Raw genomic sequence first — 71,534 nt, forward strand, 5'->3', positions numbered from 1 at the left:
GGCTATAAGTACAGGAGGCACTTACAGGCTCAATACCAATATTGATCAGCATGGAAGCTTTAACTTGCTCCATTTTTCTAACCTGTGCCATTTTCCCCCAGTTTACATAGCCCTCTGTCCCTCAGATGCCAGTGGCTCACTAGATTAGCATCAGACTTAGTGTAGAGCCCCATTGACGTTAGCCCCAATACAACAAAGAACCTCTAAACTCAAACTATCCTCCAGCCTCAATGTATGTATGTACCACCACACCTGGGGCTTCCATTTTTAAAGATGAAGAAGCTGAAACCTAGAGAACTGAAGAGAATTCACTGATATCATAACTGGTTAAGTGACAAGGTTAAGATTTGAGTCTATGTTCTCTGGCACCATCAAATCCAGTTAATTCTCATTCCAGTGTATTCTTTGATGAAGATTGAACTTACTGAATGACAGGTCTCTGAGAGATATCTCTCCTTAAGGAGTTGATGTTATTGTAATGGAAGGTCACTAGTTAAGTGCCCAAGATTTTCTCCATTGCCTTTTGCTATCTATACTCACTTCTGAGTCAAAGCTCAAGGATGAAGAGGAGCACTTTTGGTCAAGATGGAGCAGAAGCCCTAAGTGGCAGTATCACTTCTGGTCCCAAGGGATCAGTTACCCCGAGGAGCAGTATTGATTGCAATCCCAAAAGATCATGGGCCCTTTCTGGGCAAGGACAACAGTGCAGACCAGGAAAGCAGTGACCACACCTTTCCATAGATCATACCACCTTGGAAGCTCCAGAAACTTCCCCATGTAGTTATGCAAACAGCAGAAGATCAAAAAATCCTGAAGCTTGAGACAGTAGCCCTTGAGACTGTGTACTTCAAAATTAAGAAATAGAGTGGAAAATTAACACACAACAAAAAAAGAATCAGAGCATAAAAAGCAACCATGGGGACAGGGAAGATAAAGACAAACTCAGAAGAAGACAAAGACATCAAAACAATTACAAACAAAACCTCAAAGAAAAATGTGAATTGGACACAAGCCCAACAAAAATTCCTGAAAGAATTCAAAATCAGAAAAGACTGGTAGAGGGAAAATTAGGTAAAGAAATGAAAGTAAAGGAAGAAACTTGTGGGGAAAAAAACCACCACCAACAATTAATAGTTTGGTAAAAGAAACACAAAAATACTGAAGGAAATAACATCTTAAAAATAGAATTAGTCAAATGGAAAAAGAGGTACAAAATCTCATTGAAGGGAATGGGATGTGGCCAAGATAGCAGAATAGAAGGACAGACCTGTAAGAGCTCTCCCCCATAGCCTATAAAATACCTGTAAAAATGACTATAAACAAATTCTAGAGCAGCAGAAACCACAAAAAAGACAGAGGGAAAGAGATTTCCAGCCCAAGACAGCCTGGAAGGCAGACAGGAAAGGTCTATCTCACCCAACCTGGAGTGGAGCACAGCTCAGCTTTGGCTGTGCAGCATGACAGGGACAGGATTGAAGCAAGCCTCAGGGGGCAGAATCTCTGGCAGCAGCTGCTCTTTCCAGATTGCTCAACCCACAAATGCCAAAGATAGCTTCAAAGGTCAGTGAGAAAGCTCTTTCACCTGCTTGAGAAGGGAATGCAGTCTGGCCCCACTAGCAGGAGCCACTGAAGTGGCAGTATTCATTTTTGGAGCCCTCTGACTAAAGACCCTAGGAGAATTGAGCAGCTGATCTGATTCTCAACCCTGAGTGGTGGCCCTGGGGTGAGGAGGAGCTCTGGCATGGTGGAGCTGGAGGCAGTTGTGGAGAGGAAATTCTACTCACAGATCCTGGGCAGAAACATTTTTGGTTGCTCCCAGACCAGTGCGCAGGCCAAGAGAAGAGTTTACTCCTCTCTCTCTTGATTGTGCCACCTTGGAGGAACTGAGAACTTACAGATCCCTAGAGTATACCCTCCTCTTGACAAAGGACTCAAAAGTCAAGTAACTGGCTGGGGAAATGCCCAAAAAAAGCAAAAAAAAATAAGACTATAGAAGGTTATTTTCTTGGTGAACAGGTATTTTCTTCCATCCTTTTGGATGAGGAAGAACAATGCATATCATTAGAGGAATACATCAAAGTCAAGGCTTCTGCATCCAAACCCTCCAAAATAAATATGCAATGCTCTCAGGGCATGGAAGAGCTCAAAAAGGATTTTGAAAATCAAGTAAGAGAGGTGGAGGAAAAATTGGGAAGAGAAATGAGAGCGATGTAAGAAAATCATGAAAAGCGAGTCAACAGCTTGCTAAAGGAGACCCAAAAAAATGCTGGAGAAAATAACACCCTTAAAAATAGATGAACTCAAATGGCAAAAGAGGTCCAAAAAGCCAATGAGAAGAAGAACGTTTTAAAAAGCAGAATTAGTCTAATGAAAAAGGAGGTTCAAAAGCTCACTGAAGAAATTAGAATGGAGCAGATGGAAGCTAATGACTTTATGAGAAACCAAGAAATTACAAAATTACAAAACAAAACCAAAAGAATGAAAAAATAGAAGAAAATGTGAAATATCTCATTGGAAAAACAACTGACCTGGAAAAGAGACTCAGGAGAGACAATTTAAAAATTATGGGACTACCTGAAAGCCATAATCACCAAAAGAGCCCAGACATCATCTTTCATGAAATTATCAAGGAAAATTGCCCTGATATTCTAGAACCAGAAGGAAAAATAAGTATTGAGAAAATCCACTGATCACTACCTGAAAGAGATCTGGAAAGAAAAACTCCTAGTAATATTGTAGCCAAACTCCAGAGTTCCCAGGTCAAGAAGAAAATATTGCAAGCAGCTAGAAAGAAACAATTCGAGTACTGTGGAAATAAAATCAGGTTAACACAAGGTCTAGTAGCTTCTACATTAAGAGATAGAAGGGCTTGGAATAGGACATTCCAGAACTCAAAGGAACTGGGATTAAAACCAAGAATCACCTACCCAGCAAAACTGAGTATAATACTACAGGGGAAAAATGGTTATTCAATGAAATAGAGGACTTTCAAGCATTCTTGATGAAAAGACCAGCGTTGAATAGAAAATTTGATTTTCAAACACAAGAGTCAAAGAGAAGCATGGAATGTAAACAGTAAAGAGAAATCCTAAGGGACTTACTAAAGTTGAACTGCTTACATTCCTGCATGGAAAGATCATGTTTGTAGCTCTTGAAACTTTTCTCAGTATTTGAGAAGTTGGAGGGATTACACACACACACACACACACACACACACACACACACAGAGGGCACAGGGTGAGTTTAATAGGAAGGGATGATTTCTAAAAAATAAAAAATACAATAAATAAAAAATGAAATTAAGGTAATAGAGGAATATATTGGGAAGAAAAAGGGAGAAATGGAATGGGGCAAACTATCTCTTATAAAAGAGGCAATAAAAAGCTTTTTCAATGGAAAGGAAAAGGGAAGAGGTGAGAGGGAAAAAATGAAGCTTACTCTCATCACATTTGGCTTCAGGAGGGAATAACATGCACACTCAACTTGGTATGAAAATCTATCTTTCACTACAGGAAGGTAGGGGAGAAGGGGATAAGTGAGGTAGGGGGATGATAGAAGGGAGGGCAAATAGGAGGAAGAAGTAGTTAGAAGTAAACACTTTTAGGGAGGGACAAGGTCAAAAGAGAGAATAGAATAAATGGGGAGCAGAATAGGATAAAGGGAAATATAGTTAGTATTACACAACATGACTATTATGGAAGTCTTTTGCAAAGCTACACATTTATAGCCTATATTGAGTTACTTGCCTCATCAGTGGGGATGGGTGGGGAGGGAGGAAGGGAGAGAAGTTGGAATTCAAAGTTTTAGGGATGTATGTTGAGAATCATTTTTGCATGCAACTGGGAAATAAGACATACAGGTAATGGGGTATAGAAATCTATCTTCCCCTACAAAAAAAGATAGAAGATGAGAATAAGGGAAGGGAGGGGTGTGATAGTAGGGAGGGCAGATAGGGAGAAGAGGTAATCAGAATGCACAGTGTCTTGGGGTGGGAAGAGGGGAGAGATGGGGAGAAAATGTGGAAATCAAAATTTTGTGGAAATGCATGTTGAAAACTAAAAATAAATAAATAAATATTTGAAAAACTTCATTGAAGACAATAATTCCTTAAAAAGTAGAATTGGACAGGAGGATACTAATGACTCCACCAGACATCAAGAAAAAAACAACAAAGTCAAAAGAATGAAAAAACAGAAGAAAATGTGAAGTATCTCATAGAAAAAATAACTGACTTGGAAAATAGATCAAGGAGAGATAATTTAAGAGTGATTAGATCAAAGAAAGAGCTCAGATATATTTTATGAAATAATCAAGGAAAACTGCTCTGATACCCTAGGATCAGTGGGTAAAATAGAAATTGAAAGGATCCACTGACTACTTCCTGAAAGAGATTGCCACATGAAAACTCCCAGGAATATTATAGCCAAATCCCAGAGCTCCCAGGTCAAAGAGAAAATACTTCAAGCAGCCAGAAAGAAATCATTCAAATACTGTGGAGTCACAATCAGAATCACAAAAAGGTTTAGTAGTTATCACATTAAAGGAACAGAGGGCTTCGAAAATGACATTATGAAAGGTAAAATAACTGGCATTACAATTAAGAATAATCCACCTGGCAAAACTGAGTATAATTGTTCAAAGGAAAAAATGGATATTTAATGAAATGGAGAACTTTCAAACATTTCTGTTAAAAAGACCAGAGCTTAATAGAAAATTTGACTTTCAAATACAAGATTCAAGAGAAACATAAAAAGATAAACATAAAAGAGAAATCAGAAGGAACACAATAAGGTTAAATTGTTTTCCTTTTTAACTAGAAAGATGGTGCATATGACTTCTAAAAACTTTATCATTATTAGGGCCATTAGAAGGACTTGTCATAAAAAGAGGGTGAAGGAGTGAGTAGGTTATGTTGGAATAACATAAAAAAGTGGTTAGGTAAGAAACAGGGATGCCCTGGGAGAAGATGGGAGAGGAAGAATGGGAAAATTTTTCTTTCACTAAAGAAGCTTGTAAGAAAGAGCTTTTACAGTGGAGTGGAAAATGGCGAGGTCAGTACATAGTCAGTGTGTGAATCTCTATCTAAATTGGTTCAAAGAGGGAAAATGTATACACACACACACGTGCGTGTGTATGTGTATTTCTATATGTAGATACACATACACATACTCCATTGGTAATAGAAATCTATCTTACAGGGAAGTAGGAGAAAAAGAAGGTAAAGGAAAAAAGAAGGTGATAAAAGGAAGGAAAGATAAAATAAGACAGTGGCAAGAATCAAAACAGACTTTAAAGGATGGGCAGGAGAAGAAAGAGAGAGAGGATAAACAGAAAAAAATAGGATGGGGGAAAATGCACAGTTAGTAATCATAACTGTGAATGTGAATGGAATGAACTCACCCATAAAACAGAAGTGGATAGCAGAACGGATTAGCAACCAGAACTCAACAATATGTTGTTTACAAGAAACACACTTGAAATGGAAACACACACACATACACACATACGTAGTTAAAACAAAGAGCTGGAGCTTAATCTATTGTATTTCAGCTGAGATAAAAAAGGCAGGGGTAACAATCTTGATCTCAAACAAAGTAAAAGCAAAAATGGACTTAATTAAAAGGGATAAGCAGGGAAATTACACCTTGCTAAGAGGAACCATGGACAATGAAGTATTATCAATACTAAACATATATACACCAAATGACATAGCATCTAAATTCTTAAAGGAAAATTCAAATGAATTACAGGAGGAAATAGACAGTCAAACTAGTGGAGGACCTCAACTTTCCTTTCTCAGAGCTAGATAAATCTAACCATGACATAAATAGAAAGGAATTCAGGGAGATGAGTAAAGTCTTAGAAAAGTTGGATACGATAGTCCTCTGGAGAAAATTGAATGGGAATAAAAAAGAATATACCTTTTGCTCAGCTGTATGTAGTACCTTCACAAAAATCAACCATGTAGTAGGACATAACCTCACAATCAAATGCAGAAAGACACAAATATTAAATATACATTTCCAGACTGTAATGCAATAAAAATTACATTCAATAAAGAGCTGAGAAAGCATAGATTAAAAACTAATTAAAAATTAAAACTAAATTATCTAATCATAAAGAATGAGCTAGTCAAAGGACAAATTAGAGAAACAACCAATAATATCATTAAGGAGAATGACAACAATATGGCAACATTTCCAAAATTTGTGGGATGCAGTCAAAGCAGTACTTAGGGAAAAAATTGCATGTCAATGCATGTATCAGTAAAAGAAAGAGAAGATCAATGAATCAGTCATAAAACTAAATAAGAGGGGGCGGAGCCAAGATGGCGGAGTAGAAAGACGCACATACACATAGCTCCGAACCCACAACCCATAGAAGAACTACAAAGAAGTAACTCACAGCGAATTCTGCACCCAGAGGCCACAGAACATTGGAACGAGGGAGATTTCTGTTCCGGAGAGACCTGCAAACCTCTCGCGGGGGGTCCTTCGCGCTGCGGACTGGGAGCCGGGACTGGGAGCTGAGTACAGCCCTGCCGCGGCCGCGGCACCAAGAGGAACAGATCTGAGTGGGCTTCAGGGACGGGATCTCCAGTGGCAGCACAAGTCCCTCCACCCACAGGTGACGGGGGTCGGTGAGAGAGTTTCTTTGGCGGGTCGAGGGAGGAGTGGGGTGCCCCCATGGCTCGGGCCCCCTTGGGAGACAGAAGCTGAGGGGCGGTGGCAGACTGGGGCTCCCCAAGCAGGCAGGAGCCTGGATCCATTGTTGAAGGTCTGTGCATAAACTCCCTGAGGGAACTGAGCCTGAGAGGTGGCCCTGCCCAGACCTGAGCATCTGAACTTAATCTCACACTGAATAGCAGCCCTGCCCCCACCCAAAGCCCTGAGGCTGGAAGCAGCATTTGAATCTCAGACCCCAAATGCTGGCTGGGAGGATCAGGAGGCGAGGTGGGTGTGAGGAGAATATTCAGAGGTCAAGTCACTGGCTGGGAAAATGCCCAGAAAAGGGAAAAGAAATAAGACTATAGAAGGTTACTTTCTTGGTGAACAGGCATTTCCTCCCTTCCTTTCTGATGAGGAAGAACAATGCTTACCATCAGGCAGAGACACAGAAATCAAGGCTTCTGTGTCCCAGCCCACCCAATGGGCTCAGGCCATGGAAGAGCTCAAAAAGAATTTTGAAAATCAAGTTAGAGAGGTGGAGGAAAAGCTGGGAAGAGAAATGAGAGACATGAAGTCAAAGCATGAACAGCAAATCAGCTCCCTGCTAAAGGAGACCCCAAAAAATGTTGAAGAAAATAACACCTTGAAAACTAGCCTAACTCAATTGGCAAAAGAGGTTCAAAAAGCCAATGAGGAGAAGAATGCTTTCAAAAGCAGAATTAGCCAAATGGAAAAGGAGATTCAAAAGCTCACTGAAGAAAATAGTTCTTTCAAAATTATAATGGCACAGATGGAGGCTAAGGACTTTATGAGAAAGCAAGAAATCACAGAACAAAGCCAGAAGAATGGAAAAATGGAAGATAATGTGAAATATCTCATTGGAAAAACAACTGACCTGGAAAATAGATCCAGGAGAGACAATGTAAAAATTATGGGACTACCTGAAAGCCATGATCAAAATAAGAGCCTAGACATCATTTTTCATGAAATTATCAAGGAAAACTGCCCTGAGATTCTAGAACCAGAGGGCAAAATAAATATTCAAGGAATCCACAGAACACCGCCTGAAAGAGATCCAAAAAGAGAAACTCCTAGGAACATTGTGGCCAAATTCCAGAGTTCCCAGGTCAAGGAGAAAATATTGCAAGCAGCTAGAAAGAAACAATTCAAGTATTGTGGAAATACAATCAGGATAACACAAGATCTAGCAGCCTCTACATTAAGGGATCGAAGGGCATGGAATAGGATATTCCAGAAGTCAAAGGAACTAGGACTAAAACCAAGAATCACCTACCCAGCAAAACTGAGTATAATACTTCAGGGGAAAAATTGGTCTTTCAATGAAATAGAGGATTTTCAAGTATTCTTGATGAAAAGACCAGAGCTGAAAAGAAAATTTGACTTTCAAACACAAGAATGAAGAGAACCATGAAAAGGTGAACAGCAAGGAGAGGTCATAAGGGACTTACTAAAGTTGAACTGTTTACATTCCTACATGGAAAGACAATATTTGTAACTCTTGAAACTTTTCAGTATCTGGGTACTGGGTGGGATTACACACACACATGCACACACGCACACATACATAGAGACAGAGTGCACAGAGTGAATTGAAGAGGATGGGATCATATCTTAAAAAAAAATGAAATCAAGCAGTGAGAGAGAAGGATATTGGGAGGAGAAAGGGAGAAATTGAATGGGGCAAATTATCTCTCATAAAAGAGGCAAGCAAAAGACTCATTAGTGGAGGGATAAAGAGGGGAGGTGAGAGAAAAACATGAAGTCTACTCTCATCACATTCCACTAAAGGAAAGAATAAAATGCACACTCATTTTGGTAGGAAAACCTATCTTACAATACAGGAAAGTGGGGGATAAGGGGATAAGCAGGGTGGGGGGGATGATAGAAGGGAGGGCATGGGGAGGAGAGTGCAATTTGAGGTCGACACTCATGGGGAGGGATAGGATCAAAAGAGAACAGAAGTAATGGGGGACAGGATAGGAGGGAGGGAAATATAGTTAGTCCTATACAACACAACTATTATGGAAGTCATTTGCAAAACTACACAGATTTGGCCTATATTGAATTGCTTGCCTTCCAAAGGGAAGGGGTGGAGAGGGAGGGAGGTAAAGAAGTTGGAACTCAAAGTGTTAGGATCAACTGTCGAGTAATGTTCTTGCCACTAGGAAATAAGAAATACAGGTAAAGGGGTATAGAAAGCTATCTGGCCCTACAGGACAAAAGAGAAGACGGAGACAAGGGCAGAGAAGGATGATAGAAGAGAGAGCAGATTGGTCATAGAGGCAATTAGAGTGCTTGGTGTTTGGGGGGGGGAGGGGATAAAAGGGGAGAAAATTTATAACCCAAAATTTTGTGAAAATGAATGTTAAAAGTTAAATTAAAAAAAAAAAACTAAATAAGAAACTAGAAAAGAACAAATTAAAAATCCCTAATTAGAAACAAAGTGGAAATTCTGAAAAGTAAAGGAGAGATTAATGAAACTGAAAGTAAAAAAAAAAAAATCAATTAATTAATAAAGCTAGGAGCTGGTTTTATGGGGGGACAATAAAATAGTTAAACAATTGATTATTTTGATTTTAAAAAGAAAGAAGAAAACCAAATTACTAGTATTAAAAATGAAAAAAGTATTACTAGTATTAAAAATGAAAAATTACATCAATGAAGATGAAATCAAAGCAATTATTAGGAGTTATTTAGCAAAATATACAGTAAAACTGACAATTTAAGTAAAATGGATGAAGATTTACAAAAATATTAATTTCTTAGATTAACAATAGAGGAAAAAGAATAATTAAATATCTCTATCTTAGAAAAAGAAATTGAACAAAACAAAAATGAGATCCCTAAAAAATTCTTTGAACTATATGGATTTACAAGCAAATTCTATCAAATGTTTAAGGAACAATTAATCCCAATACTATATAAACTATCTGGAAAAAATAGGTAAAGAAAAAGTTGTGCTAAATTCCTTTTTATAACACAAATATATTTACATCAATATAAATTGACACCTAAATCAGAGAGAGCAAAATCAGAGAAAGAAAACTATTGACCAATTTCCTTAATGAAAATAGACGTAAAAATTTTAAATAAAATACTAGCAAAAAGATTACAGCAATACATTACAAAGATCGTACACTCTGATCAGGTGGGATTTATACTAGGAATGCAGAATTGGTTCTATACTAGGAAAACTATCAGAATAATTGACCATATAAATAACAAAAACAACAAATCATGATTCTATGAAAAGATGCAGAAAAAGCCTTTGACTAAAGGCAACACTCCTTCCTATTAAAAATACTAGGAAGCATAGGAACACACAGAGCCTTTCTTAAATTGTGAGTAGCATCTTTCTAAAAGCAAGAGTAAGCATTATCTATAGTAAATGCAATGATGATAGAAAGCATTTGAGAAACATTTGATAAAGAAACACTATTCTTGTGGAAAAGATAAAGAGAAGTAGACTAAATGACAATACAGTTGGGTAGATTCATAATTTGTTTAATGTTTGGTCTCAAAGAGGAGTTATCAATGTTTCTATGCTACCTTGGAAGAAGGTCTTCAGTGGAGTGCTCCATGGATCTACTTGGATCTGTACTGTTTGACATTTTTATTACTGACATGGATAAGTGTGTCGGATGGGATGCTCGTAAGATTTACCGAGGGTGAGGGAGGTAGGGGATAGCCCACACACCATTTGACAGACACCAGATCTAAAAACATCTTGAAAGGGCATAACACTGAGCTGAATGAAATAACAAATTCAGTAGGATAAATGTCAAGTTTTATACTTGGGCTCACAATGTCAATTTCACAAGTACAAGATGGAGGAGGCAGTCAGCTTGCTGGTTAGATAACAGATGTTCTGGAAAATTATTTGCGCTTTTTAGTGGCTCAATATAAATCAGTAGTCTGATGTGGTAGGCAAAAAATAATAATATAAACTTTAGTTGTCTTAAAATGGGCATAACTCTGAGAAATGAATGTTGCTGTACTCTACCCTAGCCAGACCACATCTGGAGTATAATGTTCAGTTAGGGATATCACATTTTTAGAAGGGTATTTATAGATTGTAGCGTGTCTATCAGAAATAACAGGAAGGAAGAAGAATCTCAAGTCCCAGATGTATGAGAATTGGTTGAAAGAGCTGGAGACTGTTGACCTGGAGAAGACAAGATTTAGGCAGTAACATGATAGCTTTCTTCAAGTATCTGAAAGGTTATCATGTGAGAGAGGGATTAAATTTGTTCAGTTTGACCCTAGGAGTAATGGCTGGAAATTGTAAAGAGGCAGATTTTACATTGCTTTTACAAAAAACTTCCTAAAAATTAGATCTGTACAAGAGTATCAAGGGCTTCCATAGAAGTTGGAGGTTATCCCTCACTGGACACATCTGCAGAAAGTATTACTAACTATCTCACCTAGCCAAGGCTATATAATTGTATACAAAATAAACATAAAACAAATATCAAGAGATACAATTGAGTTAAATATAATGATAATAGTGTTTACAATTTGCAAAGCACTTTATGAATATTATCTGATTTTCACAACAACCCTGGGAGGTTTTACAGAGGAGGAAACTGAGGCAGACAAGGATTAAGTGATCCCAGGATCATACAGCTAGTAGGCTTCTGAGGTCAGATTTTAATTTAAATCTTCTTGAGTCCAGGTTGAGGGCTGTATCCACTGCTCCATTTAACTGCCTCTAGGGTAAACCATATAAATTCCCCTATTTACCCTTAGGGCAAATGCCCCATTATCCCAAGGTGGTTTCTCTCCTATTCCCTCCCTCTTCAAAAGCTCAATACTGCTTGGAAGCAAGACTTGTTATCCTTTCTCATGTCCTTGTTGGGATCCAGAGTTTCTGGAACAAAACCAACATTCTTATCTGATTTTGGGGGCAGTAAATAAATGTAAAGGAAACACCAAGTGTTTTTCACTTAAATGTTTGAGGCTCACGTCTCAACTTTTAGTGACTTTTTAAAGCTTGGGGGACACTTAGTTAAAACTAGAAAAGGGGTCATTTGTTGGGAAGAAAGAAAAATGGGTGTAGAGGTATTTTATGAACTTGCAAGAAACCTGAACTACCATGTTCTTTCTTGTTCTTCAGAACTCTGCCCTTCCAGAGGTGACTCCTTCCCCATCCTGGGCCTCTCCTACTACTCTTTACTCCTGTCCTACAGAAAATAGCCTAGTTCCCCTAGGCTCTCTAAATAGTGGATAAGATAACATTTCCATGCAGCAAGGGACAGTCAACTTCACTACTCATTCATTTCATCCCCAGTGAAGGTGCTAAAATTGGGTGGGTAGGGTGTTCCCTTCTGGGGCTCCTGTTGTTAAATGATGGAAGGACCTTTAAACAGAACCCAATTATTAGCCAATCACCTTTATAATAAGGTTAAATAACCAGTGATTAAATCTTATCAGCTTTTAAAAAGAGGTTTTTTTTTTTTCCAATTTCTGATCTGTTTCTTTTCTTTTCTTTTTTTTTTTTTTTGTGGCTAATAAGCCCATCTGATGACCTCTGACAGTCTGACTGTTATAATGTTCCTGATGTCATGGAAAAACAAAGTACAACAAGTCTAAGTGATTTTTTGGCTCTTGGGTTTGGAAATCACCTTCCAGTGGGGGAAGGAACCAAATTTGACTTCCAGAGTCAGTCAACAAGAGGGTGTTTGCATCTAAGATGAGAAAAGTCATTATTATTCTACAAAGGGGACTGTGGATCCTACAAGAGATAATCAGGTCCTGGCACTGGGAGTCTGACCCATTTCTCATTGAGTCAATGAGGCAATAATCATTCAACTCCAACACTAATGGTCTTCCTGTGGATCCTTGTTGCTCTTGGAATCAAACCTGAAGGCTTAGCCTTGTTCTCCAAGGCCTTTGTCAGCCCAACCCTCTGCCTTATCTCTGCTTTCATCCTCTTCTGTCCCGTTCCCCAGACCATCACAAGAGTCAGCAACATCATCCCTCACTTATAGTCTTCTATCAGCCTAGAGTTTTTGCCCAGACTGTCCATATACATAGATCTCTATTCCTTCCTGACTTGTCTGCCAGATCCCCATAATTTTCCTCTTTATCTTATACCACACCATTTACTCCAGGATATCTTCCTTGATCAAACTCACATCATTCTCTGACTTGCTATCACAATCCCTGACTTACTTATTTTACCCCTCTCAACACATTTAAAATGAATGAACCCAGAGTATGTGTTTCTTTTCATTAAATCTGTCTGTCTTTCTTGTCTGAGTGGAAGCATGATGAAATGGCTTTGAGGTGAAAAGACATCCCAAGTGTGCCCCCTTACTACCTATGTACTTTCAGATAAGCCATCTTGAGATTAAAGCATGGTATTGAGGCAGGAATTCTCAGCCCAAATGTTCAGATAGTGAGATTCAGGGCACATTGGGTTTCTGTGCTAATCCCTCACTCATACCAGGACTCTCTGAACTCCTTCTCCTCCCCTCCAACACTACCCTCCTGGAATACCCTCTGCCCTGAGGCCTTCCTTCTCTGATAAGTGACTCCATCCAGGGACCACCATCTTGGAAAGGATTCTATATTTCACCTCGCTCATGTCAGGACCCTCTCAGTACTCCTCTTCACTGCTGCATGCTTTCCTCCTCAAACTCCCCTTCCAGCTTCCCCCTTTTATGTGTGGTTTTTTTCTCATTGAGCTCCATGAGGGTAGGGACTGTCTAATACCTAGATCCTAAGCTTTAGCACAACATCTAGATCATAATAGAATTTAATAAATGCTCTCTCTCTGTCTCTGTCTCTGTCTCTGTCTCTGTCTCTCTGTCTCTCTGTCTCTCTCTCTCTCTTTCTCTCTCTCTCTCTCTCCCTACAGTTTGATTCTAACAACTGGGGACAATGATGACAAGCCATGGAAAATGTGACAGATCTGAATGGTGCCATCCTAAGGAAAAGAAAACACTTGGGGGTGATGAGAAAGAGTTTTAAGTGGACTTACAGTCAGAGCCTGAGAGTGTGTGCATGTCCTTGTGCATGTGCATATATACATGTGTGTTCATGTCAGCTATAAGCCCTCTGTGAACAGGGATCATGTCAGTTCTTTGCTATGCAAACTAAGCTCTCTTTGAGTCACTACTGCTAGGCTAAATGATCTCATACAGTTATGGGCAAATCCCCACTACCCTCCATTCTTGAGATTCCACTTTAAATGGCAGATCAAATCCCACTAAACATAACTGTTTAGGCAGAGCTGGGTGATTCCTGAATAGAAAAAACTGTGCATGTGCACATGAGGGCTTTGGGACCTGAGGAAGAAGAAGATACAAGTCTCATTGCAATCCATTTGGTATTTCTAACAACCCTTTTTTAATAGGTTAACTTAGGCGCACTGAAGTGGAGTGAATTGTTTAGAACATGAAAGGCAAATCAGAGGGACCTAAGTTGACATTCCTCCCCCCAAGTTGGCCAACAATATTTTCCCTCTGTCTTTGAAGTTTTCTAGGAACTGATGTCATTTCACTTTCCTTATCGCTCTGTGTGAGGACCAGGTGTAGGTCAGCCCTTGGAAGTCAGGGAGGGAGGGGGTGTCTTAATGGGTATTTGCAGATTTGCCTCTAATCTGGGGTGATCTCTGTGACCTCTGAGCCAGAGGTGGGTCCTTTCCCTTCTATAAAAACAGCTAATGGGCTTAGGAGAGAGAAGAAAGGAGTTAGCATTTCCACATCTGTAGCATTTGCCCGAAGCAGCAAGATGAGATGCCTTCTGGTCCTCCTTGCCTTCACTGCCTTCTCTGAATGTACCATCAGGTAAGTCTTGATGCCTCAGAATGTTATGGATCCCCTGGGGCAGAGAAACCTCGGGGAGAAGGGAAGGAGTAGCTCAGAAATGGGGGCTTGCCTTTAACAGATGAGGAGTCTACTATAGGAAATCCTGCAGTTTTCCCTTTTAGTCTCAGTACCCTAAATCTTAGTATACTCTTCCTTAAAATGTAACTTTCTGTGGACTGGCAAGACACAAAGAAGAATGAATTCTCTGTCACATGCCTTTTGCCAATAAATATCCATAATCCTTTTCTTCATCCCCGGGTACCAAATCTGAAGCACTGTTAGGTACCAAGTGCTCAAAAAAGCCTGATCTTTCTTTGGGAGTGAAGGAAGCAGGATTTCTGAAAAAGATCAGAAGGTCTTAGACAATCCATAGTTGGTTTTTTTTTAATAACATCCTTAACGCCACATCTCCTTTACATTGAATCCGATGGCTCTAGAACTATTGGGCTACAGGCAGGACTTTGAAGAAGTGGCTTTCATCAGAGGGAGTCACTGAGGAAAGTTCCACAGATGTTTTAATAAAATCACACTAGCTAGATAAAAGGCTGAAGCAATAACTTTCGGGGGTGGTTTGTAGAGTGTTTTCCAGATGCTGCTTTCATTCTGGTGTGAGCTGGTGTTCGTGTTTGTCATTCCATTTCCCAGAAGGGTCATAGCAGAGCCTGGGACATCTAATAGAGCTACCATCCCAATTCCAAATTAGTTCCTAAGTCATATGGAAACCAGTAGTAGAGGAACCGAGGAATGAAAAAGCTAAGGCTAAAGAGAAAACAACCAGAGGATCAGAAAAGGAATGAATTCCAGTAAAAAGCCTTCCTCATGCCATGTGTTAAGGGTTTTGTAGGAGAAAATTCCAACATGCTTATGGACGATCACCAGTTTCAAATTGGGTTGCATCTCCCATGATATTTCCTTTCTTCTGACCCTTTTAGCTTCAGCCGTGTTTGAGGGAAAGGGATTTGGAAACAATTCCCTGGACTTTCATTTATGATATCATGTGTTCCCAGAGAAGGGAACAAAAATGATGAGTTCCTTCTGTGACATGAATCAAAGAGAAAGCTCAATAGAAATAACTAACATTTTTTTCTCTAAAATTGCTATTAATTGGTAACACAGTTTTAACCTTTACAAAGAACTTTTACACTTAGTACCTCATTTTATTCTCACAATGGCCAAAATGATAGGTAAAAGTATATCTTTAGATAACATAGATTTTAGAGCTAAAACAGAATATTGTTTAAGTGTCTCATTTTACTTGTGAGGTAGGTTTAAACAGAGGGGTTTAAACAGCTTGTCCAAGGTCATTTAGTTAGGAATAGCCCAGGTGGGACTAGGACCTTGTCTTCTGATTCTCTATCCAGTGCTTTTCCCATTATATTACTATATACTGCTCTAGAGCCTGGAAGTTTCAGAATTTGGGTTTGGTTGACCCTTCTGGGATAAATTGGCTGATTCTAGGAGAGGGACTTGGTTGACTCTTCTTCAACTGCAGAAAGGTGCCGCTGTTCAAAGGGAAGAAGCTAAGAACTGCGCTAAAGGAGCATGGCTTACTGGGAGACTTTCTGAAGAAGCATGAGTATTCCCTCAGCTCTAAGTACCGGGACCATCATAAAACTTCTAAGGTTGCAGATGAGCCCTTGACAAATTTCCTGGATGTGAGTTGCTTTGCTGCTACTACCACTACCACCACCACTACTACTACTACTACTACTACTACCACTACCACTACTACTACTACTACTACCACTACTACTACTACTACTACCACTACTACTACTACTACTACTACTACTACTACTATTACTACTAATCTCCTTCTGTCTGCTCCTAGAGTTGAATCAAAGATGCTTTTAGTGAACCCACATCGAATAAAAAAGAATAATAGCCAGATCGGGACTTGCTCAGACCTATTTTCATTTCATCCTCATAAAAAATGATGAGACAATTGAAGTGATAATGATAATAATTTATACAACGCTTTAAGGCTTACAAAATGCTTTACATATATTATCTCATTTGATTTTCTGACTCTTTTTACCCAGTGGCTAAGTGCTCTAGAATCCTACACTTGAGTTTTCTTGGTTACTTCTCCTGATCTCCTCCCGTTCAACTTTTCTCTACTTCTCATGGAATTAGAGAATTCCTTTGGGTCATGGCATAATCTAGGAAGGATTCCCAAATTGGCATATCCAGCAAAGTCTGTCTTTTAATTGCTAGTCACTCATTATCACCTGCCTGTTGGATGCTCTCATAGGAATCTCAAACTCAACATGCCCCAAAACAAAACTCACTATCTTACCTCCTCCTCCAAACTTCTCTGGCATCTTAGCCTGGCATTGAAGGCCCTCCACATTCTCATTCAACAATTTTTTCAGATTTTTTTCATACTATGTCCCCCTCACAAACATTATATTCCAGCCATACTGGACAAACTAGCCATTCTGTGAATTTAATATTCCATTTTCTGGCTGTTTATATGTATGAACTATTCTTACCTGGAATCCATTCACTCCTCATCTCCACATCCCTGTTTTTTCTTGGAGGCTCTCTTCAGGTGCTGATTCCTCCTGGAGGCCTTTCCTTGATGCTTCTAAAAACAGGAAATGTCAAAAAATCCCTTGGAAACCCTTTCTAGGGAGGGAAACTTTTGGTAACTGGGTATTTTTTTCTGATTCTTCGCCTCACTCCTTCCTGTTGCAGAATGAATGACCCATTTCTTCCTATTCTGCTCAATAGCACAGGTAGAGAACTGCTGGTCTTTCTCTTCCCATCCATCCAGAACATGGCCCTCATCTTCCCCCTGTTTCACTCACCATTGTGGAACCTTCCTCAGTGCTTATGTTCCTATCCTCAACTTGTTTCCCTGATCTTTTTGATTTCCACCATTCATGCTTCTATTTTTGTGTCTAGGTTAGCCCCTTCCAACCTTTAACTTTGGTACATAGAGAGTTTGCCAGCAGGCAGGCTTAGACACAGATAATATGAGTTGTGTGAGACCTGCTGTGCTTAGACCATAGAGCATCACCAGGCCATCACCAAGACCCTGAGATGCTCATGAAGTCATTCTCTCTTCTCTCCATCTCTAATTCTCCTCAGGTACAAGTCAAGACTGAAAAATTGCCAGACATAAAATCCAAGCTAACCTGTCATTTCATTCCTTTCTCTGATTATATACCATCCTAGTGTCACTATCCAAACATGTGATATTCTTGTGTCTGCAGGCTGAGTATTTTGGAAAGATTCGCATTGGGACCCCACACCAGGAGTTCACTGTGGTGTTTGATACTGGTTCCTCTAATCTCTGGGTCCCCTCAGTCTACTGCAAGAGCGCTGCTTGTGGTAAGTAACTCAATTCACTTAGGGCTTACGCTGGCTATATGAGCCAGGGGTATAGAGTGGAGACTGGTACTCTCCCTTGACAAAACAAACATAGATGATTTTATCTTCTTTAGAGTCTTCAGTCTAGCTTATCCATGCTACTTGACTATATTATTGGGAGGGGAGGTGGGTGAGATGGGAAACTAGATATTGAATGGAGTAGGAGAGAATGATTTCCTTTACTTGATTCTCTGTGGACCTAGTAGAGAGAGGAAAGGAAGAAAGAACTGATTTGTAGTAGCCAGTAAGTTTTTAGTTATTCTTTTCAAGGGTCAGTTAGATTAACATAATGCCTGGCACTTAACCAATGTTTGTGGACTGATTGACTGATATATTAATAGGAAGTAGAAAAGCTTCGCACAGCCTTCCTCCTGAACATGGGGTTGTGTTGTTTCAGAAAACCACCACAGATTCTCTCCATCTAAGTCCTCCACCTTCCGGAGCACAGACGAACCTCTGTTCATCCAGTATGGTTCTGGTAGCATGGAGGGGGTCCTGGGCTATGACACTGTCACTGTGAGTATGACCTAAATAGAGGATTTCCTATCCCTCTCTGACAGGGCTGACCAGTGGGTGCTTCCTGAGCCAAGCATGGTCTTCCATGAAGCAGGGAGCACTTTGGTTTGACATCTGGTCCTATCCACCCAGAAGGCTTGTTATAGGTGGTGGGGGCGGGGATTGGATTCAGAGTGAGATTTGCTCGTTTCCTTGACTGATTTGCCAAGTTCTCCTGCAGAACTATAACACACAGAGCTCTGTGGGGTGTTCCTTTCCCAATAAAACCCCCATTCCCACTGAGCTACATAGCGCCAGAGATTTCTCTAGGGCCTCGTATCTATATGCCCTAAATCCTATCATCTTATCCTTCCTTGTTATGGTTTTCCCACCTACTGTTCCTCTTTCACAGAATCAAAATCACAGAATTTCATATTTGGAAGGGACCTCTGCAACCATCTGGTCTAAACTCTGTCCAAAAAGAAATCTTTTTCTATAGCCTATTTGATAGGCACTGCTCAGCCTTTGCCTAAGTGCCTCTGGGGAAGGAGGGGAGGCTGAGAAGCCCCACAGGTCACTTTGGGCCATTTATGACTAATGGTAAGTTTTGCTTAGCTTGAACCTCAATTTGCTTCTTTGCAGCAATGAGGCCCACCCCTGGTCTAGTCTCTCTTTTCACTTGATAGCCTTTCAGATACTTGAGGATTGCTATTACGTGCCCTTGTGAACCTTTTCTTCTCCAGACTAAACACCTCCAGTTTTTTCAATCAATTCCCATATCTCATGGACTTGCGGCCCTTCACAATTTTGGTTATCCTCTTCTGCATATAGTTCCCTTTTGTCTATAGCCCTTTCTATTTCAACTTCCCATCTTTTCTGGGAAGTAAAACATCCTCTCATAATTATAGTCTCAGGATTTATTATTTCTGCCAAAAGTTCTTCTTCCAGACTCTTCTGGTACTAGACCTTTCATTGGGATTTTTCCTAGTTATGTCAACTGCAGGGCAGATCTACTGTCACTGTAATCCAATACCTCGGCTTCCAGGGAGCTTGGGCTTTCATTGGTCAAATACGTAAACCAGACTGGAAATAGGAAAATAACAAAAGTGAAACTCACCTGAGCTTCCAGTCTGGTTTATGTATTTTCAGTCTTTGCAAATTTTTTATAACTCCATGAAAGCAAGCAAGTAGAGTTGAGAGCAGACAGTCTTTTGGAATAATCATAGAGGGAGATGGGAAAACCCTTTTATCAGGCAGATAAATGTCTTAAACCTTCCAAGAGAGGTAACTGTCCTTTTCTTTTTGCCCTCCTAGAATGGGATATCTGAGAGTAGAATTTATCTTGATGAAGGGAAACATTTCTTAAGGACTACAAAGCAAAACTGGCTGCAGAAGGAGGTTGCAGTTCTTTTCAGAGATTTTCAAGTGATAGAAGACATTGGTGATAGTCTTTTTGATCAAGTATGAGTTGGATTAGAAAGCCTCTGGGATTCTATTAAGTATAACCCTTCTTCAGCCACCCAATCTAATATTTGTCACCTTGAACTCAGAGTTCCTTCTTGTGTCCAGCTGAATGTCTGCCTTCACCCAGTTTAATTTGAACCCCACAAACAGCTCTTTGTTTTCTGCCTTTACTAGCCTGATCTCCTGGCTTTGACTGGGTGGAGATATTCATACACCTGACCTCATGGGAATCCTATGTAGGCAGAATATAAGCAAAGAGATCCTAAAGCTTCTCCCGAGGGAGTAAATTACCAGGAAGCTAGGACCTGGAGCTAGTTTCTAAAGCATCCAGGGCTGGTCTGGTCTGTATGGCATCCATTCCTAAATGGCTTTGAAATGCTAATTTCCCCTTTCTGAGTGTCCTACTTCTTTTGCAGTCTGGAGCAATTTGCCTTTTTTCTTTGCTATTTTAAGTGCAGGATAAAAAAAAACAACAACCCTGTGCCTGTTGTCATATTCAATTGCAGCGGCTTCAGCTCCTCCTTTTTCACACATCCACCCACCTGGGAAGGCTGGGGAGAGACACTCTAGGTGTTGTGTCTCCTCCTCCAAAGTCTCATTTGGCCAGACGAAGCTGAGACTGGCAAGGGTAGAAGAGGGAGGATGGGGAGGGGGCAACACTAGCTTGGGCTGGCAATGTGATCAAACCCTCTCAGTTGGTACCAATTCCAGAACAACAGGGCCCTTCCCTGCTGCCCTCATCCCTTCCTCCTACTAGGTACCTCCCTCTCTTTATGATAAGAACACCAAGACTTGCTTTGAGCAAACACACTTGTCCTCTTCCTCCTCCCCTCTCATTTCACCCCTTTCCTGTTCTCCAATTTTATCATATTCCTTCAAAGGTCAATACAGAAGTCATTAGAAAGGAGTATTTAGCTTAGGTGGGTCCACCTCTGGCTCATGAGTCTGGGAGGCCGGGTCTGGGCCAGATTTTGCTGGATAGACTTTCAGGAGCATCACTTCACTCACTGCTGTCAAAGTGCCCATGTGTTCTTTTGGCCTCTGTAGTGGTCTTAGCATAGTTACAAATTTCGACATAAGCTCTGCTCCCTCTGCCCTCACTGGGGCTGGCTGCAGGCCAGGGACCTCTCTCAGGTGATGGTTTGCAGTTGCTAACTGGATGTGGGACAGACACAGAGTGATTGCCCTCTGTCCCCCATTTAGGTCTCCAGTGTTGTGGACTCTAACCAGGTCTTTGGTCTGAGCACCCAGGAGCCTGGGGATACCTTTGTCTATGCTGAATTTGATGGGATCCTAGGACTGGCCTATCCCTCCCTGTCTGCTGATCAAGCCACCCCCGTCTTTGACAACATGATGAGAAAGCACTTGGTTGCCCGGGACCTCTTCTCGGTTTATCTGAGCAAGTAAGTGACACTTTCAGATGGAGTCAGATGTAGTTGATTTGCTGTGAAACCTTAACCAAGATTTTAGAGGGTCACTCCTCATTGTAATTTTTAATCCCCTCCTTCCATTCCCTTTGAGAATTCCTAACAGTTTGGAGACAGTTGCCACATAAGACCATACACGGAAAGTGCAAACCATTGTGGAAGAAATATATCAGACTTCTGATATTCAGTGATAAGTTTCCATTTCTAGAAGTAAAAAAAAAGTCTCCACCACCCTCATCCCTGCGTTCATAACTCTGTGCCATACTTATAAAAAGGTGTTCATTAAACATTTGCTGTTGGCGATGAAAAATCTGGTGATGATATAGGAAATTAACAGGAAATAGGGATAGTCCAGGATCCATTATTCCAAGAGAAATGTCAGGAATAAGGTTACAGATTACAGAGAGTAACAGGAGAAGCTGGTAGAATACAACATCAAAGGAACTTGGGAATGTTTGAGTGTTCTCTAAAAAAAATTTAGCGGTTAGATTCAGATTCCCTTCTTCCCTACAGAAAGGGAAATTTTCATTCACACAAAGTTAAACTTTAGGAATGTGCAATATGCAACAGGGTAACTGGAATTCATGTGCTAGCTAGGGGTGGAGAGAAAGAAAAGCAGAAACAGAAGTGATTTGATGTAGGCTGGAAGGACCACAGAGGGCAGCCAGAAGAAATACATTCTCAACCAAAAAGGCCCAAGATAAGGGAACAAGCCTTCCCACTGGAGGGACTTTTTTCCTGGAAAAGGGCAAAGGGAAGAGAACTTTGCTGGAAAGACGTGACTGACTACAGGAGTGTGCTGGAACCAGCTCTGATGAACAAGATAGCTGCTCATAAAATGATCAGCATGAGACTTTACATCTCAGAAATCAGCAAATGCTACAAACCAGAGTTCAGCTGAATGTTACGTTGATTGTTCAGATTTGAGAAAGTGTTGAGAAAGTTAAAAATGCAGATTCAATTTAAAAGTATGTGTCTTTTATTTTTCTTTTGGAGACTCAGATTTTAGATATTTATGAGCTTACTCCTGGGTGTAAGATGGATTCCAGGAGAATTTAGAGCTTCCGTATTGGGGTTCAAGGGAGTTGTGGGGGGTACAGCTTCAGTCAGAAACTGAGAGATCATGCCTAGGACTCTAGCTCCATTCAAACTGGCTGTCCCCAAGGATTGGGGCTGAAGAGTGAGGTAGGTAACCTGAGGGAAGCAACTTTGAATCTTGAGTGTTATGTCCACCAAATTTCTCTATGTAGGTCAGAAAGATGTGTGTTCTGAAAAATTACATGCACATAAGCACTTTTACTCACCTGGGCCCTTACATGCTGATAAAATAGCTTTGGATTATAAAGATGAAGGACCACTGCTGAATGAGGGTACCAATAACAGCTAATGACAGTTTCCAGAGTCATAGCATCCTAGATTTAGAGAGACCACCAAGTCGAATCCCCTCATTTCATAGAGGAGGCCACTAACGCTGGAGCTGTAGTCATTTTCCCAGGGTTCCAGTGTTGATGTCTTAGGAGTTTCTGAAACCAGACCTTCCCAACTTGAAACCCAATGCTCTCTGCACTACACCATGCCACTTCTCAGAGGAAAAGAAACCCCATTTTCTTGGGTGACAGCAGCAGAAGCAAGTGCTGGTAAATGGGAGGCTGGAGATGCAGCCTAGTCTGATCATAGACCACCAGAAGCTGGGGTCCCACAGGTGTCTTTTACTTTCAGCTAAGGTGTTACTCATATCACTGCAATCTTCTCTCATTTCAGGAATGACCATGGTAGCATGCTCATCCTAGGGGCCATTGACCCATCCTACTACACTGGCTCCCTCCACTGGGTGCCCCTCTCTGAGAAGACATACTGGCAGTTCTCTGTGGAACGGTAAGGCAGAGACCTGAGGTTCTAGGTCAGAGAATGGCAATGAGACTCAGAATAAAACCAAGAACTTCTGGTGTAAGACCCCATGGAATCAATCAACAAATACTATGCTAAGTGCTATGTAAACAAAGGCTTCCTCTCTTCAAGGGATATAATTCTGTCAGGAGACATGTACCTAAGGATGAACAGAATAGACAGAAAATTATTACAAGGTAGGCTAGGGAGGGAGGACATGAGCAGGGAGGCTTTGTGAAAGTGGTAATGCTCAGACTGAGTCTTGAAAGAAATGAAGGTTCTAAGGTAAAGATGAGAAAGGAGTACATGGGGACCAGGAAGTACGAAAGCAGAGGGCTGTATATGAGGAACAGGAAGAAAGCCAGCTTAGCTGGACCACAGAGTATAGAAGGAAATTCATAGTCCTAGGACATTGTAGTTTAGAGGAAAGTATACTGGAGAGAAAACCAGAAGATCTGAGACCCAGCCCCACACTTACCAGTTGTGCGACCTCAGTTCTCTCATCTGTAAAATGGGACTGACAGTTTGTCTGACAGGGGTTTTGTGACATTCAAGTGAAATCATACATGTGAAAACCTTTTATATGGCAAAGTCCCATGCAAATGTGGTATATTATATAATATACAATTATGTAATTATGATATAATATAATAATAGTATAGTGTAGTAAAATGGCTATAATAGCTATTAAACTAAAATGAAGTCATTATTATAGGCCTTTTCTATTAGCATTTACATTAGACCCTTTAAAGCAACATTACACTTGAATGAGATATTTTTATTTTAATTGTGATTTTACCTACTGTTCACTGTCAACAGAAAAAAAAACCTGCCCTCTCCCCAATTTTTAAAATTTGGTTGCAATTGTAACACATCTTCAGTTACATAAAATCCCACCCCACTTCTTTATTCATTTGTTTCATAACTTGCCCAACACAGTGACTTTTCTTTCTGGTAGCTGTTATTTTATGTAACTATAACTCCTCACATTTCCATACATTATGGGAAGTGATTCCCCCAACAATCTTGTGAAGTAGATAGGGAAGGAATTATCATTCCCATTTTATAGATGAAGAAACCAAGGCTTGCAGAGGTGAAGGCATTTGTCCAGTCACTTCAATGCTAGAACCAGTCTGGTATTCTTTGATCCCACAGAACTCTTCTCTCAAAGTATGGTCCTTTTGGCCCATTCACATAGAGGATATTAGTGTATATATACATTCATCAAAGTGAATTAAAAGTAATTTGAGAATTTTTCCAAGATATCACCAAACCAGAATTCAATAATCTCTGGTCCAGAGTACCAGCTTTACTAATGCATTGTGACTGTAGGTAACTTTGCATTTAAGAGCTGGGTAGTTTTTTTTCTTTTTTGATAAACATTTATGAGTGCCTGGGATATGCCCAGCTCTGTACAAGGTATAGTGGAGAATACAAAAAGTTGGTAGATGTGATCTTCGCCTTTTTAAGAAACAAGATTCACAGGCCAGACAAGACCTATAGTTAGAAAAAAACCAACTTAATCACAGAGCTAATAATTATATAGTACTTTGAAGTCTGCAAGGCACGTTACAAATATTATCTCATTTTATCCTCACAGCCACCCTAGGAAGTAGGTGCTATTATTACTTCCACTTTACAGATGGGAAAACTGAGTCAGACAGAGGTTAAGTGACTTACCCAGGGTGACATAGCTGGTAAGTGTTCAAGGCAGGATTTGAACTCAGGTTTTCTGGATTCTGAGTCCTTTATACCACCTAGCTGCAACTATAACGACTCGTATAGCATAATGTATAATCTAGTGTTAAGAGTATGTGGTATCTATACCCACTACTTCCAAAGGAGTTGTGGGAATGACTGCTGGTTGATCTCTGAGACTGACTCATAGACCATGATCAACCTGCTGGGCACCAGCCCCAACTTTAAATGGGTTGCTAGCCAAAGGAAGAAAAGTCTGTAAAGGAAACTGGCTTCCTTTCTTTGGTCTCTCCTCTGGGGTCTCAGTTCTAGCTTTGGGCATTGTTTAAAAAAACAAACAAATACTCTTTGATGTTAATAGGAGAAGCAGGTAAAATTCAAAGTTGAGCTAAGCAGCTTGTCTGGTTTCTCCTAGCATCACTGTTGATGACCGGGTGGTGGCCTGTGATGGTGGTTGCCAGGCCATCTTGGACACTGGCACCTCTCTCTTGGTCGGTCCAAGCAATGACATCCACAACATCCAGAGAGTCATCGGAGCTACCCAGAACCAATATGGAGAGGTGAGTCCCCCAGCTCAATCTTCAGACATTCTTCTGATATCTCCAATAGCTCCTTACGATCGAGAGAAGAGTCAGTTCTTAATTATCTACACTCACCAAGGAAATTTAGTCAGTGTAGAAAACAAAGATAGAAGAGGGGATTTATTGGCAATGAACTCTCCTTAGTATCCATCTCCTGGGTTCTAAAGTCAGCCAGTCAGTCAACAAGAATTTATTAAATGCTATCCTTGCTAAGCACTGGGGATACAAAGGCAAAAACTTCCCTCCCATCACAAACTTACAGTCTAATGGGAGTGATAACACCCAAAAACTGTATGTGTGCAAGATATATACAGGATAAGTGGAAGTTATATCAGCATTATCCTTCATTCTGTAATATAAACTTAAATGCTTGGACCCCAAGCCAGCTTGTGCCTAGATCCTGCCTTCCTCCCTCCATCCCATTGCTTCATACTTTCTCGAGGACCACCCCTTCCTCTTGTCATGGGCTCTCAACCATTATGGGGAGTTTGTCAGCATTAAATATACCTAAGATTCCTTGCCCCCCCATTAGGAAAACATTTCCAGGATCCCTCCCAGAAGTCCACACTTCCAAATGCCAAAGTCAGTCCTTTTACTGTGGACGGCTCTTTCTGAGTTGGGCTTACCCCTTTCATAGTGGCTTTTATCTGTTTGTCCTTCATTCTTGAAGAGGACCATGACATCAAGATGATGACATGACTTGCAACTGACTTTGATTTGAGTGAGGGAGGGCTGGGCTTTTGTCTAGAAGTTGGGCCATTGCTTGGGGGTGGCAGGGGGATTTTCTTTATGACTCAAGCAGGTCGCAGCCTCACTTCCAGATGAGTGGGAAATCCTGGACAGACTTTCTCGGCCCCAGATGTTTCTCCAGGCTCTACTGTCCACCCCAGGCTCCCTTTTCTTCTGCTTTGGTGGGAGGGCTGCACATCTTACCTCTTTTTCCCTAAAAATCCTCTTGGGCTTTTTTTTCAGTTTGACATCAGTTGCAGCAGGCTGAAAGCCATGCCTACAGTTGTGGTTCACATCAGAGGGAAGAAGTTCCCTCTCCCTCCCTCAGCCTACACCACTCAGGTAGGAACCTTGTGGGGAGAAACTTTTCAGGGAAGGGTGGGAATTCCTTGAGATTGGTCACTAGGTGGTGACTTGGACACATGCTGCTTGAGTGGGATTGATTGAGCTGCTTGCATGGACAAGATGTTTCTTGCCTTTGTGATATGGAATAATAGAACCTGCACTGGATTTGGAAATCTGAAGCCTGGGGTCTAGTACTGACTCCACTACTTACTAGCTGTGTGGTTTGGGCGAATCCTTTGAATCCCCTGAGCTTCATCTGTAAAATGGGATGACAGTGACATTCTCTACTTGATGATTTTGTTGTGGGGAAAGTGCTTTGTAAACCTTATAGACTTGTAGAAATGTGAGCTATTATTTCCTTACTCTAAAGGCAGCCCAGGTCTGGGAACCACAGGGAAGGATTTAGAAATTCTTGAGGTGGTCACTAGCAGAGGCAGATTTTGAACTCGATACCCAAACTTCTGCCTGTTGCTTAATCTTCCCCTCTGTTCTCCATCTTTTCCTATATTGTCCTTTGAAAATCTGTGGTTTTCTGGAGGCTCTGATCCTATTCCCTCATCATGTCATCAGACTCAAGGCAAAATGTTATATTTGTCATGATCCAGTAGTCAACATGCCCAGCCTTGGGCCTGCCAGGCTCTCCTCTACTGGTCAGCTGGTCAAGCTAGTCTGGATCAGAGCTAAGAAGAAGCAAACTAGACAAGGGAGGGTTGAGTAGGACCAGACACACAATCCATATGACTTTATATTTGAATAGCCCTCCAGAGTTTAAAAACGGTTTTGACCTAGAGTATGTCATTTTATCTTTACAAAAATTCTCTAAGGTAGCTATTAGTATTCCTATTTTAAAGGCAAGGAAACTGAGAATAACAAGTCACACATGTAGTTGATAGCAAATCCACTCCTTACAATAACCCTAGGTGCAATGTCTTCCATTTTTTTATACCATGCCATCACTAATGATGTTAAATGATTTAATGAATCAGTTAACTGGGAGCCTGGGTACCTGGTTCTCGTCCAAGCTCTGCTTTCATGCATTTTGCTGTTTCTGGGTTTCATCTTAAAGGGGAGCGTCATGCCCTACTTTGCCCAGAGTTATCATTGTGGTGATGGATATGAAAGATTAGGGTGGTGGGGGAAGAATCCCTTGTGACTGTGCAAGGCTTTACTTATTGTTGGAATGAGGCGGAGACCACCTCTACTGAATGCTGTGCTTTGCTCTTCCCTAGGACGATGGAGTGTGTTCAAGTGGCTTCCAGGGTGATGGCAGTTCCCAGTTGTGGATCCTGGGAGATGTCTTCATCCGACAATACTACAGCGTCTTTGACAGGGCTAACAACCGTGTGGGATTGGCCACAGCAATCTGAACTCAACCAGCCTCACCCAACTTTACCCCATTGATTAGACCATATATCAGAGAGAAAATGGGTGCCTCCAGGCTGTCCTTAATAAAGTATCCCTTAAGCCACAGAGCCTTGCCTTCTGATGTTTTCTGTGACCTCTACAACTTGCACATTTTCAAGGGTGGGCAGTAGGACATCATGGTTGTGTCCAACTCAGAGGCTGGGCTGCTTTGGTCCTTTGCAGAAGGATAGGAGAAGACTGAGGGGCCTAATTGGTGGATGACAACCTTCATTTAGCAAAGGATCAGTGTCAAAGCCAGATTCCTTTGCCTCTTTGTTACTTCAGTATAAGTTCTTCCATCCTGAGATTTTCCCATTGACAGAGATATGACATGAGATTTGTTGCCCCAGTAGAGGACAGATGTGTTATGAAGTCAGAGAAACAGGACTAGGGAAAGGGAAGTTAGAGGATTAAGCAAAGGGGCCAGGAAGATGGGATTTTCTACTGAGAGTACTTAAAATGAGCACATACCTCCAAGGTTCAGACCTGAAGGAGAAACTTCATAAGGAACACAGTCCTGCATCATGAGTCAAGAGGAATTTAATGAGAGAAGATCTGTTGCTGGTAGTGGGGGTGAGATCTTGATGGAATGGAACCATTGAGGGGTAGGTGGAAGCCTCCCTTGCCTTGGCAGGAAGACTTCTGAGTCTTACTCAGCTGTCTTTGGAGGAACTTTTGAGCAGGATACCGGGCTTGGGGCAAATGAGAATCCATCTAAGTCTCTATTCCACAGGATTAGGAAACAGATCTTGGCCTTTGACTAAAATGGCAGAGGCAACAGACAGCATCAGGAAGGTGGGGGGCAAGTGGTAAAGTGAAACTGATCTAGAGAAAATCTTCCAGCCTCACATCTGAGGACTGCCACCCCCCTCACCCGGATCTCCTAGGGAGACAAATAACTCCACACCCTCATACTCTCAGGGGGAATAGAAGAACCAGGAAAGTAGCCTAGAGCTATAGTAGCATCTCTAAATCAGGCCCCGCCAAACCTTTTGCTCTTTACAGAAGGGGTGGGAGATGGAGCAACAGATGTGTCTTCTTCTCTTGGTCCAACTTATGCCACCCTTGCTGCCAACTTACCTGTCTCAGTGATGGTAAAGACCACATATACCCACTTCCTATGGCCATGACTTGGGCCTATCTGTTCCTCTCCCCATTTAGAAATGCCTCATCTCCTTTTCTGCCCAGGGTGCCCTCAGTGGAGAATGACAGGAGAGGTGAGGTTGCTGATGTTATTGTTGATATGACAATGGGGCCAGGACTCCAACTGGACCTCAGAAAAGAAGAATCTTGGGCCATGAAATCATGCTCTTGACTCTTTTCTCCACCCTCCCTGGCATATTTACCTTGCCTGAGTCTCCCTGGGCTCCAGTTGGTTCTGATTGGAACCTCTGTCCCATGCCAAATCCCTCTGTTTTACTGTTTTTTCTGGCTCCAAAGAGTGATGGAGCTACATCCCACCTCACTGGCTAGATAATACCTACTGAGCATCTCAAGAGTACAGGGGTCAAAAGGGCATGTAGAGTGATTAGCTCAAGTGGGGTCCCCACCCTCAGACCTTGGACCCTTCAAGTCTGCCCAGCAGCACCACCTCTTACCCTTCAGACGTCACTGATTCTGCAGGAGGCTCTTCAGAAGGGAGTGTTTGGGCATCTAAACTCCAGATCCTTGAAAACTGTGTTGACCATTCTGTGTCTGGGGAAGAGAGAAGACCCTTGTCAGTTATCCAGTGACATATGACTTCATAGTCATCCCTGATGATCTTTGGAGTTGTCAGGATAAAAACTCACAAGAGCTCAGTGCAAAACTTGAGCTGCAATCCATAGATTCAAAAGAAATCAGGTATTGAGGCTAAAGAGAACATGGAAAGAGTACTGATCCTGGAATCACAAGACCTGGGTTTATAACTCAGCTGTGAAGCTTATTACCTACATGTGAACAGTCACTTTTTTTCTCCAGGCTTCAATTTCTTCAACTATAAAATCAGGAAATTGGACTGGAAAGCTGTTAAGGTCTCTTCCACCTCTAGATCTGTGATCTAGATCACACTGTCTTCAATATCAATGGAGACGTATCAAGAATCAGAATTCTTCTTCTGTGGGCTGAGGCAAAGGGCATGGGCTTCCCTGTGTGTTTGGGGGTGATGGTTTCCTTTTTTTTGCTTCTATTGTCCATTGAATTACAGGCTTGACTTCTATAATGGGTGTTTCTTTTTACTGTTGTCACCATTCATAAAGTAATGCCCACTCTAAGATGGCATTTCATAGATAGTCATGGATATAGAGAGGGTGTCAAGAATGTAGGGATCCTGCCCCATCTTCTTCATTGGAGGTTAAATTACCCATCCAAGGTCCCATAATTAGTTCTGGGGCAACAGCTTGAACACAGCACTGATTCTAAATCCAGTGATCTTTCCACTATGGTCTTCTGCCTCCCATAAAAGTACAGATAAGATAACTAACATTCATATAGAGTTTTAAGCTTTGTGAAGCATCTTAGATAGTTGGAATCAGGTGGAAATATGGATCCATGTCTCATTTCTGATACACAGAGGCTGTGTGACCCTGGGCAAATCATTACCTCAATGTTCTGGGCAACTAAAAGTTTATAGGTTACTTTTGGTGTCTGCTAGGCCATTGACACTTCATGCTTTATTAGCGTCTAGCTGAAAATTTGTTATCAAGTTTCAGATTAGAAATTGTTAAACAGTTGTAGATCTACATTGGTAAAAAGAGTTTCCTCGCTCTCAGTTCCCTGGACCAATACAGTCACAGGTCTTGCCACACAGACACCTAATTTTAGCCAGGTCCCGTACAAAAGGTATCAAAGGTAAAATTGTCTTTTGCCCTGAAGAAGCTTACAGTTCAGCATGGGAAAACAGTATATACATATACATATATGAAATAAATGCAAGGTAATTTGGGGGGCACTTGAAACTGGAGGAATCAGAACAAGCTTCTTGCAGATGTCGTTTTTGAACTTAGCCTTGAAGAAAACGTGGTATTCTAAGAAGCCGAGGTTGAGAAGGAAGAGCATTCCAGGAATGGGGGCTAGCCTATACAAAGGCAGAGAAACAGGACTTAGAGTGTTATGTATGAGGAAATGGCCAATTTGGTTGGATGAAGGGGAGGAATGTGAAGTAGAGGCAGTAAGGAGGATTGGGGCCAGTTTGTGAAGAGTTTAAGTTTATATATCAGATCCTAGAGGTAACAGGGACCCACTGGAAGTTGGGACAAAGGCCAGATCTGTACTTTAGGAAAACTATTCTGGCAGCTGTGTGGGGGATGGATGGACATAGAGCAGAACTGGAGGCAGGGAGACTAATTATGATATTATTGTAGTGGTCTTAGGGAGGTGATCAGGGCCTGAACTATGGTGGGGGTTGTGTGAGCAGAGAGGAGGAGGGAACATTAAGATATGGCAATTCTTTGAACATGTGGAATGAATTATCATGAAAAGTCAATAATAACGATGCTGAGGCCTTGAACCCTTTAAATCTGGTATCAGATGCCATATATTCCCCCTTGCAGAGATGACTCCAGAGACCACATCTCTCTACTTAGGATCATAGATCTTAGAGCTACAAGGGAAATAAGAATGTGAAAAATAAGGCTAAGGTTGTCCAAGTAGTAAGCATGAGAGACAAGATTTGAACTCAAGCCCTCTGACTTCAGAACAAGCCTAGGGCCGGAAAATGACTCACTGTGGTTTTGGGGGCAGAGGAGATCACTGGATCAGAAGGGTGTCACACACCATCATTAATATGCAGATGGGACTCACAAAGATCCATTCTGAGTCCTTGGTGGGGTTGATCCAACAGCTAGAGAGAAGAAGAGGAAAGCTATCCCAAAGGGTCTTGGGCAGACCACACATCTCTTAAATCTCTAAGTCTCCATGCTGGGTGAACCCATTTTGAACATCTAAACACTGGAAGTCAAAAGCTCCAGCATAAGCGTAGAACAGGGAAAATGGTTGGGGCCAATGTTGAGACCACTTGAGGGAAAAAAAAGTATGGTACCAAAGCTCACAAGGGCAATGGCAGTTTGAAAATGGCAGCCTGAGAGCCTTGGGCCATTTTGGAATCTAGAAGGGGAGGGTTTGGGAAAGGAAAGATCTTGGCTAGAAATGAAAATATGGGGTGGTCTTGAGTGGGGAGGGAGGGTTAAGAGAAGAAATAGAATCTGTCAGTTTTCAATTTTCTTCTCTGTGGGCTGGAAAATGATCTTTTCTAGCCATTTTCTGGCTAGCTTGATCTGGCTAGTCACCAACTAAATATCTCATTTCCCAATCACACGAGTTTGGTTTGCTTTACTGGCTTTACTCACCTACTCTACTTTACTTACTAACTAGCTTTAGGGTTAGTTCCAGGGGATGAGTACTATTTAGTTTTATGGTCTACTAGGATTATAGGGTCTTGCCCAATGCCAATTTAGAGTTTGCTCTGAAATTCCAGAGCCATAGAGCCAAAAAACCCTTCCTCTCCCCAACACTTACTTGTTATAATTATTGATGTCATGGGCCTGGATGGCAATAAATAAACCTATGTACAGAGCAGGCATCCCATAACCAAAGAAATTCAGCACCTTCCTGAATAGCTGGATGGTGCTGAGATAGTCGATCACCTTGAGGCTCCAGGAGGCAAGGTAGAAACAGAGCCTGCCCAAGAATATCCAGACAAAACTAGCCAAGACCAAGTTGTGGAAGATGCAGGAGATCATGATACACATGGCCTGGTGAGAAGATGATGGAGGAGTTAGGCACCCTTATGTGAGGTTGAGATAGGTCTACTTCCCCTACCTCATCATAGGCAAAAGGGGCCAGGGGTGGTCCTCAGCTGCTGCTGCCACTCAAGGCAACTAGGAGTTTCTGCCCCAGATGTTGCCCTTGGTGCTCTCTTTCCCCCTTACTTTCCCATTGCACCTCTTCTCTGTAGGATCTCCAGAAGAGCACAAATTTAGAATGCTGAGATGGTGATTTAGAACACTGGGACTATTTTATTTTAAGTATTTTTAGGGGCGGGGGAGGAGAGAACAAATGATATGCAAATTAGATATGTTAGCTTCTTATTGAAACAAGCTGGACACAGTCAACTGCTCCTTAACAGTTCCAACCTAGACCCCTACTCAATCTCCTTTAGTCCAGGGCCTTGGGGTAGCTAATCTCTTCCTGGTTCAGGTTTAGATGCACCCTGTAATTTTGGATGGACAGTGCTCTTTTGTAATGCTTCTGCTCTTAGTTTTGGGACCTTTCACATTTGTTGTGCCCCAGACCCCTTTGGCAGTCTGGCAAAGCCTATGGGCCCCTTCTTAGAAGAATGATTTCACAAAGGAATTAAAAAGGAAGCCATCATATTGAAATATCCAATTTTTAAAAAATCCACAGACCCAGTTAGACCCTCTCTGTCTTAGCTGAATCTTCTCTAGCATCTTCCCCAGATCCTTTCTGTCTAGGTCTCTTGGCATTCTTTGTGGAGGTTTTTCTTCTTTGCTCTTAAGCTTTTCCTAGTTGATTTGCTCTTGGTCAGTTAATGTACTCCTGATCATCTCTGCAGTTCTCAGAGGGTATCATCTCATTCTACTCTTTACTTTCCTGTCTCACACACCACACTCCTCTTTGTAACTCCTCTAGACCAAGTACAAACATCAGTCCCTCTAAATGCTACATTAATATATCGTCTTTTCTGCAGGATAAGAGAATGCAGTGGAATTCACCAGGGGAAAGGTATTATTTTCTGTACATTTTTAACACAGTAGCTCTCTATGAGCAGTCACTGTAATATGTTTTTCCTTTGTCCCCCTGGAGCTTGCCTGGAAGAGGGGGCACTAGGAAATTCAGCAGTAGGAATAGGGTACTCAAAATTATCTGCCCAGGTGCAAGGTGTTAGCCTTCTCGGTTGTCCTTCCTCAGTTACAGTACCTGGGAAGCCATAAATCCTGTGGAGGCTGAGGAAATGTGGATTGAGCGTAGACAGAGGTTGGAGAAGCATGGTTAGGTGTGGAGAGAAATGGGAATGTTCTAAGACTCCAATGAGAGCTAAGTCCCAGGAAAGGGAGTTTAGGCAGAGAAAACAACATGCTGGGTCTGACTTATTCCTCCCTCCCTCCCTCCCCCCCCTCCTTCCTTTCTTCCTTCCTTCCTTCTTTTCTTTTCCTCCTTTCCCTCCTCTCTCACCCCTCACCCAGACTGGAAGTACAGCAGTTTCTCACAAGCTTGATCCCGTGCCCCCTTTTCTGACCTAGGCTAGTATAGCCCCATTTCCAGAGGCTCTCCATATTGGTGCCCATACAGACGCCCAATTAGCTTTAGTCCATTGCAGCTTTGAACTCTCAAACTCAACCAATCCACCAGCTTCAGCCTCACTATTGGCAGATGTAATAGGCATGTACCACCATGCCCAGCAACTAAACCTTGGTATTCTAAGAGTTAAGGTAATCTGAGTATGGGGTACAGGAAAAATGGACTTAATTTGGGCTTTAGGGATTTGGGAAGGGTCATCTTGAATGAAAACCTAGTCAGACTTATCATTTGGCTGGGCAGGGATGGAAAAAACCATCAGAGGCCATGGGGAAGGTCAGGGAGACAGGGTGAGAGGAGAAGAGATAGAAAGCACCTACCTTACTAAGGGTCCAGTGTATTATTCCGGCGAGGAAGAGAAGATGGGAGAGAAAATGGCAAAAGTTCAGATGAAGATGGATAAAAGTATTGATGCTCTGGATAGTTTTGAGGTGACCGATAATGGGTATAGCGAGGAGGAATGCGGAAGAGACGAGAAGACCCAGGCTGCTGATAAAGCGGAGGGTACAGGCCACCTGAAACATGACAGAAGGAATCCTTGCTCAGCTGTGGACTGGACAGGCTGACCTGCAAGGCTCTTTCAACTCTGAAATTAGGTGACTAGGTTTGGGCGGAGCTGGGCAACGCCTCCTCAGAGGACCAACCCTGCCCCAGGCTGCCAGGCCACATAGGACAGAGCCTTTGGATATAAAGGTCACTGCTAATCCATACTCATTAGGCCAAGTATAAAGACTGCAGCTTCCCTCTGAGTTCACAAGGCAGAGATCCAACTGCCTCCCTCACCCCTCCAACCCCCACCACAAGGCTCTCACCATCTGTTTGTGGAGTCTGGCAAGATGTCTGAGGATATGCCCCCAGTCTGGATGGGATTGGGGGGCACTCGGGCCCTGGGCTTTGCACTCTGTAGACCCCACGGCCTCCTAAATGTGTTACAGGATAATTTCATGGGGCATCTTCCTTCCTACCCCCACCCCATACTACCCCAGGTCTTAGGGTTTCTGTCATGCTTAAATAATAGCTAGTATTTATATACCCTTTTAAGGTTTGCAAAGTGCTTTATAAATAGTATCTCATTTGATCCTGACAACAACCCTGGGAGGCAGGTACTATTATCATACCCATTTTACAGATAAGGGAACTGAGAAACAGAGAGATTAAGTGTTTTGCCCATAGTGACGCAGCTGGTAAGTGTCTGAGGCTGAATTTGAACTTGGGCTTTCTGGACTCTAAGTTCAGCTTTCTATCAACTGCTCACCTGAGGGTGGACAGATGACAGAACTGGGAGTGGCCCTGTGTAACCATCTATAATCTAGTACGCACTGAAAGATCAGCTTCTCAGCTAATGGACACAGCAGAGAAAGCGCTAGACCTGGAGTCAGGCCAAACTGAGTTCAAATCTAGTCTTAGATATTTACTAGTTATGTGACCCTGGGCAAGTCACTTAATTTCTTCCTGCCTCAGTTTCCTCAATTGTAAAATGAAGATCATTGTACCTACCTCACAGGGTTGTGAGGATCAGATGATATATTTTTAAAGCACTTAGAACAGTGCTTGACATATAGTTGGTGTTTAATAAATGCTTCCTCCCCCATCCAAATATTCTCCTAAGTCATGAAAGTACTACCACCCATATGTGAGACATATGCATTTAAACTGGCTTAAGGTTTTAGCACCAAGTAGCCTGGTGTACTGATCAGAAAGCCAACTTTGGAGTCAAGAACTGAATTCTGGTTCTACCTTTGACACTAAGAGTTTTCAGTATCCTAGGCAACTTTCTAAGACTGACATTTGCCAATGATCTGCCTATCTACATCAGCGGAATAAGTTTCCACATGGGAAATTATCTATATGCATATATATATCCATAGATATATATAAAATCATAGGACGAGACCAAATAAAGCCTTAGTTTTATGTAACCAAGGACTGGTCTGGCTGCTCAGATTCCCCCACTGCTTTCCATTGTCACCTAGAGGAGAGTCTGGAGGATGGAGCCAGATGAAATAGATAAGCTTTCATTTTGAGGGGTGGGGAGAAAAGAGAAAGAAAGATATAGCTTATGGGAGAGGGTTTACCTAATTGGGATGACACCTTTGGGATTTCTAGGCAATCAGGCTTCAGAAAGGAGGGAACTGGGTGCCCAATGGACCAGTAGGAAAGGGAACCAACAACCAGATTTATCTACTTCCCAGTTCAATACTTCAGCAGGAAAGGGGGAAGAGGGAGATGATGATGTAGGAGGGCCCTGGAAGCTGTTCCTTCACAGGATATTATGCACAGTGGATGTGTCCAGGGACAGCTAAGTAGGGACAGGGAGGGGAGGGTACTTCCTATCCTCTCTATCCCACCTTCCCTGGGCCAGCCCTGCCTGGTACCTGTTCTTGAGTGGGATCCATGAGATCTCCCAGTTGCACTGGGGAAATGAAAGTGGTGACGGTTTGGTAATGTAGACTGAAGCTCTGGAGTCCAACCCCTGCAGGGGAGCCGGCAGGGTAGGCCAGATGACTCCCGAGATGGCTGCCTGGGTGCAAAAAGCACAGGATATCAGAGCTACCCGGGATCTTAGAGTGCATCTGTTCACAGATTTAGAGTTGGAAGAGACCTTAGAGCTCATTAAATCCAAATTCTTTATTTTTTACAGATGAAGAAACCAGGGCCCATAGAGGTGAAATGATTTATCCAAAGTTGCACAGCTAGTCAGTGGCTGAACAGGCCTCAATCCCAGGGGAGCTATGGTTTATCTTGTAGCTCAGTCTCCACAGTTCTTGGATCTTGGTCTCTGGGTTCGTAGAAGGAGCTCATATGAAGATCCAGGCAGCTTAGGAAAAATGCACTCCAGCTTCCAATCCCCCACCAGAGTCAGAATGGTATCATGCATAAAAAGTTGGATTTGTAGTCATGAAGACCTGCCTGAGATACTTACTAGCTGTGTGACCATAGGAAAACCACTTAACCTCTATGGACCTAAAGAAGTTTCTGTGAAATGAGGGGAGTTGAACTTCTTAACCTTCAAGGTCCCTTCCAACTTTAAATCTATGATCCTTTGGTCTTTTCATAGCAGAGTTTTGGGCCAAGGACTAGTAGGGAGCTGGATTCGCAGATGACTAATTCCATCAAGAAATTAATCACTAAACTTTACCAAGTGCCCAGTCCACTGTGCTAAGGATAAAAAGACAAACAGAAGTTAAACAGTCCCTGCTCCCTAGGAGCTCACAATCTATAGGAAGAAAAAGACACTGATGGAGATTCCCAGCCTCCCTCCGCCCACCAGCTGCTCAGACTTCCTAGGCCTTCAGCCACCCAAGGGCTTTGGCCTCCGTCTCCAGGCAGTGTTCTTTGTTGTGCTGACCCCCATTGTCCACTGCTCTTTCACTATCTTCCCCTGTAGGGTAGGGAGAGAGAGAATGGGAAGGTGGGGAGAAGAAACTACTCCGGTTCAACACTCTCCATTTCCACGATGCCTCCCCCATTCCCATTCAGTCCCTGGGGCTCCCCCCACCACCTGCTGACGATGCCGTGGACTGGTCGAGAGCTTGACCGCTCCTCTGACGGCTCACAGTGGTATGGACAACCACACACAGCCCTGTGGCTCCAATCTCTGCCTGGAGGGGTACCCCAGCCACTCAGCACAGTGGGCTGATGCGTGGAATTGAGACGGCTATGGCGACGAGACCTGTGGGTGAGGAAGGGTCAACGTGGGCATGAGAATTAGTTTGGGGAGGAAAAAAGAGAACAATTAAAGCACCATGTATATGCATTTAGTTCTGTTAAAAACAAACTGTATATATACACATATACAGGCATATATACTCATAAAGGCGTATATATGTATATACATATGTACACATACATGCATATATACATACACATACACACACACACGAACATACACATACATATGCAGGTTGCAGGGTATGGGGGTGTGAGAGTAGAGAGAAGAGACCTGCTACCAGGAAGTCTCTTTTTTTTGCATGCTATTATGGATGAGAGATAGAGGAGCATAGTAGATAGAGCTCCAGCTTCAAAGTCAGGAAAACCCACTCCTGACATATAATGGCTGAGGAACCTTGGAGAAATAGCTTATCTTCTTAGGCATAAGACTCTAAGTGGCATAGAACCTGCCCTGGTAGAGAGAATTTCCGTAGTTCAGAGGTCTTTGTGCCAATGAAATCCCAGTATCTACTCCTTTTCTTTTTATATATTAATGTGCCATTGAACAGCAGAATGTCAGAGATGGAAGGAATCTTGGAGATCATCCAGTGAGGCCCAGATTGTTTAAGAATCCAAGGCCCAGTCAGGACTGGAGCTTAGTTCTCCTGAACCCCCAAACTCAAATCTCTTTCCCCTGTACAATGCTGCTGTCACCCACTGCTAGGGCCAGGGATGTGCTGAGAGGTATGTGTGGGGTGATTGTTCACGGCACCAGACTTCGCAGAAGCAGGGGGTGAGAAGTTGGTGCTCAGTCCAGTTCTCCCTTATATCCTCTGAGGTCATGGAAGACATAAAAAAAATCAGTGACTTCTGGTGGTGGTGGGAGGGAGTGGGGATACAAACTTAATATTGCCGCTATCCCTCCCTTTTTCCCCAGTTCAAAATAACTGGAACTGCAGACTTCTCCAAGTGGATTAATGTCACCCTGGCCTATCCTTACAATCTACTCTAAAAGATCTTTTTCCACAGAGGGATGCTTATGTCATAGATAATATGACGTGATGAGCTCCTATGGTTGGAAAGAACCTAAGTGCCCAGTTGGTCCATTTCTCCTGTTTCTAGAAAGATGTACATCTAAACTGGTTCAGATGGAAAAGGACAATCTAAGAAGAGTTGGTGCTGGGGAACAGAGTTGTAGTGTCTTTCTTGCTCTAAAATATTTTCTGGGAAACCTCTTAGAAATCCATTCAGTGCCTCATTCCCCACAAGAAATGAACTAGCTATTCCAGACACCAAAGAGACGGTTAGTCTATCCTTAGTGCCCCATCCATTTCTAGGCTCAGCATACATGGCTGTGAGCTCTAGAGCCCAATCCAGGGAGATGAGATGCTATGCCCTTGGCAGGCCAGGCCAGGAGCAGCGAATCTATGTGGTAACTTATGGCTAAAGGCATCACTACCTGCTGGGATGACCTAGGGGCATGGTCTAGGCTCTCTTCTTCCGTTTCGACTTTCTGTGGATTTTTCAGGTTTTTCAACTCCTCTTCTTTTTGACTTTTCCTTTGTCCCTGGTACTGGACCCTACTCTCCTTAGTTCAATGGTCAGACATGAGCTCCTCCTCAAATCACGTAGCCTATTGGTTATGGTGGATGTTTCCTTGGCCCCCTTCCTCCTCTTGAGTCTTCATGGCCCCTGCCAAGGATGCACCCCTTTCCCTTGAATGTCTCTCCTCCTCCCTTACCCCTTGAATGTTCTTCTGGCTCTACTCTTACCAAACCCATTTTTTTGCTGTCTCTTTGGAATTCTTCATTGTTAGGTGACTGTGAGGTCATAGGGAAGCTAGCCAATCAGCAGGAGCCACTGCCTGAGATGCTTGTGGATTGGTTCTTCTTGGCTAGATAAGCCCTTACCTCCTCCAACCCTAGCGCCTTCCCCTCACCTCCAACTTTCTCTTGTATTCTCCATTCTCTATCTACTATTTTTCTATTTGCTACATTCTCTATTTACTATTTGCTCTCACCACCACCACCACCACCACTACCATGGTAGACAATCTTATGATGGAAATGAACTAATAACAAATCATTTTATAAGAGGTATTTTGATTTAGTGGAAAGCTCATCCAGTTAGCATTAAGGAGACTTGGGTGCTGACTTTGCTACTAGCTTAATATATAAATAACCATAGGAAAATTATTTCTCTTCTCTGGGCCTCAGTTTCATCATCTGTAAAATGGTCAGACTGGATTAGATCAGAGGTTCTCAGTCTATGGTTCAAAGATTTCAGAGGATGCTCCTCGGATGAGGAAAAGCTTTTTCATTAGCCTCTGTTGGAAAATTTCTACAGTTATTTGAAGGTATTATTCTGAGGAATCCATAGACTTCTTCACCAGACTGTCAAAGGGCTCCAAGGTACAGCAAAGTTTAAGAACCCTTGTTTTTGTAAGATCTCCAAGGTTCCCTTCCAGCTCTGTGCCCCCATATCTCTCTCTCTGGCCTGACAATGCCTGAAATTCCTACTCCTTTGGGTTAAGTCACTGTCCTCACAAGACAAATACTTCCCTTACCTGGGAAGGATGACACAACCTGCCATTATTGACTATTCAACACAAATTAGCATACTCTGTTAGCTATCACATCCTTTAAAAGGGCTCTGAAGGGAAGAGTCAGAGAAGAGGTAAGTTTGAATGTGGGGAAGTGGAAGAAGAGGGTTTGAACTGGGATTGACTCAGGAACCTGATGGATCCAATTGGAAAGGGCTTGTGAAAGCCAATTTTTAAATGTTCCCTGTGAGCATTCCCATCTCAGAAATCAGGAAACCTTACAAACTAGATCTTGACTTAAGAAGGTAATGGAGAAAATGTTAAAAATGGGTATTAAACTTTAAATTGTATTTTATACCCTCAGAGAGCTAGTTGTTAAATATTTATCAGCACATCCAAGGAGATTAAGGTCCTCAGTGGGTGGGTGGGTACTTTGGATGAGGGAAAAGGGAGACACATATAAGGACAGGTGAAAAAGAAAGGATACCAAAATAAATTTTACCTATTTAGCATGTTGGTCTTAAGTTGACAACTAGGTCTTAAGGGCAGCTAGGTGGTGCCATAGTACCCAGAGCTCCAGACCTGGAGTCAGGAAGACTCATCTTCCTGAATTCATATCTGACCTCAGACACTTTCTAGCTATGTAACCCTGGACAAGTCACTCAACCCTACTTCTCTCAGTTTCCTCATCTGTAAAAATGAACTAGAGAAGCAAATGGCAAACCACTCCAATATCTTTGCCAGGAAACCCCAAATAGGCTCAAAGAGTCGGATACGAGTGAACAATAACTTATGCTAGCTCTGGAATAAATTCTTGGTTCATTTCCAAACTTGCGTATTCTACATTACAAATGAAAAGTCAGTAAAACAAATAAAAACCTTACATAAGAAAAAGATCGATCAAATCAATTTTATTCACTTGGTTATGAGTTGGTCCATATGCTTCCAACTAGTCTCAATTAATTTCCACAATGACTTCACCAGCCTAACTAGCTGGATTAGTGTTACATCCTGTTAGTATCTAAATTCCATTTTTCTTCACAGTCATCCCTAGACTTTCAGAAGAGAAGGTGAGGGATCTGATAAGTACCAATCTCTGCACTGTAGCCTGGCTAGCCCTGGCAGGGGAGGCTTGTCTTAGAAACCTGCCCTTCTAGGTTTAGAGGCTCTTACCAGGAGGACTGGTTTTATGTTCTTGGCTATCACATCATGCTTTGCCTATAGCCTTCTGGGACTCTGGGGCATTTGGCACTGGGCTGAGGGCGGGGGAGTGGTGTTAATTGATGAAAAGAGAATCAGTCACATCTGCTCAGGCTGCCAAAAAAATATAATCCAGGAAATTGGGACCACCTGGGAGCACAGAATGTTCCACCACATGTGGGCTTGCAGATGAACTGAGAGGAAGCTGATCATTACCTTTCCCTAGGGCTGACTTCCATCCAATAGGATTCCTAACTGCACTGGCCACAAGAATATGACTCCTCCTTTGAGCTAGCTGAGGGTTTGGTGGATGGAGGCTTTGGGAGTCTTGAAGGTACTGGTGAAAAAATCAGCAGTAATAACAATGATGAGTCACTCATGTTTCGTTTAGTTCTTTGATGCTTTTTAAAGAGTTCAGAACATCTATTATTTCAGCAAACCTGGATTAAGCACCTGCTCTATACAGAGTACTGGGCTAGATACAAAGGAACGGACCAAGATTCACTAAGGGAACCAAGTCTGTCCTTACTGAGTTCATAACATCAGAGGATGATAAGGGACAGGTATAGGATCAAAGATTTAGAGCTGGGAGGGATCATCCCCCTCACTTTACAGATGAGAAAACTGAGGCAAAGAGAGTTCAAAGTGACTTGCCAGGGTTACACAGCTAGCGTAACATGAAATATTACATGAGAAGTACATTTGATAGGTGAAAAAGCAATACTATATTTGACCCAAGGTGAGGAGGTCAATACTGACTAATTTGGGGATGGTTTCATGGAAGAAGCAAAAGTTTAAGTTGAGTTTTAAAGGATGAGAAGAATTGAATAGACCACGAGAGGGGGAGAGGGAGGGAAGGCATTATTTCATTTGATTCTTCCAATAACCTTGTGAGATAGCAAGGACTTACATAATGTGCTGGTTTGCCAGAAAAGAGAACAAGGACCAAGGAAAGTGAAGTCATTTGTATAACTAATTATTGGCATAACTGAGATGAGAACCTGCACTTATCAATGCCATAGCTCTTTTCAGCACACAGTCGTCATTATTAGCGTGCAAGTGGTAGTCCCAGTATTTGGGAGTCTACAGAAGCAGTACTGCTGTGGACCATATACTGACAGTGGTGTCAAACTCAAATAGAAATGCATCTCTGTAGATTTTTTTTTGTGCTTAGAAATATGCAGAAATTCACATCATCTATGTCATATTGTATTTTTACTTCTTTTGTTAGACATTTGCCAATTACATTTTAATCTGATTTGGTCTATACTTTGTAGTCTTGCTGGCTCTTTTCCTGGACGCAAGTTTGGCACCTCTGTAGTAGAGCATGACCTCTTCACAAAATTTTCCTTGGGAAAAGGAAAGGGGTGACGTGGGAACAAGCATGTGTTAAGTGTCTACTATATACCAGGCATTATTGTTAAGTACTTTACAAATATTATCTCATTTGATGTTTGGGGGGAATATAGGATTTACATTAATGCCAGTGTTCCACTGGGAACGTATTTGGGGTAGAATCTACCAGGGTGTTTTCAAGTATAGAATAAGTCCCTAGAACTAGGTGTTTTTGAAGAGGACCAGTGACATCATTGCATGATATCATGACTCATTCATGAATTTGATTTAAGTGAGGCTGAGTTTTATGAAGTCATCAGTCTCTCTCTTTCAGAGTCATTGAAGTCCAGTGACAACAGAAAAGTCAGGAGGACTGGCCACACCCCAGGATGTAGCGGATGACCGTGGTGTAGACCTGCACAATGGCTTTCACATAGTAGGTGCTTGATAAATCCTTGTAATCCTCCACAGAGATACCAAAGTGAATTGCCTAAAGTACATGTCTGTTTTACTTCCTTATTCAATAGTTTAAGTGGCTCTCTATTATCTCTACGGTCATGAGTTGGGTCCACTCTTTATGAACTGGCTCAGACCTACTTTTCTATCCTTATATACATCGATCCTTTTCAAGTCCTCTATGGTCCTGGCCTTTCCACAATTGTTTAAACAAAACTTTCTATCTTCAATCTCAGCGTCTTCACGCAGCACATCACCCATGCCTGGAATGCCCTCTTTCTCCTCATCCACATTTTAGAATCCCTACTATTCTGCAAAACCCAGATTATACCACATGCTATAGAAGATCTTTCCTGATCTGCCAAGCCGCTAGTTGTACCCCTAAAAACTACCCTTTGGGTTTACGTGTTTTATGTATCTGCTGTTAAGTGATACGGTGGGATAGAGGGCTTGACTGGGAACTGGCAAGACCTGAGTCTGAATCCTGTTTCATACACTTGTGAGATGAATGGTCCCAGACAGGGAACTTAACTTCTGCCTGCCTTGGTTTTCTAATCTGTAAAATGAAGATAATAATAGCACTTACTTCCCAGGATTGTTGTGAAGATTAAATAAACCTATCTACATATATATCCATGTGTGTATACATATATATATGTTTATGTATGTGTATATTTATGTATACACATGCGAATATTCATGCATACTTATATATATGTATATATGTACTATATATTTGAAAAAATGAAATGGAAAGTTTTATCTCCATATATTATTTATGTTTATATGGGCATATGTAATAATATAAGAATGAATATTTGATAAAAGCATTTTGCAAAAGGCACTATGTACATGTTAGCTTTTATTATGGAATTACTTGTGCCCATGTTTTCCCGATAGAAAGTAATCATCTTAGGAGTAAGGAGGCTTTCACTTTTATTTTTGTATCCCCAGTGCCTGGCATAGAATAAGAGTTTAAAAAAGGCAGGTCGATTGATTGGTTCTACAAATTATTTCACCATAACTTTTCCCTCATTAAAGGAAAGGTAAATTTCTACACATCTCTGATCAGACAATAAGAGAAGGGAATGAAATCCAGTGGTAGGAGATCACTCATCTCAGGGCTACAGTGGTATTTCAGAGAAGTCAGGAGGTCTCTAACTTGCTTCACAGGTTTAAGGCTAGAAAGGATCTCAGAGGTCACCAGGTCTAACCCCCTAGTTCTACAGATGAGGAAACTGAGGCACAGAGAGGTTAAAGTGACAGTGTCCCAGTAAGGTAGTCAGGAGGGAATTTCTATTTTACTGTTAAATGACATGTAACAAGTTGACCCTGTCAGTAATAGCCAAGCTCATGGGGCAAGTGGTCCTCAATTGCTCCACACTCTTTCCCCCTTGTGTTATGATCTAGGTTCTATGTCTAGAAATATCTATCAATAGTTCTACTTCTTTCATGACTCAACCCCCATTTACCAGCCACTCCCATTCCTTCCAGATCCAGATGTTGCCATAGTTAAACATATTTCATTAGATTAGCAGAGATGTGGTAAAATTAAGGCTATACAAATTATAAAAGCCACTCCCATCACTCATGACCCAAGCAAAACACCTCATCTTTTACCAGTCCCCTATTACAGAAGGTTATGAGTCTTCTGCTACACCCAGAACCCCAGAATTTCAGCCTTCACTTGGTCCCAAACTAAAACATACCTACTTACAAATGATCTTCTAACCTCTGCTTGGATACATTCAAGAAAAGGGAGCTTACTCCCTCTCTAGGCAGCCCATTCATTCCTCTTTTGAGCACCTCTGAGATTTTTTCTGGACAACAAGTCCAAATCTGCATTTGCATTTTCCTCCCATTATTCCTAGTTCTATCATTTGGGACCAAGCAGAGTAAGTCTACTCTCTCCTTCCTTCTAGCCTTTCAAATACTTGAAGACAGTTTTTATGTTCCCACCCCCAACCCAGGTCTTCTGTTCTCCAAGACAAACCTTCCTCTGTAAGGGAAAGTAGAGAGGAAATTTAGGCTGTGAATGCCTTTCAGTATAGCCATAAGTTCATTAACATAGTAATTAATAAGGGAAGAAATTTCTCAGGCACACCAATTAACTCACAGTAAGTTGTCCACACTAGGACAATAAAGTTGAAGCTCTCACTTGTTCTCAGGGTTGCAGTTGTGTGGATGAACAACTGGGCTCCAGGACCTGGCCCATGCACCTATTCATCTGGGCTCATCCAGTTCTTAAATGCTATGTTAGGCAAATGTCCCAGAAATTAACTTCTTCAGGATGCCAGCTGACAGTCATAAATCTAGTGCCCAAAGTGACTAGAGGACGAGTATATCTGTGCTTTCTTCTTCCAAATTCTGAAACCCGAAGTCTAACCAATCATTGCCCCTGGCTATGAAGCTAACCAGAAATTATCCCAGTCCTGGAAGCCTTTGTGGAAATATTCTTCTCAAAGTCTCCCTTCCCAACATTGGCTCTTTGTAAAGGAACATTTGGGGGACCCTGGGTTATGGCATTTACTTTGAACTCCCCTGGTTCATTGGCTCTTGCCCCCTTTCCATTAGGTTTGTTTTTTCCAGTTTTCTTTTGGGTCCTTTTCTTTTCCTTTCCCCCAGGACTCTTGTCTCTTTGTTTTCCAGAAGCATAGTAGCAATTTGTATGTGATGGTGAGCTATGCCAGGACCAGCACTGGCTGATATAAACCATATAGCGGAGAGACCCAGGCATAGCTAGATGCTTTATCCAGCAGTTTCTTTTATTTGGGCTTATTCACTGAACACAGGCAGAAATGATCTACAGTTGGGTAAACAACTAGGTTCCAAGCACAGAATCTGGTTCTGCTGTAAAATACTTGTGTGACCTCAGGCAAATCATTTCCCCTTTCTGGGCCTCAGTTTCCTCATCTGGAAAATGAAAGGGTTGGACTAGAAGATAACTCTAAACCTCCCTCTAGTTCTGTGCCTGTGTCTATATCAGGCTCCCAGGTCTACCAAACAGGCAGACATTAAACATTAGGCAGAATAGATCTAGTTTCAGCCTCATTCTCCCTCCCTCCCATGATACTCATCTCTCTGACAGTTTTTTTTCTCATGCAAATGAGACTGATGCAAAATGGTCAGAGAAAAGATTGGAAGGGAATTTTTTTGCCATGGAAATGTTTTGACAAAATGATGGATTGTTTTTCTGAGCTGTACAGTTTATTTTGTTCATGTCGTGGAAAGGAAAAGAGAGTGAAAGCGTCAAATTGGGAAACCACAAATGGAAGGAGACATAAGCTAAATCCACCCTCCCACCTCCCACCCTATTGCCCCAAGTGGGCAAACATTTGTGGGATGAGGAGAAATTCTCCAGGCATAGTTACTGCCTCAGCAGCCCTGGCAATACTTGGCAGCTTAGAGGTTGAAAGCTTCAGGGTCAGGGCTGTAGGAAACGGATCTGCTCAGGCAACGAAGGGCATTTCCATGACATTCTCAAATATCTCCCAAACCCCGTAAAACTCCGCAAGAACAGGCAATCCTCACCTAATCCTCTAATATTTACAGAGAGATCAGTTGTGAGACAAGTACTCTGTCAACCTGAAGACCATCTTATAAAGGTGAGTTATAATTTTGAGACAGTGAGACATACAGTACTGGAGCTAGATTCAGAAAGCTTTGGGTTCAGACCACTCCTCTGATGTTTGTTCACAAGCTGGGCAAAAGTCACTCAACCTCTTGAGTCTCAGGCAAGTATCTACCAGGCTCTAGATGGGTTGGTAGAGGGAGGTGCTTCACGTTTGACTTCTGGGCTTATCAAACATCTTGATTGTTTGCTAACGGTTAATCACACTTGTAGAATCCTAAAACTAGAAGATAAAAAGATAAAGATAAAAAGATAGTCCAATGTACTCATTTAATAACTCAGCAAGTTGAGGACTGCTCAGCAGGATTGATTTCCTTCTGCCCAAGCCAGCGGCAGAGATGAGGCTAGGACGCCCCCTTTCATTACAGCATAAAGCCTATGGTCTCCGTAGTTCTGGTCTTCATGGGGGAGGGGAGGATTAGGTAGAGTCTATTGTGTGCCAGGTGCTTTACAATTATTATTTGATTTGATTGCCAAAAAGTCTGGGAATTAGGTGCTATTATTATCCCCATTTTACATTTGAGGAAACTGAGGCATACATATTAAGTGACTTGCCCAGGGTCATACAGCTTGGAAATAGAGAAGCCAAATTTGGACTTAATTCTGACTCTATACTCTATACTCTATCTATTGCACCACCTAGCTGCCTCTGTATGGGGTAGCATAAAGAGGAGAGAAGGGTAGGCTGAAGTCTAGCAAAGACCGCCACAGGAATTCTACAAAAGGTGGGGTCAAGATGGAGAGAAGGGTCAATAGAGACTAGGGTAGCTAGGTGATGCCACCAGGCCTGGAATGAGGAAGATTCATTTTCCTGAAAGTGAATCTGGCCTCAGACACTTACTAGCTTTACGAACCTGGGCAAGTCACTGACCTTGTTTGCCTCAGTTTCCTCAGCTGGAGAAGGAAATGGCCAACCACTCCAGTGTCTTTGCCAAGAAAATCCCAAATGGAATCACAAGTTGGACACGACTTAAACAACTGAACAACAATTAAAAAAACCCTCTCACTTCAGAGAAACAACATATTATAGTGGAGTTCTAGAATTGGAATCAGAAAGAACTGGGCTCAAATCCTCCCTTTGAAAGGCAGGTCATTTATCTTCTTCCAATCTCAGTTTCCACCTCTATAAAATGGGAAGTGCAAATAGTGCATTTTATATCTATCAAGCTGCCTCTCTTGCTGAGAACACCTGCTTTTGACTACATAGTTCAGGGTTGCTGGCAGCCTTCTCCTCATCCTCAGTTCCACGACTCCTAGAAATACTTCCCTAAGGGCTTTTCTCCCTAATTCCAACACACACACACACACACACACACACACACACACACACACACACACAAACCTCAGCAGGCACAAAGAATCATGGAAGCCTGGTGTGCATTCTGTCTCTTCCTCCACAAGGGTGCCACTCTGCCCCAAAAATGCCACCTGTGAATAAGACCTTCAAGAAAAGGGATTCTTCATGGAGAGGTTCCTTATCCATTCATCCTAACTTTGCTCCTTTTCCTAGGAAGTTCCTGCTTTGAAGATGCAGGCATCGGAGAGATGGTGGAATGAGGAGATATCAAATGAGCTCTGGGCATCCACCATTAACCCACCGCTGATCCTCCTTTTTACTCTTCTGCAGGGACCGGGATGAAGCAGTTCAAAGAGCAGTCTTGGTTAAATAAAGGGGTTAGACTGCTCTAGAGTTTTAAGAATTTGCCCCAAACCAGCCACAACTGGGACCAGATCCAGTAATAGTTCTTAATATTTTTCATGTCATGGACCTCTTTGGAAGTCTAGGGAAACCTAAGAACCCCATCTCAGAATGATGTTTTTAAATGCATAAAATAAAATGCATAGTATTACAAGGGAAAATAACTATATTTAAATGCAGTTATTAAAATATTAAACAAACAAACAACAGCGACGACGACGACGAAAACCTACCAGTGAATGGAATGGAGGAAACCTTGACCCAGAAAAAAAAAATGGTGCCATCCATATCTGAATGAGAACAGGTTCAAGATATCAGGGCAATAACTCAGCACATCCAGAGCTTGTCCTGGAGTTCCCTCTAGTGACACAATCTCAAATGGCAGCTCATGGAGCCAAAGACAGTAGGACCCAACTGTGATAACTTGCCTGTTTGAAGACAATAGTGGATGAATTCATCAATCAAAAAGTATTTACTGCACTCCAACTATGTTCTTAGCACTGTAAGGGGATACAGAAACCCAAGCGACCTCAGACAAGTGATATCTTTCCATTCTCTCTGAGGTCACTCTCTTAAGTGAGTACTCAAGGTCACAAGTTGGGTTGTACATAGGTAGCTTATTACTTCTCTCTTCAGGGTTCTATGGGGGTAACCCTGAGGGACTGGGCTTCTAATACTTCATCTGCTGAGCACCCATTGGTGTGCTCTCCATTATGAATTAACCAGTTAAAGTCCATCAGCTTTCAGAACAAGGATTTCCCAAGAAGGCATAGCAGAAACAGTTGTTGCAAAACAGTCCCCCTAAACTTGGGGGACACCCTGTCCTTGTACAAACAAGGTTCCTTATTAGAACGGGCTCAAAATTGAAGTACAATGGTAAATGAAAGATATATATGAAGATTGCCTGAAGCTAATGGGTACATCCTATTGGGCCTAGAAGTCATTTTCTCCCTTTAGAGAGTCCTCATAAAGTTCCCCCTTCGTATAGTTTTCTGCTGGACTCTGAGGATCATTGCCTTTCTAGAGCATAGTTGGGATTTTCTCCATCAGAAGGGGTCCCAATCCTTGAAGCTGCCACCATCTTCAGGTGACTGTTCACATCTTTCTTTGGGAGCTCCCTCTCTTGTTAGCCTCTATGGCTGGGGCAGATACTGCTACTACCTTGGTTTGCTGGTTCCAGTTAGGATTTCCCAAATGTATACATCTACCTGGCTGCTCCTCTCTTGGAAAAGTCATCCACTTACAATCAGGAAATAAAAGAAAAAGAGATGTCACATACAGCAATCAGGGTAGCTCTTTCTCACTCAGCGTCACCAAGGGGGAGAGATGGATGGGCAATCCCTCTGTATTCACACTCAGTTCTGTCTCTGAACCTCCTGAGTCATCAGTTATTCCTCCTCTAAAGCCAATTAAAAAAATCACCCACTGCCAACTTCTCAGTTACTCATGGTCAGAAGTAGGCTCAACAAAGTTTCCATGTGTTTGGATTAGAAGCAGGTAGAAGATACTCTAAGGACTGAAATGAGGCAGGGCCATATTTTAAGGATTGAGCCCTCATTGGCCAGTTCTCCTATTGTGCCTATAACTTTTCTAAACCTTAATTTCTTTATATCCAAATGGAGATTGCCTGCTTCATAGAATTCTGTCCATAATCATGCACTATGGAAGAGAGGCTTGTTAACTAGAACACAAAGAGCCATCATGGGTTCATCGAGAACAAACCATACCCAACTAATGCCATTTCCTATTCTCAATAGAGCTGCTAAACTGGTAGATAAGAGGAACTCTTTAGATAGAATCTACCTGGATTTCAGTAAAGTTTTTGATCAAGTATATCATTATTCTTGGGGAGAAGATGGAGAGATACTGACTAGATGATAGCACATCAAGATGGTTTCTGTACCGGTGGAATGGTTGGACTCAAAGAGTAGTTGTTGATGGTTCAGTGTTAACAAGGCAGAGATCTCTAGGGGAAAGAATCTATCCTTGGCTCTGTACTTTTTAATATTTTTAAGCAGTGACTTGGACAAAGGAGTGGGAAGCTCAGCCTTTTTGCAGGTGACACAAAGCTGGGCGGGGGATATAGTTCACGTATTATGTGACTGTCAGCATCTCAAAAGATCTTGGTAGGCTAAAGCATTGGTCTGAGTCTAATAAGATTAAATTTAATAGGGTTAAGTGTAAAATGATATACTTGGGTACAAAAACAACCCCAACTTTCAGAAGTACAAGATAGTAGAAGAATGATTAGACTACAGTTGGCCTGCAAAAGATCTTGGGGTTTCACTGTACTGCAAGCTCATGAGTCAACAGTATGATGTGGCAGCCAAACTCCATAACTTGATTAGCTTGGGCTGTATTAAAAGAGGCATAGATTCCAAGGATAAGGAGGCAGTCCATCATACTCTGCCTTCTTTAGACCTCATCTAGGAATTTTGTGTTCAGTTCTGAACATCACAGGTTAAATATATTGATAAGGTAGAGAAGGTATAGGGAAGGGAAATGAGGCTGGCAGAGGGTCCGTGGCATATGAAGATTAGTTGGAGGAAATGGGGACATTTAGCCTGGAGAAGAGAAGATTGGGGGGAGGGGCTGAGTGGATGGTGGCATGATCAAGTATTTGAAGGGGTATTATGTGGGGGGAGGGATGGGCCTGGATCTGGAGCAGTGGGTGAAAAGTTGCAAAGAGACAAATTCAGGCCTGAGGCCAGGCAATTAGAGCTGCTTCAGAGTAGACTGTTTCAGAAGTCACTTTCCCTCTTCGTTTGTCTTTGAGCAGAGCTTGTATGATCATTTTTTGAGTACCTATGTTTCTTTCATGTATGAGACTAAATGGTTGCTGAGGTTCCTTCAGCTCTTAGATTTTAGAATTCTGTGATTCTAACTGAGTCTTACAAACCTGAAAGTGATATAAAAAGTTTAGCTATTATTATCAGTATTATTACTAATTAATATTACTGCTAATTATTACTAATGAGGGGAGGGGAAAGGAGAAGTTAAAGTGATCTGTCTACCCTCATGTGTCTAGTTAAAGTGTTGAGAGGTGAGGTGTGGGCCCAGTTCTTCTGGCTGCTGGTTCAGTGTTTTTCCAAGGGGGAAGGGCATTTCAGCTGTGCATGAGGACAGTTATGAGTAAAGTCCTTCCCACAGAAACCCTGAGGATGACCTGTCCTTTAAAGTGATGAAGCACCAGAAAAGCTTCAAAGAGGCCAATAAAAACAATAGCATTAGTAATATAATAAGTAATGATATATCATAATTAGTAATAACTTTCTAATATATGTGATATTATCATATATAATAATAACATAATAGCTAACATTTATATGGAGCTTTAAGTTTTACAAAGCATTTAACATATACTATTTTATTTAGGCCTCACAACAACACATTATTTCCTCTTTTGTACAGATGGGGAAGTTAAAGTTGAGAAGTTAAATGATTTGCTTGAGGTAGTCACCCAGCTAGTTAGACCGTGTGTGTGTGTATGTGTGTGCACATATTATATATACATAGGTAAGTTCCACACATATGTATATACAGAATAAATATAAAGAGAATAAGTGAAACAAAATACAGCCTAATTAAATGCAAAGTATTTTAGGTGTGAGGGTGGTGGGGTTCAGGGGCACTCCAAAATGTTGGGGTGCACCAGAATAATGAGGAATAGACGCATGACTTGCAATATCTTGAATTCACTCAGATCATCTTCAAGTTAAACAAAGGTATTTATTGGGGCAATGCGCCTAGCAGACTCTGCTCCTTATGGGAGGCCAGAGCACCCAGTGCTCCCCATGGGAGACATGGGGAGACAGAGCACTTAGCCAGGTTCGTGTCTGGTCTATATACAGTTTGGTGGGATGGGGGAAGGTAAAGCAGGAGAAGGGGAGGGGGAAAGTATGGTTCTGGAATGCCTGGAATAGTCTCAAGTATCTGAAGTTATACAGATAAGCAAGGGGAAGTGTTGCTCTGGAATGTCAGGTAGTGGGGGAGCTTTGTGAATACAAACAAAGTCCAAGGTGGGGACATCAATGCACAGTCTTCTTGAGCACTTTTCATGCTGGTCACATCCTGCATTTTATCTCATATCTCACATCTTGCATCCTGTTTACGCCATCTGCCTCGAACACTCCTATCTGCCTCATCAAGGGCACTAGCATAAGAAAAGGTCAGGAAAGATCTCATGTGGACAAGTGGGATTCTTTAATGATAATGTCTGGATTCTAGGCAGGGGGCAAAGCCAGTGTGAAGGTGAGGTGAGGGCAGAAAGGAAAGGGTAGTAATCTAGAAGTTAACTCAGATAAAAATTATAAAGAATTTAAAGGTTTAACCTACGTAGACCCTAGAATTCCTTATCCCAAACCCCACTCTCCCTGCAAATTGGGTCCCACAGCCAGATTAGTCATGGACCTTATTAGGGTCCTTATTCACCCCCATCCCTTTCCCCCCACTCTCACTGGCAAGTCCGATTCCCATGTTCCCTTCAGGGTTCTAAGGATATCACTGAGGGGCTTGGACACTTTTGTAATGCTATTGGCTCAAGTCCCTATTTAAATGTGCTCTCCCTAATATCAAACAACAGTTATAGTTAGTATCTCCTTTAATATAATTGACTGATCCCACGGTCAGCACCCTAGTGTCACTAAATCAGTTAACATCGATTAACTTTTACAAAGGGACATTTACTGAGAAGACATGGCAAGTACAGAAGGCCAGATATTAATCCCCAACAACTAGGGTCACACTCTTGTCTATAATACCTTTGCCTCTAGGGAACATGGGCTCATACTTAAGTCAATTGTCATATGAAGCATTCCCTACAATCCCACTCAATTCCACATAGCTGATAGACAAGTTGTTTTCCTTTTGTTTGCAGAAAACAGCGTCTTGGCGTCAATCCACTGTTGGGTTGGGTTAGGTAGGTCATTGAGGGTTTGTGCCTGACAGGGAATGGCTACCTAGGTCTTACCTGAGGTGTCCTGGAGGAAGTCTCCCCAAGGAATTTCTCCACATATAGAGTTTGCTACCACTAAGCCCAGAGAGTTGAGAGAAACAGTCCAGTGTTCTTGAGGATCAGGTTTACTCTTGTAGCAGCTGGAAAGAAGAAAATACTTTGGGGAATTGTTTCCTGTCTTCCGAGGCATTTTCTTCCCAGGACCCCTTTCTCAGATGCTTCTCTTGCCCCCCCACCATGTGGTCCCTTTCCTTCTCAGCCCCTGTTTTCTGCCTTCTCTCCTAATCAACCCTTTTCCCTTCTGGATATCTCCATGGAATTCCATTGTAAGCCAGACCCCTGATAGATGGGACTCCTGGAGATCAAAGGAAGAGCTCAGGAAGAGATAGTAACTTCAGGGTATCAGGGTACCAAGTCACCATGAGGTCAGCTCCTCCTCCAAGGTCTCCCCACACATTCTGGGATTTGCTCCCTCCAGGAGCTGCCTCACTGGAATCCTCATGGAGCTTATGGAATTAGCATCCACCATGTTGAAATGTGCCCCAGAGGTCATTTAGTACAACCCACACCCAAGCAGTGTTCTCTGTAATATTCCTGATTAATGCTACTTCTGGGTTCTGGGGACCAAACCCTCTGCAGTCATGGGTTGGTTACTAGGACAAGACAGTCTGGGGACAGCTGATGTTGGCTAAGGTGATACATCTCCAGGATTCATTTACTTGGATGTTCCTCATTTGAGACCATGACATAATTGATCTATTTCTCCTCCCTGTCTCCTCGGCATCAGAAATCCAGGTTGTGTCTTGGGCTAAGCAAGGACCCAGTGCCTCCTCCCCCTTCCTGCTTGGCTTTCTCTGCTGGGCTAGCCAGGAAACTTGAGAACTCCTTCCTTTCCCAGGGCTCAGTTTAGCAGCAAGACCAGAATAACTGTGTTCTCAGAGCTTTATTTTTAGGGCTTTTGAGAAAAGGAACAAGAAGCCCTGAGTTGGGGGTGGGGGGGTGTCTCCTGGCTGGAAGAGAGAAAAAGACTAGAGCCCTTGTGGTAGAAAGAAATGAAGAGAGGGCTGCTGTCGTGGGGTGAGGGAGGGGGAAGGGTATTTAAATAGGCCAATTGAACCAGGGAGCCCAGGTACAGCTGGTGATGCTTTGATCTCCAGTCATCTCTCCTTTCTTCCAAATTGTGGGTATGTCTTCTGAGATCTCCTTTTGCTCTGAATCTACAAAGATCCAAAGATCCTATGATGTATGCCGCACCCCCTCACCCCACCTCCAACAAGTAAAGCGATTTAGAGTCCTATGTGATACTGGAACAAGCATGGACATCAGCCAGAATTTTGGCTGGATCCAAGCCAAGTTAAGAAATGCGATGGGTCTAATCATCTACCCACCAATGTTACAGGCAACTAACTGCTGCCCAACAAAAAAGTGCCCCAAGGATGGGACTATCTAGGAGGTTTTAATAATGGTGTAGATTTGGACAAACCATTAGATTTGGTATCTTATGAAGGTCTGGGTCACATTTACTGGACATGTGACCTTGGACTAGGTCACATCTTTGGGTCTCAATTTTCTCATCCATAAAACTGGTTTAGACTAGATGATCTACCTCTCAGGTTCCTTCTAACCGAGGTACTCTCTCATTTGATAGATGAGGATACTAAAGCCAGAAGGGATAAATACTTAGAACCAAGATTTGAACCCAGGTTTTCTGATTCTAAATTCTCTCTCTTTCCTTCTGAGTTTCCGCTAAATTGTACATAAGGATCCTTGTAGACTGCATATTTACTCAGTTTTAAAACATAATATTATCTATATTCTCCTGTATTTTCATTTATTTTGTTCAGTATTCTCCAGTTGCATTCTAATCTGGTCCTACAGTGTTCATGTGGCTCTTACAGGGAGGGGTAAGAGTATGGATTAGACAAATTTGTGGCTTCTCCTCAGATAGAACACTTCCCTAGTCCCAGAAACAGAGAGGTCAAATAGGGACTGAATGTGCTCTAAGAAATCTCCAGAAGAGCTAAAAAAAAAATGCCTATGAGAGACAACAGCGTGTATTAATGGAAAGAACAGCCTTGGAATACTAGTGTTTAAAGCCCTCACTTTGCTCCATACTACCTGTCTCACCTTCCTGATGTTATGGTCCTCTTCAACAATGAAGGGCAAACAAACAACCTATGAGGAGTGTAGCTGCCTCACTAGGGACCCAACTGACTAGTTTCAGTTGGGCAACTCAGCTCTTTCCTTCCTTCCTTCCTTCCTTCTTTCCTTCCTTCCTTCCTTCCTTCCTGCCTGCCTGCCTTCCTGCCTTCCTGCCTTCTTTTCTTCTTTCCTTCCTTCCATCTTTCCCTACCTCCATCACTCTCTCCTTCCCTTCTCTCTCTCCCTCTATCCAGAATCATACCTTTACCTGTGGAGTGCTCTGCCCAAAGGAATATAACATCTGATCATTGAAACCTAGCAAGATAACTTGGGCTAGATTCCTTAAACCCAAGATCACTCTGGCTCTCCCTGATTGGCCAACAGTAGGTCCAAGACCAAGCCTTACTTGGCCATTGTTTGGGTTCTGATGTCTCAGAGTAAGTATAAATAGCAATTGGTTCTGTTTTGGCCCAAAACCCTGAGGGTCTTCCCCTCCTAGATTGATTTTTTTTAACTAGGTAAAAGAAGTCATTCTCTGCCTCATTTCTTACCCAGCCTTAATCACTGAATAGGTGTTGTCTCAGACAGACTGAGACCTGGGAAAGACCTTAGCTTGAAAAGGCCAAGGTCTCCCACTGCACCTGGGACCATCTCTAGTCATCCTGGTCTATATCTTGCCATTCGACCCAGATGGCTCTAGAGGAGAGAGAGAGGCTGGTGACTTTGCACAGCCCTCCCTCACTTACATCCAATTCCTTGCAAGTCATGACATCCCCTTCCTGATGTCTTTCATGGTCCTCTTCAAGAACAAAGGACAAACCATAACCATAAGCTCTGAACCTCTCTGGGCCTCAGTTTCCTCCTTTGTAAAATGAAGAGGCTGGATTCCATGACCTCTAAGAATTCTGCCAGCTCTAAATCTATGATCCTCTGATTGGTTAGAGAAATTTTCTAGATGTAAACAATGCAGATGTAGACAGCATCTGAACACTAGATGGCATTCAGGCTAAAGTGTTTAGTAAAGTTTTGGAGCTTGTGTTAATGTGGGAAAAAGTAGGAGAAGCCATCTCCTTTAGCCTATGCTGTTGGCTTTGGCAGTCATTCTAGGCTCATGGGATTTAGAGCTGGCAGATGCTTTAGAGGCCATCCAGTTCAACTCTGTAATTTTACAGATGAGAGAACTGAGGCCCAGAAATTAAGTGCATGCCCAAACAGTAACAGGTAGAACTAGCCTTTGAACCCAAGTCCAGGGCTCTAGTATTGGGGTCTCCTAGGACTGACCCCAAAGGATGAGACATCAGGCCTCTCTGCAGTTAATCATAGGATTGTCTCCATCACTGGGACACAATCCCCTTCAACATTCCCTTCCCCCCCCCACAGCTCCAACAGATCAGCCTTCTATGGGGGGGTGGGGGGTGGGGGGAGTGGGACAGGAAGGATATCTCCTAAACCTAACCCAGGCACTCGAAGCATCTGGGCATCCTATCCCCAGCCCAGCATCCCCTATACCCGCTTCCCTAGTTCACCTGAAAAGTGGGTTCTGGGTTCTGACTTCTGGGACAGTCGCCATTTTTCTTTATGGAGTGGCTTGAATGGATTGGGATTACATTACATTTCTCCCCCAGACCCACCTTTTCTTTTTGAGCTTCCCTATTTCTAAAGAGGATCCCACCATGCTTTGAATCTCTAAGGTTCTCAGCCTCCTCCTTATCCTTGATTCCTTGTACAGCAGAAGTTGTTCTTTTTGAAGTTCTCCATAATCCTTTAATTGAAAAATCCAATGGATTTTTCTCCCTCCTCATTTTTCCTGGATTCTTTGCAGCATTTGGCATTGTTAATCACCTTTTCCTCCTGCATCCCTGCTCTCCTTTGGGGGTATTCTTAAAACTGCTCTCTTGCTTTTTTCTCCTACCCATTTGAATGTTTCTTCTCAGTTTCCTTTCCTGAATGCTAGCCATGTCATGCTTCCTAATTTTGGATATTCTTAAGGTCTGAACCAGAACCTTTTCTCTCTGTGTATTCTCTTGTTTGATGGTCTCATCAGCTCCCATGTGTTGAATTATCATTTTCACACAGATCTAGATTTAACAATATATTTATCTATATCTGTTTCTATCCAGCCCTGGTCTCTCTCCTGATCTCCAGTCCTCCATCACTAACATCACCTATTGGACATCTTGAACTGAATATCCCTTTGCTGTTGTTATATAGTTATTTTTTGAGTCATGTCCAACTTTGGGACCCCTTTTTGGGGGGTTTTCTTGGCAAAGAGACTGGAGTGGCTTGCCGTTTCCTTCTCCAGCTCATTTTACAGATGAGGAAACTGAGGCAAATAGGGTTAATTTATCCAGGGTCATACAGCTAGTAAGAGCCCTCAGGCATCTCAAACGTCAATAAGGAATTCCTTACCATTGCCCTCTAAATCCACTCCTCTTCCAAACATGCCTCTTTCTGTTGGTCATACCCATACCCAGATTTTTCAGTGTTGGTGTCATCCTTGACTCCTCCTATATCCAAGTAGTTGCCAGATGTCATATCTTCCTCTACAACAGCTCTTATATCTATTTGTCCCTTCTTTCTACCCACACAGCTACCCAGAAATCTTAGCTGAGGACCTTTTTTCCTCTCATTTGGACTATTTCAATAATGTTTTAATTGCTGTCCTTGCCTCAGATCTCTCATTCACTCTTTACACAGTTACCAAAGTGATCTTCCTGCCATGTTACTGCCCTTTCTCAATAAGCTCCCATGGCTGTGTACTGATTCTAGAATAAGATATTCTATTTTTAATCTCATTCTTCTTAAATTTCTAGTCTTGCATAAATTTTGTAATGTATACAATTATTAGCATAGAACTACATACATGTAAATAAGCAAATATACATATATTAGGAGCATGTGAGTAAAATTTTTTACTGATGGAATATATGATCACAAAAGTTTGGAGACCTCTGCTGTAGAGCGCCCCTTCTCTCTGGCCAAACAGGTCTAGGTCAATTCCTCAGCTATCAATAAAGAGGTCCCAGATAGGAAAGTGGGGCAGAGGCTTCACCATCAGAGCACGAAGGCAACATCTGGGAATTGTAGAATCATCCTCATGTCTGGGTTCACCTAACTTTAAGGCAGTCATATTTGGAGTGTGAGATGACTGGAAGGAAAGAAATAAGGATTTGTTGAGCATCAATTATATGCCAGGGAAAGCACTTTAGGAATATTATCTCATTTATCCTCAAAACAGCCCTGAGAGGTAGATGGTTTTATTATTCTCATTTTACAGTCATGGAAACTGAGGCAAGTTGAAGTTAAGTGACTGGGTCCACACAAGTAATAAGGTGGAATTTGAACTCTTATCTTCCTGAATTCGTCCCCCTTGTTCTGTCCACTGCACCACTTAGCTGCCTTTAGCTGAGACTTCCTCAAAGGTTTTTGAGCATTTGCCCAGAGCTTGGGGATGTCATATCTTTCTTTTTTTCTTCCATCCTTTCTTTCTTTCATTCTTTCCTTCCTTCCTTTCTCTTTCTTTCAATGTCTTCTTTCTCTTCTTTCTTTCTTCCCTTTCTTTCTTTCCTTCCTTCTTTTTTCTTTCTCTCTCTTTCCTTCCTTCCTTCCTTCCTTCCTCCCTCCCTCCCTCCCTCCCTCCCTTCCTTCCTCCCTCCCTCCCTTCCTCCCTCCCTTCCTTCCTTCCTTCCTCCCTCCCTCCCTCCCTCCCTTCCTCCCTCCCTCCCTTCCTTCTTTCCTTCCTTCCTTTCTTCCTTCCTTCCTTGCCATGAAGATACACTAGAAATCCCAGTTATTGTCTTGGAATCATGAAACTGCTTTCTCTGTTTGCAGGGAATGTTACAACATGAGAATAAGTCGGGAGGAGGGTAGGGGTTGTCCATGTCCCACCACCTCCAAAAAGTGGGATGCAGAGAACACTCTACTTCAGAGGTGACAGTGGTGCTGCAAGGCTTCAGCTTGTGGACAAGGTGCTATCCAGCTGACATTTATATGGTGATTCAGGATTTGCAGAGCCCTTTACATACATTATTTTGTGGGAGCTGGATTGACATGTGATCTACAGATGTCCCCCAGATATGCTGACAGTTGAAAGTATTAATATAGTCCCATCAGGGGCTTGCTGAGTTCTCTAAGAGCTGAAACCAAAGGGCAGTTGAGAGATGTGATCTCAAACAACCAGAGGAAATGAGAGTTCTTGTGGTGATTTTGAAAAAGGTCCCCACACGTCCCTGGTGATACATGTCAGGCCCTCACTCTGTGATGGGGGAGAGGAGAGTTAACTGTTAAGTCCTTTTGTAGATATTAGTTTTAAAGGAAAAAGTCCACTAATACGCAGCTTTGCTTCTCTTTGGCTTGGTCCTTGGCCCTGATGAGTGGGCAGCTGCTTTCTGAACAGATTATTTCCCATCGGAAGATCTCCAGCCACCTGGCCACATCAGTGATGCCAAAGGCATGGGGATCCCAGACAACTAAAGGCCAGAGCCAGGTAGGCGCCATTGCCTTCCTGCTTAGAGCTGACTTCCTAGGACGATCAGTTTGATTCACCATCTGTTAAGAAACATGAAGGGTACAAAGATAATATTTCCCCCTCCACCTTTTGATGGACAGGGCTTGATATTGAAGGAAGGATTTTGTTGGAGATGGTTCCCTATTTCCTTTTCTTCCCCACTCTTATATTGCCAGGTATCAATGTCCTTGTTCTAGCACTTGCCTGGCATTCTACTCATGAACAGATTGCATTCATAAAACTGCAGAATATGAGAGGTAGAGAGGAACTCAGTGGTTATTTGGTCCAGTTCACTGTCAAACAAAAATATACTTTATAACACATCTGACAAGTGGTCAAGCAGTGGTCTACTTGAATACCTCCAGTAATGGAGAACTCAGTCCCTATGAGGTTACCCATCCCACTTTTGAGCAGGTTTAATTGTTAGGAAGTTTTCCTTTATATACAATTGAAATTTGCTTCTCTGTGACTTTTGCTGAATGCTCTAGTTAACCCCTCAAGACTAAACAAAACAAATTGAATGCTTCTTCAATACAACAGCTTCCCAATTACTTAAAAATTATTATTTTCTTTCCCTCTTCACCCCTCTCCAAAAAAGTTTTCTTTTGTTCAAGGCTAAATGTGCCCAGTACTTCAACTTATCCCCTGCATGGCATATTCTCTTGTCCTCTTACCATTTTGGCTTCCCTCCTCTGGACACTCTCAAGTGTATCAAAGTCCTTCCTAAAATGTGGCATTCTAATTTATGGCCTGAGCAGGGCACAGTTCCATGGTACTATCACCTGCCCTGTTCCAAACACTTTGCTTCTATTATTGCAAACTAATATTGAATTAGCTTTTTTTTTTCCGACTTGACACACACGAGCTTGCAGACCACTAAAACCCCAAGATGTTTTTCCTACAAACAGCCCAGTTAGGGACAACTGTCACTTCTCCTCCCCTTCAACGCATAGATGGAATAAGAGACTTTCCACGTGGTGTGGTTGTAGGGTGACATCGATCAGCAATCAATCAAACAACACACCTTTATGAAATGACTACTGTATGCCAGGCACCGTGCTAAGTGCTGGATGAGATGAGAAGGTTCCCTGTGCCCCTTTAAATACTACCTTCATTGAAGGCTGATTCCACTAGTAGAGTTCCATTCCTTTTACTTGGTCTATCCTTTGTGAAAATGAGAGGTAATAAATTTCTGTAGAGTAGAGCCCACACATCAAGCCATAAGGAGCCATCTCCACTGCAGGCTGAATCAGAATTTGAGATCCCTTGCTTAGCTCGTTTTGATAAGGGTCAGAGAAGGCAGCACTGACTTGGTGTACAGAGTTTCCAAAGAAGAAGCAAAAAGGTGCAGAAAGAACAGAACAGACAATAGAAGAAAAGCTGTTTCACAATTTTGCCAGGGCTAACATTTACACTTCATTTTTTATTAATTAATTAATTTGTTTTCAGTTTTCTACAGTCACTTCCATAAATCAGATTTTCTTCCTCTCCCTCCTCCTTCTCTCCCTCCCCAAAATGGTGTAACACTTAAACTTTAGATAAATCAAGGTCCCCCTGGTGTCCCTCTGAGGCTGCAATGAGAGCGGTGAGGTCAGAGGACTGGTTGAGAAGATGAATTCCATCGACCGAACATGGACTAGTGATTTATTAGATCAGAAAGGACCAGAAAGAAGTAGCAGCCCTCAAGGCCTGTGAGTGGCTAAATTTTAGACAATTAAAGGACGTATTACATTACACAGTGGGCAAGAAATTTAAGAAACTTTTTAATTCCCAAGAAATGACATTTTCTGAAACTTTAAATAGATTTTAGATTTAGACAGATGGTGGAGAGCATGGTAGACCCATGAGGGGTTATTAAGGGAAAGCAGGGATATTTGGGGTGTCACTCACTGTTGCTAAAGTCAAGGAGAGCAAGTGAACCGTCCCACAACACATCCTTTCATCACACATAAATCATGGGTCTGACCCAGGCTGGCAGATTTTTTATTTTTAAAAAGGTGTCATGGAAAGGTCCAGAATTGCACTATTATGTATCCCCCCTAGAGGCAGGTTGATGAAGCGGTGGATGGAGCACTGGAACTAGAGTCAGGAAGGCCAGAGTTCAAATCCAGCCTCAGACACTTACTACTTGTGTGACCATGGCAAATCACTTAACCACTGCCTGCCTCCATTTTGTCACCTGTAAAATGGGGATAATAATACCTCTCCAAGTTCTTGGGCAAATCAAATGAGATAACAATTCTAAAGCACTTGACACAGTGCCTGGTACATCGTAGGTATTTAATAAATGCTGATGTACTTCTTTTTCTTCCTGTCCACACTTTTTCCTCTTTTTTTCTCTTCCTCTTTCTCCTCTTGACTCTCTAAGACCTATTTCCTAAGCTCTTGATTTTGCATGTTACTGAATTAAGCATCCCATGGGGAAATGAGGGGTAAGGTTGCAGTCACAGGGCTAACTGACATCTGCTCCTGAGCTAACTGTGTTCGATAAGCACTTTATATATAATTATGATTCGAGGGAGATGATCTGAATCTTGGTACTTCTGAATTTATGGGATAATGAGCTTTTATAATGGCATTATAGATATTTTCCATCTTTTCTATTGCCTGTGACATGAATGTCCTGCTTCTGTTGGTTAATGGTGGAAATGATCAATTCTATTAACACCTTATGCTGATAAAGGCTTTATAGCTTATATAGAGCTTTCCATCTTATAACTGTCAGAATCCAAGACCACCTCTCTCTTTATAGACACTCTGTTTTCCAGAGCTAAGGCTCAGTAAGCAAGCTGTGCCCATGAACTTGGCATTACAACAATCCTTTGTATTGTGGATAAAATTTGCTGCATCTCAATCAGAGAACTGATGGTCCCCGAGCTTGGGCAAGCACCAACAGGCCCAAACACGAAGCCTTCCTATGAATGGACTTTTTGTCACTAGACAACCTCATCTTACTGTTCATGTTGTGTCACACCACTGCTGTTACACATCACTGTGATTCTTTGTCTAGCTACAAATACATAAATCAAGGTTTACCCCACTGCCTCAGGTCTCCTACTGGGGGAGGCTCAGCCATGTCGCTAATTTCTCTTTCCCAGCGGAATAAAGTAAGCTTTTTCCTTTTAACTTGTACAAGCTCTTTGGTATTTTTGGAGTAAACAGTGGTTGCAAAACCTCTGTGACTCTTTGGTCATTTGTTAACAGAGTTGACAGAGTTTACAATCCTATGGGATGGGTCACTGCCCAAGGTGTGTTCCTTCCCCTCCTTTCTCTTTTCAGCAAGCATCATCATCTACATTTAGCAGACGAGAAAATGGTGGCATGGAAAGCACCCAAGGTCACAGCTATTAAATGGCAGATCCTGGACTCTTGACTGCAAATGTGGAGTATGTTCAAAAACACTCCCCTCTTTGTCTCCATTCCTACTAGATGAGATAGCTAAGTGGCACCATGGATAGAGTCCTGAACCTAGAGTCAGAACGAGTGGAGTTCATAATCCAGTTTCAGACACTTTCTAGCTATGTGACCCTGGGCAAGTCACTTAACCTCTTCCTCCCTCACTTTCCTCAATTATAACATGGGGATAATAATGGCACCTATTGTTGTGTGAAAATCAAACGAGACATCTATAAAGTTCCTGGTACATAGTAGGGGCTTGATGAATGCTTATTTCCTTCTCTCCTTGTTTATTGAGATGGGTGAGTATTATATGAGAGTAAAGCATTTCAGGGGTCCCTTTAGGCACCTAGTTCTGCCTATTTCCCATTCTCTTTTCTCAGGGTCTTTTTCTTTCCAAACAGAGAGAGCAACTCCACCAGCCAAGGCTGCTGGCTGATCCTGTGCTTGGAATGCATTGTTACCCAGTATATGGATGAGTCAATAATCCATTTAAGGCTCAAAGAAGATGACAATGGAGAAAGACATTTCTAATCCCACAAAACTAGCAATTCAGCTCCAGGTTTCTGCTTTAAGCCATTTCCTGACTATGACTCATTTATCAATCACCATCACCAGAGGAATGACAGCATGATGCTGAATAAAGAACAAAAGGAAGACTTCATGTTTGTCTAAGGAAAATAAATGAATGATTGAATGAATGGAAAAGCTGGGGCCTCTTCTCTCTCCTGGTTTGGCTGGCCATCTCCTCCAAGCAGGATAGTTCAATAGAAAGAGTAGTGACTGCAGAGACCAAGGAACTGGATTCAAATCCCATGTCTGATCCTGACTAGCTGGATGAAATCACTTAGGTCTGTTTTCCCATTTTGAAATTGGGGGGGAGGCAGCTAGGCTCAATGACCTGTAAGGTCCCTTCCTCCTCTAAAACTATGAGCTCCTGTAAATAATCCAGAAATACATCAGCTCCTTGAGAGGAAGGATTGCTTTGTTTTTGTCTTTATGTTTCAGGTGCCTAGTACAGCAACTGACACAAAGTGCTTAATAAATTTTTTTTTGAGTTGAATTTACATTTTTAGAACAAATGGCATTTAGCCTGTCCTTTCTCAAGAGCAGATTTTGATATGAGACAGAGGAAAGGGAGCATGAGAATAATGGATGAGAATAATAGGTGGTGAGGAAACAACACAGAAGGTGAAAAAGGAAGGGGGAAGGGGAGAAGGAGGAGGGAAGGGGGGGAAGGAGGACCTCGGATGCATCTGTGACCTGGTCTCTGCAGGGATCTCTACTGGTACAATCCATCAATCCACATTTCTTGAGTGTCTACTATGGGCCAGGCACTCTGCTAGGCCCTGGAGGTGCCAATAAAAAGGAAACAAATCTGATTCTCAAGAAATTTAGAGTCTATCAGGGGAGGCACCAATATAGAAGTATATTCAGAATAAATATAACCTAAATACGAAGTAGCTAAGGAAAGAGGACGCTAGTTCTTTGAAGCTGATTCAGTCTTTCCATTTGATCTCATTGGGTGAGATTTCTCCCCTTTCTCGTCTTTTCATAAGTCCTTTACAGAGGATTGGCTCAATATGTCCACAGACTTCTCCTGTTTCTCTCTCTCTCTCCCTCTCTCTCTCTCTCTCTCTCTCTCTCTCTCTCTCTCTCTCTCTCTCCAATGAAAAAAACTCTTTTGGAGGCAATCTAGATTAAGTGACTTGCCCAGAGTCACGTAGTAAGTATCTGAAGCCAGATTTGAACTCAGGTCTTTGGCTTTATTCAATGCACCACCTAGCTGCCTCTGGTTCTTCTCACATCTTAGGATAATAGTATAGAAATTTAGTTATTGCTTCTCATTCCTGGTCTTGACTTTCTCATTAGAACATGAATTCTTTGAGAGAAGGGATTAGTTTTTGGTTTTGCCTTGTATCCCCTGAACCCATCACGGTGCCTTTCACAGGCAGTTCAGCACAGTATATAGAGTGTTGAACCTGGAGTCAGGAAATCTGAGTTCAGATTTGGCCTCTGATGTTTAACAGCTGAGCAAATTACTTAACCGCTATCTGCCTCAGTTTCCTCATCTGTAAAATGGGAATAATAATAGCACCAACTTTCTAGAATTGTTGTGAGGATTAAATAATGTTTGAAAAGTGCTTTGCAAACCTTAAAGTGCTGTATAAATTCCAGTTATTGTTATCATGGTGTGACATAATTTATAGTCAGGTAGCATCTCCAGGGTAGGGCAGTGGAATGAGCGTTGGCTTTGGAGTCAGGGGACCTGGGTTCACATCGTGCTTTAGTCCCTTCCTTGGATAAGTCACTTTACCTCCCTGGACTTGGTTTCCTTATTTGTAAAATGACAGAATTGGATTATGACAGCCTCTGGGGTCCCTATCACTCTAAATCTATGATTGTATGACTAAGAAAATACCAGAGTTAAAAACCTAAAATATAATGCCTGGGCTTATATCCTTGAGCCTGGGTCTATGGTAAAGAAGAGGGGGGGTACCCCCAACCATTTTCGTAACTTCATCTGCCTCTTGGTTCCCCATTTTGGAATCATTGATTACTGTGTGGGAAGGGGAGGAAAGAGTGGCAGTAGTGGAGGCAGGGATAGAGGTGTCTAAGAAACCCCCCGGAGATAACTAGAGGAATTGAATAATGAACAGCTTCCATTTTCAAATCGCTTGTCAGAGCTGTGAGTGCCAGAGCCTCAGAGGAGTTTCTGTAATGAGAGACGAGTCAGGGTTTGAGATCGGGATGTACATGAGGAAAGCTGTGGGGGCTATGGAGGAGAGTGATGGGAGTAGTTCCCACTTTTAATTCCTCCCCTGTCCTCCACTTCTGAAGGGGAATAAACAGTTCCAGAGCAAACCCCTTCTCCCCTTCTGTCTTCCTTCCCCACCCTCCTTTTTTTTTGCTTCATTTTCTTTTTCAATTGTTTCCTTTGACCTAAGTCCAAAATCTGGAGGGGAGGGAGGATGGTCAAGGTCAATGGGTTGTTTTTTGTTCGTCTCCCCACTGTGAGCCGAATGACAGTCACATCTCTCCTGTGCTCCATGGGAATCAAGCTTTCTGGGAAGAGAAAAGTGCTGTCTCTCTTCTGGTTTTTTGATTTACTCTCAGATCCAAGAAGGAATCGTTGTCCTATCAGACCATAACTAGAAGACTTTGCTTCACATCCTGTCTAGGCATCCACTAGGAAATCAAGACCCGCCAGAGTGTCCTGTCAACTCTCCTGTTGCCACACACATGACCCACTCTTCCCCCACCCCCTTTTTCAGCCACTGTTGTTGGGTCATTTCTCAATCGTGTCTAGCTCTCTCTGACCCCATTTGGGGTTTTCTTGGCAGAGACACTGGAGTGGTTTGCCATTTCCTTCTCTAGCTTATTTTACAGATGAGGAAACTGAGGCAAACAAGGTCATGTGACTTGCCAAGGATGACACAGCTAGTAAGTGTCTAAGGCCAGATTTGAATTCAGGAATATGAGTCTTCCTGAGACTCTATGCAGTGCACCATTTAGCTTCTCCCTGTCTTTACTTTCCACCTTCTGCTCCAGAAGCAGTAATCAGATCAACATTATCATTGCTACTGGAAAAGGCATGAGAAAATCAGCTGTCTGATGACTTCTTTCCTCACCCCTGAGAATCCCTAGACCAAATCTCCCTTTTCTCACCACCACTCCTTTAGACATGTCTCCTAATCTCTGGTTAGAATTTGAGCTCCTACAACAGCAAGTTGTTGACCAGACCGGAACAGAAACAGAAAGCAGATGGATCCATGAGATTGACTGAAGTTGGCCAGAAACGTAGAGGGCAGATTGTACTGACCCAGCAACTTCGGCAGTTGGCCAGAGGACAAGTTTAGTCTGCAGGTCCTTCATCATCATCCCTGCCTTCTCAAAGCAGAGTGCTGGGAAAATTCCCTCCCAGATCTTAGGTGACAATTCCTTCCTTCAAGCCCTCAGATAGGCTAGGAAGAGGGGTGTTGTGGAGAGGAAAGAGACCAGTGCTATCACGTTATACTTGTTACCTCTAATAAATTATATGGCCATATCATTGCTTTAATTAACCTATTTATTTATTTATTTGTGCATTCATTCATTTAGCAGCGTGTAAGATTCTCAAGGGCAGGGACCTTATCACTTTTGTATTTGTATTCTCAGCGCCTGTCACAGTGCCTGGTACAAATTGGACATTTAATAAGCATTTTCATTTGTTTAACTCAGAGTTTGGATAGGAAGGAACAAACGAGTGAGATGATTCCAGAATGTATTGAATTAGAGAAAAGGTGGAGCGAGACCATTCTGGAGTAGAGTTCTTTGGTTAAATTAACCATTACGAAGGAGGATGGGAGAGATCCTCCCCACAAATGTACCTTGCTCACGTAGTGGTTACAGGACTAGAAGGGATCATAGACATCATCTCATCATATCCTCTTTTTTTACACATAGGGAAAGGGAGGCCCTGTGAGGTAACAATGATTTGCTCAAGGTCGTGTAGGGAGCAATCATTAGGGTCAGGAATAGAACTCAAAGTTTCTGATGGCCTCTTAAAAACAAAGGATCCTATATTCCTAAAGGGAAACAGGATAATGAAGGAAACTGCCCTGGAGAAAGAAAGCTGTTTTTGAGTCATTGGCATGTCGTGATGTGGAAGATGACTCAGATTTGTTTTGCTTGGTCGAGAGGTGAGACCAAGTTCTACTATGGTAGCCTGGTAGAAACAGAAGCAGATTTAAATTTAGAGAACCCTTGTCTAAGTCCCCGTTCTGCTCTTTACTGTGTGACTTTGGGCCAGTCATTTAACATCCTGGACTTCGACTTTTTCATTTGAAAAATAAGGGAACTAGACTGCACTATGGTTTCTCTATGGTTTCTACAGCTTTAACTCCAATGATCCTGTCTCAGAGAGGCAGATGTTGGCTCTTCCTAAGGAAAAACTTCCAAACATCTAGAGCTGCGAAAAGTAGAATGTATCACTTCAAGAGATAATGAGCTGGCTGTCATTAGAAATCTTCAGGCAGAGCTGGATGATCACTTTTTTGGGTATGTTGCTGAAGGAATTCTTGCTCAGATGTGGGTTAAACCAGCTGACCACTGTGGTCCTTTCCAACTCTGAGATTCTGGGAATCTGTGATTTTATGATCTGGACAATTCAGTGCCAAGGAATCCCTGTGGTCTAAATTATTCAGAGAATTGATCAAAAAATAGAGTTGTGGGTCTATTTTAGGGGAGAGGGGGCAGGAAGTGCCCCAACATTGTCTTGATTCCTTCTTCCTCTCTGCCTGCCATGGCCCTTTCAGAATTCACAAGTTTAGAATTCCTAATGAGAAGCTACGTCATTTTCTCCACACGACACTGACTGACACTTGGGTGATGGGAATGAAATATCACTCATTATCTGGTGACATTTAGCAGGCAGCTTTTTACCTTCTCTTCCCCTGAGATATTCTAACCAAAGTCGATTTGATTCTCTTTTTTTCCCCTCTTCTCTCCAGTTCCTGACACCCCTCAATCTGTTTTAATTTCCAACTCCGAGAGAAAGTCTGCTGTCAGAACCCACTGCTGGAAGCAGGCAGTCACAGTAGAGGGATTCTAGAACACCTTTCATCCTCAGTTCCGAAGCAACTGACCTTTCTGGAGCCTCAACTGCTTTAGCAAGAGGCTCTTCTGGCCCTAGTTTGTAGTGTTTTGGTCTTGGAGACAGAGCCTTGGAGAAGAGGTTTCTGGTGTCGTCTCCTCACCCTTCCATAGTGTCCAAAAGGCCAAGTCATTCTGCCTAGGCATTTCCTACAGGGCTCCTGGAGAACCTTCCCGTGGAGATTATACTTCTTTCAATAGCTAGGTTGGTTCAAAAAGAGGGTCTGACTGCCTATTCTCTTTAGAGTGAGATTATAGGATCATGGGAGACACCTGACTAGCAGAACACCTTTCTGTTTTAATGTCCTTCTTTTCACACCCCCTACTCCTACCCCTCCCTTGGTGGTGCTTCTCATCTGACTAAGCATTTTGGAAGATGTTGGAGAGGTACCCAACTTGAGAAGTATAGTGGAAAGAACCAGAGGACTAGGGTTCGAATCCTCACCCTATAATTTACTAGCCATTTGATCTTGGACCAATCACTTAACTTCCTAGGTCTCTGTTTTCTTCTCTGTAAAATGAAATTTTATTCAGTGACCAATTGAATCCCTTCCTTCTCTAAATCACCAATCCTGTGATTGTATTCTTGGCATTACTGAGGAGAATATCCAGTGCATCCTAGCTAGGAGCAAAGGGCAGAGGTGAGGAGGGTAATATGATCATAGATCACAGTGAGAACTGACAAGGATGTGTGTGTGTGTGTGGGGGGGCTGGGACATTCAAAACATTGGGGAGTGGGAGTATGGTGGGGAGGGATTATTGTTGACATCCCAGTTGTATCCAGAGAGGAGGATATTGGTGCTGATTCCTCAGGACCAATGAGAGCTGTTCTGGCTTAACAATAACAGCTTGTGAGAGAAAGATAAACTGCTTGCATAGTCTTTTCTGAACTGCTGAGAGAACCAGATGTTTGAACCTCTGTTGTGAATGCACAGCAGAGAGGGAGAGAGAGACAGTGGAGGGAGGGTGGGTCCTGGGGATGGGGGGGACAAGTAATACATCACCTGACTCAAGGCTGTTTCATCCAATTCTGCAGTAGCTGTGGCCACCTGCAGGGTGTGGTTCTCTTCTATAGAAGTTCCCTTATACAAGACCAGTTATTTTAAAAAAGTTTTAAAAACTCAAGTTTCATGGACTTTTGCTCTGATATTGAATTTCAGAGGATCTAGTCCAGTCATTCTCAAAGTGTGTCCTGGAATTCCTTGAGGGTCTCAGGAAACCCCAGGGGGGATCATAAGGTCAAAACTATTTTCATAATAGTATTGAGATGCTTTAATTTCTATTATGGTAGATATCAATAGATATAATCCACATAAACTGAAGTTCTCTGGGGTCCTAAATAATTTTTAAGTGTGTAAAAGGGTTCTGAGACCAAAAAGTTGATCTGGTCTAATGCCCTTATTTTACATATAAGGAAATTGAGGCCCAGAGGATTGAACTGCCTTGTTTAAGATTTACACAGAAATAAGCAGCAGTATCAGGACAAACCTAATGTGTTTTCCATTATGCCACAATGATTCATATAACATAGACCAAAGGTATTAAACCCAACTTCAGTCTCAAGGGCATAAAGTCATGATTGACTTCGACGACACAGATATGATTCAGGGCTGTGGTTGTAGAAGAATCTTTTTTAATTTTGGGGGGGGGTCTTCCCTCCTCCATCCTGGAGCATAGGGCCAGATCGGTGCATGTCTTTCCTTGCTCATTCTGCCCTACCTGAGAAGCAATTTTAGATAATTTGAATAATCTCATCCACTGGCCTCCAGAGACATCCTTGAAGATTAGGGATAACTTACTGGAAAAGAGATAGTTTTGTCAAGCTTCTAGGTGAAGACACCACTTCTCTTCCAATGCTTAATCAGCTGAGATATAAACCACAGATTGCCTGGGGTAGGAGGTGTGAGATGAAGGATATCAAAGTTTCAATATGACCAGAGATAGAGTCTTGTTTACACACCAGTAAAGCCCAGCACATAGTAAGTGCTTTCCAGCTTTCTAGAGAAAAAAAGAGATATGTTGAGTTTCTGACTCTTTTTTAAAAAATGATCATTATAATATTTATTCACTTACTCTCTCACTCTACATTAATTGAAAAACAACTATATGCAAAAGTTCAGTTGTTTCCATCATGTTGGTTTTCTTGGCAAAGATACTGGACTGACTTGCCATTTCCTTCTCC

At 42.2% G+C, this 71,534-nt stretch overlaps 2 protein-coding genes and 1 long non-coding RNA gene across 5 annotated transcripts; 2 read left to right on the forward strand and 1 right to left on the reverse strand.

Moving 5' to 3' along the window:
* The first annotated feature begins 14,270 nt into the window (after positions 1–14,270).
* LOC140527392 (chymosin-like) lies at positions 14,271–27,979 on the forward strand. Its single transcript, XM_072644294.1, has 9 exons — positions 14,271–14,482; positions 15,996–16,158; positions 17,725–17,842; positions 18,279–18,397; positions 21,044–21,243; positions 23,029–23,142; positions 25,268–25,412; positions 26,406–26,504; positions 27,737–27,979. Exons 1-9 carry the CDS (start codon positions 14,427–14,429, stop codon positions 27,872–27,874), a joined length of 1,152 nt encoding a protein of 383 aa, XP_072500395.1. The 5' UTR covers positions 14,271–14,426; the 3' UTR covers positions 27,875–27,979.
* A 454-nt stretch (positions 27,980–28,433) lies between these two features.
* Positions 28,434–40,355, reverse strand: LOC140527394 (adhesion G protein-coupled receptor E2-like). Of its 2 annotated transcripts, XM_072644295.1 has the most exons (9): positions 39,316–40,355; positions 37,708–37,878; positions 36,581–36,722; positions 35,018–35,125; positions 34,526–34,720; positions 32,406–32,641; positions 31,615–31,731; positions 29,510–29,606; positions 28,434–28,671 (listed from the first exon to the last, which is right to left on the reverse strand). In XM_072644295.1, exons 1-7 carry the CDS (start codon positions 39,336–39,338, stop codon positions 31,638–31,640), a joined length of 969 nt encoding a protein of 322 aa, XP_072500396.1. In that variant the 5' UTR covers positions 39,339–40,355; the 3' UTR covers positions 28,434–28,671; positions 29,510–29,606; positions 31,615–31,637. The 2 variants fall into 2 exon arrangements, with proteins under 2 accessions (XP_072500396.1, XP_072500397.1); XM_072644296.1 differs by lacking the exon at positions 35,018–35,125.
* Positions 40,356–40,362: 7 nt separating this feature from the next.
* Positions 40,363–48,704, forward strand: LOC140527395 (uncharacterized). Of its 2 annotated transcripts, XR_011974789.1 has the most exons (4): positions 40,363–40,532; positions 43,268–43,369; positions 46,942–46,994; positions 48,531–48,704. It is a non-coding gene; the product is annotated as an uncharacterized lncRNA (long non-coding RNA). The 2 variants fall into 2 exon arrangements; XR_011974788.1 differs by lacking the exon at positions 46,942–46,994.
* The last annotated feature ends 22,830 nt before the right edge of the window (positions 48,705–71,534 follow it).

The sequence above is a fragment of the Notamacropus eugenii genome, chromosome 2 (genome assembly GCF_028372415.1).
Source record: "Notamacropus eugenii isolate mMacEug1 chromosome 2, mMacEug1.pri_v2, whole genome shotgun sequence".
In the NCBI taxonomy this organism is placed as follows: Eukaryota; Metazoa; Chordata; class Mammalia; order Diprotodontia; family Macropodidae; genus Notamacropus; species Notamacropus eugenii.

Excerpts from the sequence above, each read along its gene's own strand:
- LOC140527392 (XM_072644294.1), top strand. The coding sequence starts at position 14,427 with ATGAGATGCCTTCTGGTCCTCCTTGCCTTCACTGCCTTCTCTGAATGT. Across the intron at positions 16,159-17,724 it reads CCTTGACAAATTTCCTGGAT|GCTGAGTATTTTGGAAAGAT; the intron begins GTGAGTTGCTTT and ends TTGTGTCTGCAG. Across the intron at positions 25,413-26,405 it reads CCCAGAACCAATATGGAGAG|TTTGACATCAGTTGCAGCAG; the intron begins GTGAGTCCCCCA and ends CTTTTTTTTCAG.
- LOC140527394 (XM_072644295.1), bottom strand. The coding sequence starts at position 39,338 with ATGCCCCTAGGTCATCCCAGCAG. Across the intron at positions 36,723-37,707 it reads GTCCACGGCATCGTCAGCAG|CCATCTCGGGAGTCATCTGG; the intron begins GTGGTGGGGGGA and ends GCACCCAGGCAG. Across the intron at positions 35,126-36,580 it reads TGGATCCCACTCAAGAACAG|GAGGCCGTGGGGTCTACAGA; the intron begins GTACCAGGCAGG and ends TAACACATTTAG.